The following is a 70986-nucleotide window of genomic DNA, read 5'->3' as shown; positions in this document are numbered from 1 at the left end:
GACGGGGTCTGTCCCTGCGATTCCCCCGCACGGTGATGGGACGGGGTCTGTCCCTGCGATTCCCCCGCACGGTGATGGGACGGGGTCAGTCCCTGCGATTCCCCCACACGGTAATGAGACGGGGTCAGTCCCTGCGATTCCCCCGCACAGTGATGGGACGGGGTCTGTGTCTGCGATTCCCCCACACGGTGATGGGACGGGGTCTGTCCCTGCGATTCCCCCGCACGGTGATGGGACGGGGTCTGTGTCTGCGATTCCCCCGCACAGTGATGGGACGGGGTCTGTGTCTGCGATTCCCCCACACGGTGACGGGACGGGGTCTGTGTCTGCGATTCCCCCGCACGGTGATGGGACGGGGTCTGTGTCTGCGATTCCCCCGCACGGTGATGGGACGGGGTCTGTGTCTGCGATTCCCCCGCACGGTGATGGGACGGGGTCTGTCCCTGCGATTCCCCCACACGGTGATGGGACGGGGTCTGTCCCTGCGATTCCCCCGCACGGTGATGGGACGGGGTCTGTCCCTGCGATTCCCCCGCACGGTGATGGGACGGGGTCTGTGTCTGCGATTCCCCCGCACGGTGATGGGACGGGGTCTGTGTCTGCGATTCCCCCGCACGGTGATGGGACGGGGTCTGTCCCTGTGATTCCCCCGCACGGTGATGGGATGGGGTCTGTGTCTGCGATTCCCCCGCACGGTGATGGGACGGGGTCTGTCCCTGCGATTCCCCCGCACGGTGATGGGACGGGGTCTGTGTCTGCGATTCCCCCGCACGGTGATGGGACGGGGTCTGTGTCTGTGATTCCCCCGCACGGTGATGGGACGGGGTCTGTGTCTGCGATTCCCCCGCACGGTGATGGGACGGGGTCTGTGTCTGCGATTCCCCCGCACGGTGATGGGACGGGGTCTGTGTCTGCGATTCCCCCGCACGGTGATGGGACGGGGTCTGTGTCTGCGATTCCCCCGCACGGTGATGGGACGGGGTCTGTCCCTGCGATTCCCCCACACGGTGATGGGACGGGGTCTGTGTCTGCGATTCCCCCGCACGGTGATGGGACGGGGTCTGTGTCTGCGATTCCCCCACACGGTGATGGGACGGGGTCTGTGTCTGCGATTCCCCCGCACGGTGATGGGACGGGGTCTGTCCCTGCGATTCCCCCACACGGTGATGGGACGGGGTCTGTGTCTGCGATTCCCCCGCACGGTGATGGGACGGGGTCTGTGTCTGCGATTCCCCCGCACGGTGATGGGACGGGGTCTGTGTCTGCGATTCCCCCGCACGGTGATGGGACGGGGTCTGTGTCTGCGATTCCCCCGCACGGTGATGGGACGGGGTCTGTCCCTGCGATTCCCCCGCACGGTGATGGGACGGGGTCTGTCCCTGCGATTCCCCCGCACGGTGACGGGACGGGGTCTGTGTCTGCGATTCCCCCACACGGTGACGGGACGGGGTCTGTCCCTGCGATTCCCCCGCACGGTGACGGGACGGGGTCTGTGTCTGCGATTCCCCCACACGGTGATGGGACGGGGTCTGTGTCTGCGATTCCCCCGCACGGTGATGGGACGGGGTCTGTCCCTGCGATTCCCCCGCACGGTGATGGGATGGGGTCTGTCCCTGCGATTCCCCCACACGGTGATGGGACGGGGTCTGTGTCTGCGATTCCCCCACACGGTGATGGGACGGGGTCTGTCCCTGCGATTCCCCCACACGGTGATGGGACGGGGTCTGTCCCTGCGATTCCCCCGCACGGTGATGGGACGGGGTCTGTCCCTGCGATTCCCCCTCACGGTGATGGGACGGGGTCTGTGTCTGCGATTCCCCCACACGGTGATGGGACGGGGTCTGTGTCTGCGATTCCCCCTCACGGTGATGGGACGGGGTCTGTGTCTGCGATTCCCCCACACGGTGATGGGACGGGGTCTGTGTCTGCGATTCCCCCACACGGTGATGGGACGGGGTCTGTCCCTGCGATTCCCCCGCACGGTGATGGGACGGGGTCTGTGTCTGCGATTCCCCCACACGGTGATGGGACGGGGTCTGTGTCTGCGATTCCCCCGCACGGTGATGGGACGGGGTCTGTGTCTGTGATTCCCCCACACGGTGATGGGACGGGGTCTGTGTCTGTGATTCCCCCACACGGTGATGGGACGGGGTCTGTGTCTGCGATTCCCCCACACGGTGATGGGACGGGGTCTGTCCCTGCGATTCCCCCGCACGGTGACGGGACGGGGTCTGTCCCTGTGATTCCCCCACACGGTGATGGGACGGGGTCTGTCCCTGTGATTCCCCCGCACGGTGATGGGACGGGGTCTGTGTCTGCGATTCCCCCGCACGGTGATGGGACGGGGTCTGTGTCTGCGATTCCCCCACACGGTGATGGGACGGGGTCTGTCCCTGTGATACCCCCGCACGGTGATGGGACGGGGTCTGTCCCTGCGATTCCCCCGCACGGTGATGGGACGGGGTCTGTGTCTGCGATTCCCCCGCACGGTGATGGGACGGGGTCTGTCCCCGCGATTCCCCCGCACGGTGATGGGACGGGGTCTGTCCCTGCGATTCCCCCGCACGGTGATGGGACGGGGTCTGTCCCTGCGATTCCCCCGCACGGTGATGGGACGGGGTCTGTGTCTGCGATTCCCCCACACGGTGATGGGACGGGGTCTGTCCCTGCGATTCCCCCACACGGTGATGGGACGGGGTCTGTGTCTGCGATTCCCCCGCACGGTGATGGGACGGGGTCTGTCCCTGCGATTCCCCCACACGGTGATGGGACGGGGTCTGTCCCTGCGATTCCCCCACACGGTGATGGGACGGGGTCTGTCCCTGCGATTCCCCCACACGGTAATGAGACGGGGTCAGTCCCTGCGATTCCCCCACACGGTGATGGGACGGGGTCTGTGTCTGCGATTCCCCCGCACGGTGATGGGACGGGGTCTGTCCCTGCGATTCCCCCGCACGGTGATGGGACGGGGTCTGTGTCTGCGATTCCCCCGCACAGTGATGGGACGGGGTCTGTGTCTGCGATTCCCCCGCACGGTGATGGGACGGGGTCTGTGTCTGCGATTCCCCCGCACGGTGATGGGACGGGGTCTGTCCCTGCGATTCCCCCACACGGTGATGGGACGGGGTCTGTCCCTGCGATTCCCCCACACGGTGATGGGACGGGGTCTGTCCCTGCGATTCCCCCACACGGTGACGGGACGGGGTCTGTCCCTGCGATTCCCCCGCACGGTGATGGGACGGGGTCTGTCCCTGCGATTCCCCCGCACGGTGATGGGACGGGGTCTGTGTCTGCGATTCCCCCGCACGGTGATGGGACGGGGTCTGTCCCTGCGATTCCCCCGCATGGTGATGGGACGGGGTCTGTCCCTGCGATTCCCCCGCACGGTGATGGGACGGGGTCAGTCCCTGCGATTCCCCCGCACGGTGATGGGACGGGGTCTGTCCCTGCGATTCCCCCGCACGGTGATGGGACGGGGTCTGTCCCTGCGATTCCCCCACACGGTGATGGGACGGGGTCTGTCCCTGCGATTCCCCCACACGGTGATGGGACGGGGTCTGTCCCTGCGATTCCCCCGCACGGTGATGGGACGGGGTCTGTGTCTGTGATTCCCCCACACGGTGATGGGACGGGGTCTGTCCGTGCGATTCCCCCGCACGGTGATGGGACGGGGTCTGTCCCTGCGATTCCCCCGCACGGTGATGGGACGGGGTCTGTGTCTGCGATTCCCCCGCACGGTGATGGGACGGGGTCTGTGTCTGCGATTCCCCCGCACGGTGATGGGACGGGGTCTGTCCCTGCGATTCCCCCGCACGGTGATGGGACGGGGTCTGTGTCTGCGATTCCCCCGCACGGTGATGGGACGGGGTCTGTGTCTGCGATTCCCCCGCACGGTGATGGGACGGGGTCTGTCCCTGCGATTCCCCCGCACGGTGATGGGACGGGGTCTGTCCCTGTGATTCCCCCACACGGTGATGGGACGGGGTCTGTGTCTGTGATTCCCCCACACGGTGATGGGACGGGGTCTGTCCCTGTGATTCCCCCACACGGTGATGGGACGGGGTCTGTGTCTGTGATTCCCCCGCACGGTGATGGGACGGGGTCTGTGTCTGCGATTCCCCCACACGGTGATGGGACGGGGTCTGTCCCTGCGATTCCCCCGCACGGTGATGGGACGGGGTCTGTCCCTGCGATTCCCCCACACGGTGATGGGACGGGGTCTGTCCCTGCGATTCCCCCGCACGGTGATGGGACGGGGTCTGTGTCTGCGATTCCCCCGCACGGTGATGGGACGGGGTCTGTGTCAGCGATTCCCCCACACGGTGATGGGACGGGGTCAGTCCCTGTGATTCCCCCGCACGGTGATGGGACGGGGTCTGTCCCTGCGATTCCCCCACACGGTGATGGGACGGGGACTGTCCCTGCGATTCCCCCACACGGTGATGGGACGGGGTCTGTGTCTGCGATTCCCCCGCACGGTGATGGGACGGGGTCTGTGTCTGCGATTCCCCCGCACGGTGATGGGACGGGGTCTGTGTCTGCGATTCCCCCGCACGGTGATGGGACGGGGTCTGTCCCTGCGATTCCCCCGCACAGTGACGGGACGGGGTCTGTGTCTGCGATTCCCCCACACGGTGATGGGACGGGGTCTGTCCCTGCGATTCCCCCGCACGGTGATGGGACGGGGTCTGTGTCTGTGATTCCCCCACACGGTGATGGGACGGGGTCTGTGTCTGCGATTCCCCCACACGGTGATGGGACGGGGTCTGTCCCTGCGATTCCCACACACGGTGATGGGACGGGGTCTGTCCCTGCGATTCCCACACACGGTGATGGGACGGGGTCTGTGTCTGCGATTCCCCCGCACGGTGATGGGACGGGGTCTGTGTCTGCGATACCCCCGCACTGTGATGGGACGGGGTCTGTGTCTGCGATTCCCCCGCACTGTGATGGGACGGGGTCTGTCCCTGCGATTCCCCCGCACGGTGATGGGACGGGGTCTGTGTCTGCGATTCCCCCGCACGGTGATGGGACGGGGTCTGTGTCTGCGATTCCCCCGCACGGTGATGGGACGGGGTCTGTGTCTGCGATTCCCCCGCACGGTGATGGGACGGGGTCTGTGTCTGCGATTCCCCCGCACGGTGATGGGACGGGGTCTGTCCCTGCGATTCCCCCGCACAGTGACGGGACGGGGTCTGTGTCTGTGATTCCCCCGCACGGTGATGGGACGGGGTCTGTCCCTGCGATTCCCCCACACGGTGATGGGACGGGGTCTGTCCCTGCGATTCCCCCTCACGGTGATGGGACGGGGTCTGTGTCTGCGATTCCCCCACACGTTGATGGGACGGGGTCTGTGTCTGCGATTCCCCCGCACGGTGATGGGACGGGGTCTGTCCCTGCGATTCCCCCGCACGGTGATGGGACGGGGTCTGTGTCTGCGATTCCCCCGCACGGTGATGGGACGGGGTCTGTGTCTGCGATTCCCCCGCACGGTGATGGGACGGGGTCTGTGTCTGCGATTCCCCCACACGTTGATGGGACGGGGTCTGTGTCTGCGATTCCCCCGCACGGTGATGGGACGGGGTCTGTCCCTGCGATTCCCCCGCACGGTGATGGGACGGGGTCTGTGTCTGCGATTCCCCCGCACGGTGATGGGACGGGGTCTGTCCCTGCGATTCCCCCGCACGGTGATGGGACGGGGTCTGTCCCTGCGATTCCCCCACACGGTGATGGGACGGGGTCTGTGTCTGCGATTCCCCCACACGGTGATGGGACGGGGTCTGTGTCTGCGATTCCCCCGCACGGTGATGGGACGGGGTCTGTCCCTGCGATTCCCCCACACGGTGATGGGACGGGGTCTGTCCCTGCGATTCCCCCGCACGGTGATGGGATGGGGTCTGTGTCTGCGATTCCCCCGCACGGTGATGGGATGGGGTCTGTCCCTGCGATTCCCCCGCACGGTGACGGGACGGGGTCTGTGTCTGCGATTCCCCCACACGGTGACGGGACGGGGTCTGTCCCTGCGATTCCCCCGCACAGTGACGGGACGGGGTCTGTGTCTGCGATTCCCCCACACGGTGATGGGACGGGGTCTGTGTCTGCGATTCCCCCACACGGTGATGGGACGGGGTCTGTCCCTGTGATTCCCCCGCACGGTGATGGGACGGGGTCTGTGTCTGCGATTCCCCCACACGGTGATGGGACGGGGTCTGTCCCTGCGATTCCCCCGCACGGTGATGGGACGGGGTCTGTGTCTGCGATTCCCCCACACGGTGATGGGACGGGGTCTGTCCCTGCGATTCCCCCACACGGTGATGGGACGGGGTCTGTCCCTGCGATTCCCCCGCACGGTGATGGGACGGGGTCTGTCCCTGCGATTCCCCCGCACGGTGATGGGACGGGGTCTGTCCCTGCGATTCCCCCTCACGGTGATGGGACGGGGTCTGTGTCTGCGATTCCCCCTCACGGTGATGGGACGGGGTCTGTGTCTGCGATTCCCCCGCACGGTGATGGGACGGGGTCTGTCCCTGCGATTCCCCCTCACGGTGATGGGACGGGGTCTGTGTCTGCGATTCCCCCACACGGTGATGGGACGGGGTCTGTGTCTGCGATTCCCCCTCACGGTGATGGGACGGGGTCTGTCCCTGCGATTCCCCCACACGGTGATGGGACGGGGTCTGTCCCTGCGATTCCCCCACACGGTGATGGGACGGGGTCTGTGTCTGCGATTCCCCCACACGGTGATGGGACGGGGTCTGTGTCTGCGATTCCCCCACACGGTGATGGGACGGGGTCTGTGTCTGTGATTCCCCCACACGGTGATGGGACGGGGTCTGTGTCTGTGATTCCCCCACACGGTGATGGGACGGGGTCTGTGTCTGCGATTCCCCCACACGGTGATGGGACGGGGTCTGTCCCTGTGATTCCCCCTCACGGTGATGGGACGGGGTCTGTGTCTGTGATTCCCCCGCACGGTGATGGGACGGGGTCTGTCCCTGCGATTCCCCCTCACGGTGATGGGACGGGGTCTGTCCCTGCGATTCCCCCGCACGGTGACGGGACGGGGTCTGTCCCTGTGATTCCCCCACACGGTGATGGGACGGGGTCTGTCCCTGTGATTCCCCCGCACGGTGATGGGACGGGGTCTGTCCCTGTGATTCCCCCGCACGGTGATGGGACGGGGTCTGTGTCTGCGATTCCCCCGCACGGTGATGGGACGGGGTCTGTCCCCGCGATTCCCCCGCACGGTGATGGGACGGGGTCTGTCCCTGCGATTCCCCCGCACGGTGATGGGACGGGGTCTGTCCGTGCGATTCCCCCGCACGGTGATGGGACGGGGTCTGTGTCTGCGATTCCCCCGCACGGTGATGGGACGGGGTCTGTGTCTGTGATTCCCCCACACGGTGATGGGACGGGGTCTGTGTCTGCGATTCCCCCACACGGTGATGGGACGGGGTCTGTCCCTGCGATTCCCCCGCACGGTGATGGGACGGGGTCTGTGTCTGCGATTCCCCCGCACGGTGATGGGACGGGGTCTGTGTCTGCGATTCCCCCGCACGGTGATGGGACGGGGTCTGTGTCTGCGATTCCCCCGCACGGTGATGGGACGGGGTCTGTGTCTGCGATTCCCCCGCACGGTGATGGGACGGGGTCTGTGTCTGCGATTCCCCCGCACGGTGATGGGACGGGGTCTGTCCCTGCGATTCCCCCGCACGGTGATGGGACGGGGTCTGTCCCTGTGATTCCCCCACACGGTGATGGGACGGGGTCTGTGTCTGCGATTCCCCCACACGGTGATGGGACGGGGTCTGTCCCTGCGATTCCCCCACACGGTGATGGGACGGGGTCTGTGTCTGCGATTCCCCCACACGGTGATGGGACGGGGTCTGTCCCTGCGATTCCCCCACACGGTGATGGGACGGGGTCTGTCCCTGCGATTCCCCCACACGGTGATGGGACGGGGTCTGTGTCTGCGATTCCCCCACACGGTGATGGGACGGGGTCTGTCCCTGCGATTCCCCCACACGGTGATGGGACGGGGTCTGTGTCTGCGATTCCCCCACACGGTGATGGGACGGGGTCTGTCCCTGCGATTCCCCCACACGGTGATGGGACGGGGTCTGTCCCTGCGATTCCCCCACACGGTGATGGGACGGGGTCTGTGTCTGCGATTCCCCCACACGGTGATGGGACGGGGTCTGTCCCTGCGATTCCCCCACACGGTGATGGGACGGGGTCTGTCCCTGCGATTCCCCCACACGGTGATGGGACGGGGTCTGTCCCTGCGATTCCCCCGCACGGTGATGGGACGGGGTCTGTCCCTGCGATTCCCCCGCACGGTGATGGGACGGGGTCAGTCCCTGCGATTCCCCCACACGGTAATGAGATGGGGTCAGTCCCTGCGATTCCCCCGCACAGTGATGGGACGGGGTCTGTGTCTGCGATTCCCCCACACGGTGATGGGACGGGGTCTGTCCCTGCGATTCCCCCGCACGGTGATGGGACGGGGTCTGTGTCTGCGATTCCCCCGCACAGTGATGGGACGGGGTCTGTGTCTGCGATTCCCCCACACGGTGACGGGACGGGGTCTGTGTCTGCGATTCCCCCGCACGGTGATGGGACGGGGTCTGTGTCTGCGATTCCCCCGCACGGTGATGGGACGGGGTCTGTGTCTGCGATTCCCCCGCACGGTGATGGGACGGGGTCTGTCCCTGCGATTCCCCCACACGGTGATGGGACGGGGTCTGTCCCTGCGATTCCCCCGCACGGTGATGGGACGGGGTCTGTCCCTGCGATTCCCCCGCACGGTGATGGGACGGGGTCTGTGTCTGCGATTCCCCCGCACGGTGATGGGACGGGGTCTGTGTCTGCGATTCCCCCGCACGGTGATGGGACGGGGTCTGTCCCTGTGATTCCCCCGCACGGTGATGGGACGGGGTCTGTGTCTGCGATTCCCCCGCACGGTGATGGGACGGGGTCTGTGTCTGCGATTCCCCCGCACGGTGATGGGACGGGGTCTGTCCCTGCGATTCCCCCGCACGGTGATGGGACGGGGTCTGTGTCTGCGATTCCCCCGCACGGTGATGGGACGGGGTCTGTGTCTGCGATTCCCCCGCACGGTGATGGGACGGGGTCTGTGTCTGCGATTCCCCCGCACGGTGATGGGACGGGGTCTGTGTCTGCGATTCCCCCGCACGGTGATGGGACGGGGTCTGTGTCTGCGATTCCCCCGCACGGTGATGGGACGGGGTCTGTGTCTGCGATTCCCCCGCACGGTGATGGGACGGGGTCTGTCCCTGCGATTCCCCCACACGGTGATGGGACGGGGTCTGTGTCTGCGATTCCCCCGCACGGTGATGGGACGGGGTCTGTGTCTGCGATTCCCCCACACGGTGATGGGACGGGGTCTGTGTCTGCGATTCCCCCGCACGGTGATGGGACGGGGTCTGTCCCTGCGATTCCCCCACACGGTGATGGGACGGGGTCTGTGTCTGCGATTCCCCCGCACGGTGATGGGACGGGGTCTGTGTCTGCGATTCCCCCGCACGGTGATGGGACGGGGTCTGTGTCTGCGATTCCCCCGCACGGTGATGGGACGGGGTCTGTGTCTGCGATTCCCCCGCACGGTGATGGGACGGGGTCTGTCCCTGCGATTCCCCCGCACGGTGATGGGACGGGGTCTGTCCCTGCGATTCCCCCGCACGGTGACGGGACGGGGTCTGTGTCTGCGATTCCCCCACACGGTGACGGGACGGGGTCTGTCCCTGCGATTCCCCCGCACGGTGACGGGACGGGGTCTGTGTCTGCGATTCCCCCACACGGTGATGGGACGGGGTCTGTGTCTGCGATTCCCCCGCACGGTGATGGGACGGGGTCTGTCCCTGCGATTCCCCCGCACGGTGATGGGATGGGGTCTGTCCCTGCGATTCCCCCACACGGTGATGGGACGGGGTCTGTGTCTGCGATTCCCCCACACGGTGATGGGACGGGGTCTGTCCCTGCGATTCCCCCACACGGTGATGGGACGGGGTCTGTCCCTGCGATTCCCCCGCACGGTGATGGGACGGGGTCTGTCCCTGCGATTCCCCCACACGGTGATGGGACGGGGTCTGTGTCTGCGATTCCCCCACACGGTGATGGGACGGGGTCTGTCCCTGCGATTCCCCCGCACGGTGATGGGACGGGGTCTGTGTCTGCGATTCCCCCACACGGTGATGGGACGGGGTCTGTGTCTGCGATTCCCCCGCACGGTGATGGGACGGGGTCTGTGTCTGTGATTCCCCCACACGGTGATGGGACGGGGTCTGTGTCTGTGATTCCCCCACACGGTGATGGGACGGGGTCTGTGTCTGCGATTCCCCCACACGGTGATGGGACGGGGTCTGTCCCTGCGATTCCCCCGCACGGTGACGGGACGGGGTCTGTCCCTGTGATTCCCCCACACGGTGATGGGACGGGGTCTGTCCCTGTGATTCCCCCGCACGGTGATGGGACGGGGTCTGTGTCTGCGATTCCCCCGCACGGTGATGGGACGGGGTCTGTGTCTGCGATTCCCCCACACGGTGATGGGACGGGGTCTGTCCCTGTGATACCCCCGCACGGTGATGGGACGGGGTCTGTCCCTGCGATTCCCCCGCACGGTGATGGGACGGGGTCTGTGTCTGCGATTCCCCCGCACGGTGATGGGACGGGGTCTGTCCCCGCGATTCCCCCGCACGGTGATGGGACGGGGTCTGTCCCTGCGATTCCCCCGCACGGTGATGGGACGGGGTCTGTCCCTGCGATTCCCCCGCACGGTGATGGGACGGGGTCTGTGTCTGCGATTCCCCCACACGGTGATGGGACGGGGTCTGTCCCTGCGATTCCCCCACACGGTGATGGGACGGGGTCTGTGTCTGCGATTCCCCCGCACGGTGATGGGACGGGGTCTGTCCCTGCGATTCCCCCACACGGTGATGGGACGGGGTCTGTCCCTGCGATTCCCCCACACGGTGATGGGACGGGGTCTGTCCCTGCGATTCCCCCACACGGTAATGAGACGGGGTCAGTCCCTGCGATTCCCCCACACGGTGATGGGACGGGGTCTGTGTCTGCGATTCCCCCGCACGGTGATGGGACGGGGTCTGTCCCTGCGATTCCCCCGCACGGTGATGGGACGGGGTCTGTGTCTGCGATTCCCCCGCACAGTGATGGGACGGGGTCTGTGTCTGCGATTCCCCCGCACGGTGATGGGACGGGGTCTGTGTCTGCGATTCCCCCGCACGGTGATGGGACGGGGTCTGTCCCTGCGATTCCCCCACACGGTGATGGGACGGGGTCTGTCCCTGTGATTCCCCCGCACGGTGATGGGACGGGGTCTGTCCCTGCGATTCCCCCGCACGGTGATGGGACGGGGTCTGTCCCTGCGATTCCCCCGCACGGTGATGGGACGGGGTCTGTGTCTGCGATTCCCCCGCACGGTGATGGGACGGGGTCTGTCCCTGCGATTCCCCCGCATGGTGATGGGACGGGGTCTGTCCCTGCGATTCCCCCGCACGGTGATGGGACGGGGTCAGTCCCTGCGATTCCCCCGCACGGTGATGGGACGGGGTCTGTCCCTGCGATTCCCCCGCACGGTGATGGGACGGGGTCTGTCCCTGCGATTCCCCCACACGGTGATGGGACGGGGTCTGTCCCTGCGATTCCCCCACACGGTGATGGGACGGGGTCTGTCCCTGCGATTCCCCCGCACGGTGATGGGACGGGGTCTGTGTCTGTGCTTCCCCCACACGGTGATGGGATGGGGTCTGTCCCTGCGATTCCCCCGCACGGTGATGGGACGGGGTCTGTCCCTGCGATTCCCCCGCACGGTGATGGGACGGGGTCTGTGTCTGCGATTCCCCCGCACGGTGATGGGACGGGGTCTGTGTCTGCGATTCCCCCGCACGGTGATGGGACGGGGTCTGTCCCTGCGATTCCCCCGCACGGTGATGGGACGGGGTCTGTGTCTGCGATTCCCCCGCACGGTGATGGGACGGGGTCTGTGTCTGCGATTCCCCCGCACGGTGATGGGACGGGGTCTGTCCCTGCGATTCCCCCGCACGGTGATGGGACGGGGTCTGTCCCTGTGATTCCCCCACACGGTGATGGGACGGGGTCTGTGTCTGTGATTCCCCCACACGGTGATGGGACGGGGTCTGTCCCTGTGATTCCCCCACACGGTGATGGGACGGGGTCTGTGTCTGTGATTCCCCCGCACGGTGATGGGACGGGGTCTGTGTCTGCGATTCCCCCACACGGTGATGGGACGGGGTCTGTCCCTGCGATTCCCCCGCACGGTGATGGGACGGGGTCTGTCCCTGCGATTCCCCCACACGGTGATGGGACGGGGTCTGTCCCTGCGATTCCCCCGCACGGTGATGGGACGGGGTCTGTGTCTGCGATTCCCCCGCACGGTGATGGGACGGGGTCTGTCCCTGCGATTCCCCCACACGGTGATGGGACGGGGTCTGTGTCTGTGATTCCCCCGCACGGTGATGGGACGGGGTCTGTGTCAGCGATTCCCCCACACGGTGATGGGACGGGGTCAGTCCCTGTGATTCCCCCGCACGGTGATGGGACGGGGTCTGTCCCTGCGATTCCCCCACACGGTGATGGGACGGGGACTGTCCCTGCGATTCCCCCACACGGTGATGGGACGGGGTCTGTGTCTGCGATTCCCCCGCACGGTGATGGGACGGGGTCTGTGTCTGCGATTCCCCCGCACGGTGATGGGACGGGGTCTGTGTCTGCGATTCCCCCGCACGGTGATGGGACGGGGTCTGTCCCTGCGATTCCCCCGCACAGTGACGGGACGGGGTCTGTGTCTGTGATTCCCCCGCACGGTGATGGGACGGGGTCTGTCCCTGCGATTCCCCCACACGGTGATGGGACGGGGTCTGTCCCTGCGATTCCCCCTCACGGTGATGGGACGGGGTCTGTCCCTGCGATTCCCCCTCACGGTGATGGGACGGGGTCTGTGTCTGCGATTCCCCCACACGGTGATGGGACGGGGTCTGTGTCTGCGATTCCCCCACACGGTGATGGGACGGGGTCTGTGTCTGCGATTCCCCCGCACGGTGATGGGATGGGGTCTGTGTCTGCGATTCCCCCACACGGTGATGGGACGGGGTCTGTCCCTGCGATTCCCCCGCACGGTGACGGGACGGGGTCTGTGTCTGCGATTCCCCCACACGGTGATGGGACGGGGTCTGTCCCTGCGATTCCCCCGCACGGTGATGGGACGGGGTCTGTGTCTGCGATTCCCCCGCACGGTGATGGGACGGGGTCTGTGTCTGCGATTCCCCCTCACGGTGATGGGACGGGGTCTGTCCCTGTGATTCCCCCGCACGGTGATGGGACGGGGTCTGTCCCTGCGATTCCCCCACACGGTGATGGGATGGGGTCTGTCCCTGCGATTCCCCCGCACGGTGATGGGACGGGGTCTGTCCCTGCGATTCCCCCGCACGGTGATGGGACGGGGTCTGTGTCTGCGATTCCCCCACACGGTGATGGGACGGGGTCTGTCCCTGCGATTCCCCCTCACGGTGATGGGACGGGGTCTGTGTCTGCGATTCCCCCACACGGTGATGGGACGGGGTCTGTGTCTGTGATTCCCCCACACGGTGATGGGACGGGGTCTGTCCCTGCGATTCCCCCTCACGGTGATGGGACGGGGTCTGTGTCTGCGATTCCCCCACACGGTGATGGGACGGGGTCTGTGTCTGTGATTCCCCCACACGGTGATGGGACGGGGTCTGTGTCTGCGATTCCCCCACACGGTGATGGGACGGGGTCTGTGTCTGCGATTCCCCCACACGGTGATGGGACGGGGTCTGTGTCTGCGATTCCCACACACGGTGATGGGACGGGGTCTGTCCCTGCGATTCCCCCGCACGGTGATGGGACGGGGTCTGTCCCTGCGATTCCCCCACACGGTGATGGGACGGGGTCTGTCCCTGTGATTCCCCCACACGGTGATGGGACGGGGTCTGTGTCTGCGATTCCCCCTCACGGTGATGGGACGGGGTCTGTCCCTGCGATTCCCCTGCACGGTGATGGGACGGGGTCTGTGTCTGCGATTCCCCCTCACGGTGATGGGACGGGGTCTGTCCCTGCGATTCCCCCTCACGGTGATGGGACGGGGTCTGTCCCTGCGATTCCCCCACACGGTGATGGGACGGGGTCTGTTCCTGCGATTCCCCCGCACGGTGATGGGACGGGGTCTGTGTCTGCGATTCCCCCTCACGGTGATGGGACGGGGTCTGTGTCTGCGATTCCCCCACACGGTGATGGGACGGGGTCTGTGTCTGTGATTCCCCCTCACGGTGATGGGACGGGGTCTGTTCCTGCGATTCCCCCACACGGTGATGGGACGGGGTCTGTGTCTGTGATTCCCCCTCACGGTGATGGGACGGGGTCTGTGTCTGCGATTCCCCCTCACGGTGATGGGACGGGGTCTGTGTCTGCGATTCCCCCGCACGGTGATGGGACGGGGTCTGTCCCTGCGATTCCCCCGCACGGTGATGGGACGGGGTCTGTGTCTGCAATTCCCCCGCACGGTGATGGGACGGGGTCTGTCCCTGCGATTCCCCCACACGGTGATGGGACGGGGTCTGTCCCTGCGATTCCCCCGCACGGTGATGGGACGGGGTCTGTCCCTGCGATTCCCCCACACGGTGATGGGACGGGGTCTGTGTCTGCGATTCCCCCGCACGGTGATGGGACGGGGTCTGTCCCTGCGATTCCCCCACACGGTGATGGGACGGGGTCTGTGTCTGCGATTCCCCCGCACGGTGATGGGACGGGGTCTGTGTCTGCGATTCCCCCGCACGGTGATGGGACGGGGTCTGTGTCTGCGATTCCCCCGCACGGTGATGGGACGGGGTCTGTGTCTGTGATTCCCCCACACGGTGATGGGACGGGGTCTGTCCCTGCGATTCCCCCGCACGGTGATGGGACGGGGTCTGTCCCTGTGATTCCCCCACACGGTGATGGGACGGGGTCTGTGTCTGTGATTCCCCCACACGGTGATGGGACGGGGTCTGTGTCTGCGATTCCCCCGCACGGTGATGGGACGGGGTCTGTCCCTGCGATTCCCCCACACGGTGATGGGACGGGGTCTGTGTCTGTGATTCCCCCGCACGGTGATGGGACGGGGTCTGTGTCTGCGATTCCCCCGCACGGTGATGGGACGGGGTCTGTGTCTGCGATTCCCCCGCACGGTGATGGGACGGGGTCTGTGTCTGCGATTCCCCCGCACGGTGATGGGACGGGGTCTGTCCCTGCGATTCCCACACACGGTGATGGGACGGGGTCTGTGTCTGCGATTCCCCCGCACGGTGATGGGACGGGGTCTGTCCCTGCGATTCCCCCGCACGGTGATGGGACGGGGTCTGTCCCTGCGATTCCCCCGCACGGTGACGGGACGGGGTCTGTCCGTGCGATTCCCCCACACGGTGATGGGACGGGGTCTGTCCCTGCGATTCCCCCGCACGGTGACGGGACGGGGTCTGTCCGTGCGATTCCCCCGCACGGTGATGGGACGGGGTCTGTGTCTGCGATTCCCCCGCACGGTGATGGGACGGGGTCTGTGTCTGCGATTCCCCCGCACGGTGATGGGACGGGGTCTGTGTCTGTGATTCCCCCGCACGGTGATGGGACGGGGTCTGTCCCTGCGATTCCCCCACACGGTGACGGGACGGGGTCTGTGTCTGCGATTCCCCCGCACGGTGATGGGACGGGGTCTGTCCCTGCGATTCCCCCGCACAGTGACGGGACGGGGTCTGTGTCTGCGATTCCCCCACACGGTGACGGGACGGGGTCTGTGTCTGCGATTCCCCCACACGGTGACGGGACGGGGTCTGTGTCTGCGATTCCCCCACACGGTGATGGGACGGGGTCTGTGTCTGCGATTCCCCCGCACGGTGATGGGACGGGGTCTGTGTCTGCGATTCCCCCACACGGTGATGGGACGGGGTCTGTGTCTGCGATTCCCCCGCACGGTGATGGGACGGGGTCTGTGTCTGCGATTCCCGCGCACGGTGATGGGACGGGGTCTGTGTCTGCGATTCCCCCTCACGGTGATGGGACGGGGTCTGTCCCTGCGATACCCCCGCACGGTGACGGGACGGGGTCTGTGTCTGCGATTCCCCCACACGGTGACGGGACGGGGTCTGTGTCTGCGATTCCCCCACACGGTGATGGGACGGGGTCTGTGTCTGCGATTCCCCCGCACGGTGATGGGACGGGGTCTGTGTCTGCGATTCCCGCGCACGGTGATGGGACGGGGTCTGTGTCTGCGATTCCCCCTCACGGTGATGGGACGGGGTCTGTGTCTGCGATTCCCCCTCACGGTGATGGGACGGGGTCTGTCCCTGCGATTCCCCCTCACGGTGATGGGACGGGGTCTGTGTCTGCGATTCCCCCGCACGGTGATGGGACGGGGTCTGTCCCTGCGATTCCCCCACACGGTGACGGGACGGGGTCTGTGTCTGCGATTCCCCCACACGGTGATGGGACGGGGTCTGTGTCTGCGATTCCCCCTCACGGTGATGGGACGGGGTCTGTCCCTGCGATTCCCCCACACGGTGATGGGACGGGGTCTGTGTCTGCGATTCCCCCGCACGGTGATGGGACGGGGTCTGTCCCTGCGATTCCCCCACACGGTGATGGGACGGGGTCTGTGTCTGCGATTCCCCCGCACGGTGATGGGACGGGGTCTGTCCCTGCGATTCCCCCGCACGGTGACGGGACGGGGTCTGTGTCTGCGATTCCCCCGCACGGTGACGGGACGGGGTCTGTCCCTGCGATTCCCCCACACGGTGACGGGACGGGGTCTGTCCCTGCGATTCCCCCGCACGGTGACGGGACGGGGTCTGTCCCTGCGATTCCCCCACACGGTGATGGGACGGGGTCTGTCCCTGCGATTCCCCCACACGGTGACGGGACGGGGTCTGTCCCTGCGATTCCCCCGCACGGTGACGGGACGGGGTCTGTCCCTGCGATTCCCCCACACGGTGATGGGACGGGGTCTGTCCCTGCGATTCCCCCGCACGGTGATGGGACGGGGTCTGTGTCTGCGATTCCCCCACACGGTGATGGGACGGGGTCTGTGTCTGCGATTCCCCCTCACGGTGATGGGACGGGGTCTGTCCCTGCGATTCCCCCACACGGTGATGGGACGGGGTCTGTGTCTGCGATTCCCCCGCACGGTGATGGGACGGGGTCTGTCCCTGCGATTCCCCCGCACGGTGATGGGACGGGGTCTGTCCCTGCGATTCCCCCACACGGTGATGGGACGGGGTCTGTGTCTGCGATTCCCCCGCACGGTGATGGGACGGGGTCTGTCCCTGCGATTCCCCCGCACGGTGACGGGACGGGGTCTGTGTCTGCGATTCCCCCACACGGTGATGGGACGGGGTCTGTCCCTGCGATTCCCCCGCACGGTGACGGGACGGGGTCTGTCCCTGCGATTCCCCCACACGGTGACGGGACGGGGTCTGTTCCTGCGATTCCCCCGCACGGTGACGGGACGGGGTCTGTCCCTGCGATTCCCCCACACGGTGATGGGACGGGGTCTGTCCCTGCGATTCCCCCGCACGGTGATGGGACGGGGTCTGTGTCTGCGATTCCCCCTCACGGTGATGGGACGGGGTCTGTGTCTGCGATTCCCCCACACGGTGATGGGACGGGGTCTGTGTCTGTGATTCCCCCACACGGTGATGGGACGGGGTCTGTGTCTGTGATTCCCCCACACGGTGATGGGACGGGGTCTGTCCCTGTGATTCCCCCACACGGTGATGGGACGGGGTCTGTCCCTGCGATTCCCCCACACGGTGATGGGACGGGGTCTGTGTCTGTGATTCCCCCACACGGTGATGGGACGGGGTCTGTGTCTGCGATTCCCCCACACGGTGATGGGACGGGGTCTGTCCCTGCGATTCCCCCGCACGGTGATGGGACGGGGTCTGTGTCTGCGATTCCCCCACACGGTGATGGGACGGGGTCTGTCCGTGCGATTCCCCCACACGGTGATGGGACGGGGTCTGTGTCTGCGATTCCCCCACACGGTGATGGGACGGGGTCTGTCCCTGTGATTCCCCCTCACGGTGATGGGACGGGGTCTGTGTCTGCGATTCCCCCATACGGTGATGGGACGGGGTCTGTCCCTGTGATTCCCCCTCACGGTGATGGGACGGGGTCTGTCCCTGTGATTCCCCCACACGGTGATGGGACGGGGTCTGTGTCTGCGATTCCCCCATACGGTGATGGGACGGGGTCTGTCCCTGCGATTCCCCCGCACGGTGATGGGACGGGGTCTGTCCCTGTGATTCCCCCACACGGTGATGGGACGGGGTCTGTGTCTGTGATTCCCCCGCACGGTGATGGGACGGGGTCTGTGTCTGCGATTCCCCCACACGGTGATGGGACGGGGTCTGTGTCTGTGATTCCCCCGCACGGTGACGGGACGGGGGTCTGTCCCTGCGATTCCCCCACACGGTGATGGGACGGGGTCTGTCCCTGCGATTCCCCCGCACGGTGATGGGACGGGGGTCTGTGTCTGCGATTCCCCCTCACGGTGATGGGACGGGGTCTGTCCCTGTGATTCCCCCTCACGGTGATGGGACGGGGTCTGTCCCTGCGATTCCCCCGCACGGTGATGGGACGGGGTCTGTCCCTGCGATTCCCCCACACGGTGATGGGACGGGGTCTGTCCCTGCGATTCCCCCACACGGTGATTGGACGGGGTCTGTGTCTGCGATTCCCCCGCACGGTGATGGGACGGGGTCTGTGTCTGCGATTCCCCCGCACGGTGATGGGACGGGGTCTGTGTCTGTGATTCCCCCGCACGGTGATGGGACGGGGTCTGTCCCTGCGATTCCCCCGCACGGTGATGGGACGGGGTCTGTCCCTGGGATTCCCCCGCACGGTGATGGGACGGGGTCTGTCCCTGCGATTCCCCCGCACGGTGATGGGACGGGGTCTGTGTCTGTGATTCCCCCGCACGGTGATGGGACGGGGTCTGTCCCTGCGATTCCCCCGCACGGTGATGGGACGGGGTCTGTGTCTGCGATTCCCCCACACGGTGATGGGACGGGGTCTGTCACTGCGATTCCCCCGCACCGTGATGGGACGGGGTCTGTCCCTGCGATTCCCCCTCACGGTGATGGGACGGGGTCTGTCCCTGCGATTCCCCCACACGGTGATGGGACGGGGTCTGTCCCTGTGATTCCCCCGCACGGTGATGGGACGGGGTCTGTCCCTGCGATTCCCCCGCACGGTGATGGGACGGGGTCTGTGTCTGTGATTCCCCCGCACGGTGATGGGACGGGGTCTGTGTCTGTGATTCCCCCGCACGGTGATGGGACGGGGTCTGTCCCTGCGATTCCCCCACACGGTGATGGGACGGGGTCTGTGTCTGCGATTCCCCCGCACGGTGATGGGACGGGGTCTGTCCCTGCGATTCCCCCACACGGTGATGGGACGGGGTCTGTCCCTGCGATTCCCCCGCACGGTGATGGGACGGGGTCTGTCCCTGCGATTCCCCCACACGGTGATGGGACGGGGTCTGTCCGTGCGATTCCCCCGCACGGTGATGGGACGGGGTCTGTGTCTGCGATTCCCCCACACGGTGATGGGACGGGGTCTGTCCCTGCGATTCCCCCACACGGTGATGGGACGGGGTCTGTGTCAGCGATTCCCCCGCACGGTGATGGGACGGGGTCTGTCCCTGCGATTCCCCCTCACGGTGATGGGACGGGGTCTGTCCCTGCGATTCCCCCACACGGTGACGGGACGGGGTCTGTGTCTGTGATTCCCCCGCACGGTGATGGGACGGGGTCTGTGTCTGCGATTCCCCCGCACGGTGATGGGACGGGGACTGTCCCTGCGATTCCCCCTCACGGTGATGGGACGGGGTCTGTCCCTGCGATTCCCCCACACGGTGATGGGACGGGGTCTGTGTCTGCGATTCCCCCGCACGGTGATGGGACGGGGTCTGTGTCTGCGATTCCCCCGCACGGTGATGGGACGGGGTCTGTCCCTGCGATTCCCCCGCACGGTGATGGGACGGGGTCTGTGTCTGCGATTCCCCCGCACGGTGATGGGACGGGGTCTGTGTCTGCGATTCCCCCGCACGGTGATGGGACGGGGTCTGTGTCTGCGATTCCCCCGCACGGTGATGGGACGGGGTCTGTGTCTGCGATTCCCCCACACGGTGATGGGACGGGGTCTGTGTCTGCGATTCCCCCACACGGTGATGGGACGGGGTCTGTGTCTGCGATTCCCCCACACGGTGATGGGACGGGGTCTGTCCCTGCGATTCCCCCACACGGTGATGGGACGGGGTCTGTGTCTGCGATTCCCCCTCACGGTGATGGGACGGGGTCTGTGTCTGCGATTCCCCCACACGGTGATGGGACGGGGTCTGTGTCTGCGATTCCCCCTCACGGTGATGGGACGGGGTCTGTGTCTGCGATTCCCCCGCACGGTGATGGGACGGGGTCTGTCCCTGCGATTCCCCCGCACGGTGATGGGACGGGGTCTGTGTCTGCGATTCCCCCACACGGTGATGGGACGGGGTCTGTGTCTGCGATTCCCCCACACGGTGATGGGACGGGGTCTGTGTCTGTGATTCCCCCGCACGGTGACGGGACGGGGTCTGTGTCTGCGATTCCCCCACACGGTGATGGGACGGGGTCTGTGTCTGCGATTCCCCCGCACGGTGATGGGGCGGGGTCTGTCCCTGCGATTCCCCCGCACGGTGATGGGACGGGGTCTGTGTCTGCGATTCCCCCGCACGGTGATGGGACGGGGTCTGTGTCTGCGATTCCCCCACACGGTGATGGGACGGGGTCTGTCCCTGCGATTCCCCCCACACGGTGATGGGACGGGGTCTGTCCCTGCGATTCCCCCACACGGTGATGGGACGGGGTCTGTCCCTGCGATTCCCCCACACGGTGATGGGACGGGGTCTGTGTCTGCGATTCCCCCGCACGGTGATGGGACGGGGTCTGTCCCTGCGATTCCCCCACACGGTGATGGGACGGGGTCTGTGTCTGCGATTCCCCCGCACGGTGATGGGACGGGGTCTGTGTCTGCAATTCCCCCACACGGTGATGGGACGGGGTCTGTCCCTGCGATTCCCCCACACGGTGATGGGACGGGGTCTGTCCCTGCGATTCCCCCGCACGGTGATGGGACGGGGTCTGTCCCCGCGATTCCCCCGCACGGTGATGGGACGGTGTCTGTGTCTGTACCTGGACTAATGTGACTTTTTTCTGTTAAATGCAGGACCCAGAATCTTTCCCTGAGATTCATGGCACCGACTGAGGACGGGATTTGTCACGGGAGGAAGCTCCCATCTGCTGGAGAACATCTGTGTGTTGAGAGGTCCCACAGTGGCTGGGTCATTGAGGCGACAGCGGGTCGAGCCGGAGAAGATCCCAACACCCTCTTTATTCCGCAGATCACGAGCTCTGCAATCCCAGCAACTTCAGTCTGCTCACAGTGGGCCTGACAGTTTCACTGGGTTTTCTTTATTGCGAGATTTGATTGACGACGCACGGAGTTGGGGGCGATTTTGTTGCTTTGAATTTTGGGGTCTGTCTGATGGAGCGAGGGGGGAGAACGGGCCACTGTCGTTCAGCGTGCCTCGTCACAAAGGCTTTTGTGATAAAATTGCTTTTTAAACTTTGTATATATCGATATTTTACGTGCCCTGTGGCGTTTATGCCGGGCACAGGCGGGTCAGGGTACTGTTCTGAGATTATTTACTGATCTTGTTGGGGAGAATGGCCTCTTTCTGTGCTGTGAACCCCATGGGTCCTTTTTAGGGGGGGGGTCGAGGGGGGAAATCTTTTCCTGCAGTCTCACATTCCACCAGCAGAGGGCAAAGTTTTTTAAATAAGATCAATTAAAGGGGCCGGCCCAATTAAAGGGAAGTGGACATTTGGAACACCCCCCCACCCATCCTACCCCCAAGGGGAGACCGGCCCCCTCCGTCATCAGGTAACCACTGACGGACAATCAATGAGATCGCGAAATAAACTGATTTATTGTTTAAAATCTGGGCGCTGACTTCGGGCGTCCGAGCTCGGCCGCCTCCAGGCGCTGAGATTTCCGGTTTGCTTTCTCGTCCCCCGGTGGCCGTGGGCCGGACCAGGACTCGGAAGGAAGGGGCCGAGCCCCCCACACCCCACGACGCGCTTGGCAAGACTCCCTGCTGATCGTGTTTGCCGGCCGGGAAGGGGGGCGGAGCCTCCGGGGAGCCGGGTGCGGATTTAATTTAATTTGGTCGTCGGGGGTTTTTTATTGTCTTTAAATAAAGAGTTGAACGTAGTGATTCCAGGAAATATCTCGAGCAGGAAATTCAAGTCACTCGATTTCTAAATATATTGTTGCATCTGCCCTCCGAGTGTAGAGGGAGCTTTACTCTGTATCTAACCCTGTACCTGCCCTGGGAGTGTTTGATGGGACAGTGTAGAGGGAGCTTTACTCTGTATCTAACCCTGTACCTGCCCTGGGAGTGTTTGATGGGACAGTGTAGAGGGAGCTTTACTCTGTATCTAACCCTGTACCTGCCCTGGGAGTGTTTGATGGGACAGTGTAGAGGGAGCTTTACTCTGTATCTAACCCTGTACCTGCCCTGGGAGTGTTTGATGGGACAGTGTAGAGGGAGCTTTACTCTGTATCTAACCCTGTACCTGCCCTGGGAGTGTTTGATGGGACAGTGTAGAGGGAGCTTTACTCTGTATCTAACCCTGTACCTGCCCTGGGAGTGTTTGATGGGACAGTGTAGAGGGAGCTTTACTCTGTATCTGACCCTGTACCTGACCCTGGGAGTGTTTGATGGGACAGTGTAGAGGGAGCTTTACTCTGTATCTAACCCTGTACCTGCCCCTGGGAGTGTTTGATGGGACAGTGCAGAGGGAGCTTTACTCTGTATCTAACCCTGTACCTGCCCTGGGAGTGTTTGATGGGACAATGTAGAGGGAGCTTTACTCTGTATCTAACCCTGTACCTGCCCTAGGAGTGTTTGATGGGACAGTGTAGAGGGAGCTTTACTCTGTATCTAACCCTGTACCTGCCCTGGGAGTGTTTGATGGGACAGTGTAGAGGGAGCTTTACTCTGTATCTAACCCTGTACCTGCCCTGGGAGTGTTTGATGGGACAGTGTAGAGGGAGCTTTACTCTGTATCTAACCCTGTATCTGCCCTGGGAGTGTTTGACGGGACAGTGTAGAGGGAGCTTTACTCTGTATCTAACCACTGCTGTACCTGCCCTGGGAGTGTTTGATGGGACAGAGTCGAGGGAGCTTTACTCTGTCTCTAACCCTGTACCTGCCCTGGGAGTGTTTGATGGGACAGTGTAGAGGGAGCTTTACTCTGTATCTAACCCTGTACCTGCCCTGGGAGTGTTTGATGGGACAGTGTAGAGGGAGCTTTACTCTGTATCTAACCCTGTACCTGCCCTGGGAGTGTTTGATGGGACAGTGTAGAGGGAGCTTTACTCTGTATCTAACCCTGTACCTGCCCTGGGAGTGTTTGATGGGACAGTGCAGAGGGAGCTTTACTCTGTATCTAACCCGTGCTGTACCTGATCTGAGCCCCTGAGTTAGAAATGTTTTATTCTCCAGCAGACATCCCTAATTTTCACAGAGGGACAGTCTGAATCTGGTGGACTTTGAACGACTTGCTTATTCTGTCTGTGAAGTTTGAATAATAAAACTTTATGCAGTGCCCAGATGCTGCATGGAACAGTGGGCCTGTTTGGGCTCCCGCTCTGGTCAAATTAGATCGCTCTTTCAAAGAGCCAGCAGCAGCATTGCGGGCCGAATGGCCTCTTTCTGTGCTGCACGATTCTATGATTGAACCCAATTGTTTGTGTTTATAATCAGTAGAACCATTAATGCAGCCAATCCCAGACAGAGTGCAGCCCTCTTCGTTGAGGAGGTGGTGAAGGTTTTAGTTGGGGGAAACTCTTTCAAGGGCAGAAGTACTGAATTAAATTGCTTGAATTTTCGTGTGTGTGTGTGTGGGGGAAAGAGGGGAAATCCAGACAAATCCCAGCAAAGAAAAACTTGATCTTGCTAATAATTTTCCGAGGTGACGTATTCTTATGCTGTCGATGTTTTTTAAGAGATTGCTATTTTGGTGTCGAATGTTGATCGGTGTTATCACCGTACGGTGGGATCGTTCTGATTGACGACCTTTTTCTGTTCCTCAGCACCCACTGTACCCTGGCCAGGAGTTTATATTTTACCTTTCACTGCCTGGGTCATTATATATATATATATATATTCTAAATAGAATGAAAATAAAGATATTTCTTGTTTTCTGTTGTCATTCGCTGTATTTATTAATATTTAACCTGAAAATAATTATTTCCCCTCCTCACCTATTACAGGTCAAATACCCTGAGGGAGATCAGTGTTACAGTGAGGGGTGTGGGGTATATCAGTGTTACAGTGAGGGGTGTGGGGTATATCAGTGTTACAGTGAGGGGTGTGGGGTATATCAGTGTTACAGTGAGGGGTGTGGGGTATATCAGTGTTACAGTGAGGGGTGTGGGATATATCAGTGTTACAGTGAGGGGTGTGGGGTATATCAGAGTGTTACAGTGAGGGGTGTGGGATATATCAGTGTTACAGTGAGGGGTGTGGGATATATCAGAGTGTTACAGTGAGGGGTGTGGGGTATATCAGAGTGTTACAGTGAGGGGTGTGGGATATATCAGAGTGTTACAGTGAGGGGTGTGGGATATATCAGAGTGTTACAGTGAGGGGTGTGGGGTATATCAGTGTTACAGTGAGGGGTGTGGGATATATCAGAGTGTTACAGTGAGGGGTGTGGGATATATCAGAGTGTTACAGTGAGGGGTGTGGGATATATCAGAGTGTTACAGTGAGGGGTGTGGGATATATCAGAGTGTTACAGTGAGGGGTGTGGGATATATCAGAGTGTTACAGTGAGGGGTGTGGGATATATCAGTGTTACAGTGAGGGGTGTGGGGTATATCAGAGTGTTACAGTGAGGGGTGTGGGGTATATCAGTGTTACAGTGAGGGGTGTGGGGTATATCAGAGTGTTACAGTGAGGGGTGTGGGATATATCAGTGTTACAGTGAGGGGTGTGGGGTATATCAGAGTGTTACAGTGAGGGGTGCGGGGTATATCAGAGTGTTACAGTGAGGGGTGTGGGGTATATCAGAGTGTTACAGTGAGGGGTGTGGGATATATCAGTGTTACAGTGAGGGGTGTGGGGTATATCAGTGTTACAGTGAGGGGTGTGGGGTATATCAGTGTTACAGTGAGGGGTGTGGGGTATATCAGTGTTACAGTGAGGGGTGTGGGGTATATCAGTGTTACAGTGAGGGGTGTGGGGTATATCAGAGTGTTACAGTGAGGGGTGTGGGGTATATCAGTGTTACAGTGAGGGGTGTGGGGTATATCAGAGTGTTACAGTGAGGGGTGTGGGATATATCAGAGTGTTACAGTGAGGGGTGTGGGGTATATCAGTGTGTTACAGTGAGGGGTGTGGGGTATATCAGTGTTACAGTGAGGGGTGTGGGGTATATCAGAGTGTTACAGTGAGGGGTGTGGGGTATATCAGTGTTACAGTGAGGGGTGTGGGGTATATCAGAGTGTTACAGTGAGGGGTGTGGGGTATATCAGAGTGTTACAGTGGGGGGTGCGGGGTATATCAGTGTTACAGTGAGGGGTGCGGGGTATATCAGTGTTACAGTGAGGGGTGCGGGGTATATCAGTGTTACAGTGAGGGGTGCGGGGTATATCAGAGTGTTACAGTGAGGGGTGTGGGGTATATCAGAGTGTTACAGTGGGGGGTGTGGGGTATATCAGTGTTACAGTGAGGGGTGTGGGGTATATCAGAGTGTTACAGTGAGGGGTGTGGGGTATATCAGAGTGTTACAGTGAGGGGTGTGGGGTATATCAGAGTGTTACAGTGGGGGGTGTGGGGTATATCAGTGTTACAGTGAGGGGTGCGGGGTATATCAGTGTTACAGTGAGGGGTGCGGGGTATATCAGTGTTACAGTGAGGGGTGCGGGGTATATCAGAGTGTTACAGTGGGGGGTGTGGGGTATATCAGTGTTACAGTGAGGGGTGCGGGGTATATCAGTGTTACAGTGAGGGGTGCGGGGTATATCAGTGTTACAGTGAGGGGTGCGGGGTATATCAGTGTTACAGTGAGGGGTGCGGGGTATATCAGTGTTACAGTGAGGGGTGCGGGGTATATCAGTGTTACAGTGAGGGGTGCGGGGTATATCAGTGTTACAGTGATGGGTGCGGGGTATATCAGTGTTACAGTGATGGGTGCGGGGTATATCAGTGTTACAGTGATGGGTGCGGGGTATATCAGTGTGTTACAGTGAGGGGTGCGGGGTATATCAGTGTTACAGTGAGGGGTGCGGGGTATATCAGTGTTACAGTGAGGGGTGCGGGGTATATCAGTGTTACAGTGAGGGGTGCGGGGTATATCAGTGTTACAGTGAGGGGTGCGGGGTATATCAGTGTTACAGTGAGGGGTGTGGGGTATATCTGTGTTACAGTGAGGGGTGTGGGGTATATCAGAGTATTACAGTGAGGGGTGCGGGGTATATCAGTGAGGGGTGTGGGGTATATCGGTGTTACAGTGAGGGGTGTGGGGTATATCAGTGTTACAGTGAGGGGTGTGGGGTATATCAGTGTGTTACAGTGGGGGGTGTGGGGTATATCAGTGTTACAGTGAGGGGTGTGGGGTATATCAGTGTTACAGTGAGGGGTGTGGGGTATATCAGTGTTACAGTGAGGGGTGTGGGGTATATCAGTGTTACAGTGAGGGGTATATCAGTGTTACAGTGAGGGGTGTGGGGTATATCAGTGTTACAGTGAGGGGTGTGGGGTATATCAGTGTTACAGTGAGGGGTGTGGGGTATATCAGAGTGTTACAGTGAGGGGTGTGGGGTATATCAGTGTTACAGTGAGGGGTGTGGGGTATATCAGTGTTACAGTGAGGGGTGTGGGGTATATCAGTGTTACAGTGAGGGGTGTGGGGTATATCAGTGTTACAGTGAGGGGTGCGGGGTATATCAGTGTTACAGTGAGGGGTGTGGGGTATATCAGTGTTACAGTGAGGGGTGCGGGGTATATCAGTGTTACAGTGAGGGGTGTGGGGTATATCTGTGTTACAGTGAGGGGTGTGGGGTATATCAGAGTATTACAGTGAGGGGTGCGGGGTATATCAGTGAGGGGTGTGGGGTATATCGGTGTTACAGTGAGGGGTGTGGGGTATATCAGTGTTACAGTGAGGGGTGTGGGGTATATCAGTGTGTTACAGTGGGGGGTGTGGGGTATATCAGTGTTACAGTGAGGGGTGTGGGGTATATCAGTGTTACAGTGAGGGGTGTGGGGTATATCAGTGTTACAGTGAGGGGTGTGGGGTATATCAGTGTTACAGTGAGGGGTATATCAGTGTTACAGTGAGGGGTGTGGGGTATATCAGTGTTACAGTGAGGGGTGTGGGGTATATCAGTGTTACAGTGAGGGGTGTGGGGTATATCAGAGTGTTACAGTGAGGGGTGTGGGGTATATCAGTGTTACAGTGAGGGGTGTGGGGTATATCAGTGTTACAGTGAGGGGTGTGGGGTATATCAGTGTTACAGTGAGGGCTGTGGGGTATATCAGTGTTACAGTGAGGGGTGTGGGGTATATCAGTGTTACAGTGAGGGGTGTGGGGTATATCAGTGTTACAGTGAGGGGTGTGGGGTATATCAGTGTTACAGTGAGGGGTGTGGGAGACTGAGAATTTGTATGAAGAAATGCTTCTCGATTTCACTCGCGAGGGCCTGGCTCTGATTTTGAGATCACATCCCCTTGGTGGGTGGTGTTGGAGGCGGCGGGGGGAGACACCGCATTGGGCAGAGGGCTGTGACACCTCCCTCCCATGGAGCAAAAGTGACTCGCAAAACCCAGGAAGAGAGATTTTGTTTTAAAATAATTTAATGGATGATTTGAGTGAAAGGAAATCTGGAACATTGAATGACTCGAATTAAAACTGTATCTGCCATGAGAAAAACCAGGCAACTGCTGTCAGTGAACGCAGAACGTGGGCCATTCGGTCAATGGGACATCAGGTAACCAGTGGAGCGCAGGTTCACATGCAAAGAGCACACAGCTTTCAGCGGCTGGCCTCTTAAACAAGAGCAACTTCAAATCAGGCCATCACACCTCTCGCAGGTCCTCGTCCCCTCCATCGCAGGTGCTGACCCTCGCTGGCGGGGGGAGGAGGGACCCCTCGCTGAACCCAAATTTAGCACCCCCTTTTCACCGTCCTAGCCCAGGTCAGCTAACTCAGCAAAGACAGGTAGCACCCTCAAGGGAAGGCAAAGGTGGGGAGGGGAGAGAAAGTTGAAACACTGTTGCTGAGCCGACTGAACCAACATTGAAGGAGTTGGGAATTTTTAAAACGCAGTATAAAACACCTTAAAAAAAAAAAATTGTATTTCTGCAGTGCCTTTCATCACCTCAGGACGTCTCAAAACGCTTCACGGCCAATGAAGTACTTTTTGAAGTGTGGGAAACACAGCACCCAATCTGCGCACAGCAAGATCCCACAAACAGCAATGTGATAATGAGCAGATCATCTGTTTTTTTAGTGATGTTGGTTGAGGGACAAATATTGGCCCCAGGACCCCGGGGAGAACTCCCCCTGCTCTTCTTCCAATAGTGGCCGTGGGATCTTTTACATCCACCTGAGAGGGGCAGACGGGGCCTCGGTTTAACGTCTCATCCGAAAGACGGCCCCTCCGACAGTGCGGCGCTCCCTCAGTACTGACCCTCCGACAGTGCGGCGCTCCCTCAGTACTGACCCTCCGACAGTGCGGCGCTCCCTCAGTACTGACCCTCCGACAGTGCGGCGCTCCCTCAGTACCGACCCTCCGACAGTGCGGCGCTCCCTCAGTACCGACCCTCCGACAGTGCGGCGCTCCCTCAGTACCGACCCTCCGACAGTGCGGCGCTCCCTCAGTACCGACCCTCCGACAGTGCGGCGCTCCCTCAGTACCGACCCTCCGACAGTGCAGCGCTCCCTCAGTACCGACCCTCCGACAGTGCAGCACTCCCTCAGTACTGACCCTCCGACAGTGCGGCGCTCCCTCAGTACCGACCCTCCGACAGTGCGGCGCTCCCTCAGTACTGACCCTCCGACAGTGCGGCGCTCCCTCAGTACTGACCCTCCGACAGCGCGGCGCTCCCTCAGTACCGACCCTCCGACAGCACGGCGCTCCCTCCGTACCGACCCTCCGACAGTGCGGCGCTCCCTCAGTACCGACCCTCCGACAGTGCGGCGCTCCCTCAGTACCGACCCTCCGACAGTGCGGCGCTCCCTCCGTACCGACCCTCCGACAGTGCGGCGCTCCCTCCGTACTGACCCTCCGACAGTGCGGCGCTCCCTCAGTACTGACCCTCCGACAGTGCGGCGCTCCCTCAGTACTGACCCTCCGACAGTGCGGCGCTCCCTCCGTACCGACCCTCCGACAGTGCGGCGCTCCCTCAGTACTGACCTTCCGACAGTGCGGCGCTCCCTCAGTACTGACCCTCAGACAGTGCGGCGCTCCCTCAGTACTGACCCTCCCACAGTGCGGCGCTCCCTCGGCACCGCCCCTCCGACAGTGCGGCGCTCCCTCAGTACTGACCTTCCGACAGTGCGGCGCTCCCTCAGTACTGACCCTCCGACAGTGCGACGCTCCCTCAGTACTGACCCTCCGACAGTGCGGCGCTCCCTCAGTACTGACCCTCCGACAGCGCGGCGCTCCCTCGGCACGCACTGGTGCGGGAGCCTCGGTGATGGGGCTCAAGGCTCTTGCGTGGGACTGGACCCCCGTGAACCTGCCGACTCGGAGGCCACAGTGCTACCCACTGGGGCGGGGCTGACACAAACGCGCATTTGCAAGAAAACAGCCGAGCCAGAATTCCACAGGGTCCAAAAACGGGGGACGTGGGAGGGAGCGGAGCAGGAAAGTCCCGGCCATTGGTCGGACCTGTGATGGGAGATTGAGGACTAGCAGTATCCACCCTCGGCCACTAGAGGGCGCGTCAGCGGTCACAGCCACCATCACCACCCGGTCAGTATAGCTCCGGTCCACACCATGCAGTGAATTGACCCCCTTACGACCATCTGCATATCAGTCTGGCCCCCTCAAACGGGAGGGTCCCCTCTAATGCCAGCAAGTCTCTTCGGGTGTTTCAATTTCTCTTGTTGAAATGTAAGAACTATATTAAAAAAAAACGTCAAAGATCATTTGCTCCAAGCACAGAGAGTCTGCATGAAGGGTTTATAAAAAAAAATAACACAAGGAAATGCACCAGGGCTTCACAAGAGAGCGAGAGGAAGATCCCGAATGTGTTTCAGGAATTCAAAAGGAACATAGGAACAGGATGAGGCCATTCAGCCCCTCGAGCATTGAATTAGTTCATGGCTGATCTGTATCTTAACTCCATTTACCCGCCTTGGTTACCCTTAATCCTCTTACCCAACAAAAATCGATCAATCTCAGTGCTGAAAGCTCCAATCGACCCCCAGACTCCACAGCCTTTTTTTGGGGGAGAGAGTTCCAGATTCCCACTCCCCTTTGTGTGAGGAAATGCTTCCCGACATCACCCCTGAACGGCCTGGCTCTAATTTTAAGGCTCTGCCCCCTTGTTCTGGACTCCCCCCACCAGAGGAAATAGTTTCTCTCCATCGACCCTATCAAATCCTTTAATCATCTTAAACCCCTCGATTAGATCACCCCTTAATCTTCCACACTCGAGGGAATACAAGCCCGGTCTGTGCAACCTGTCCTCGGAATTTAACCCCTTCAGCCCCGGTATCATTCTGATAATGACAGTGGCGCTTGGGTTCCCCTGGAAAGTGTTTCCTTGTTTACCCCCTATCACCCCCCCCCATCACATTTCTGGAAATGCCCCAAAGCTTGTCAAAAGTTTTTGATAATGTTGTTTGAGGGAGGAATGTTCACCCAGGACACAGGGCAAACAGGGCCTCGGTTTAAGGTCTCATCCGAAAGACGGCCCCTCAGACAGCGCAGCGCTGCCCCGGGGAGTGGCGGCCTGGATTATGGGGCTCGAACCCACGACCTTCTGACTCGAGAGAAAGACGGACAACCAAATTGGCGGGACGACAAAGAGGGACTGAGGGAAGACATAACTGAAGCATTCCGTTTCAAAATTTAATTTAAAATCCTTTTCCTCACACAATCATAGAACGAGGCCATTTGGCCCGTCGCGCCTGTGCCGGCTCTCTGGGAAAGCTCTCCACCTAATCCCATAGCTCTGCTCTTTGCCCCATGGCCTTTTAAAAGGCTTCTGTGTCAAATATTTGTCTGCTTCCCTTGGATTCTGCTATCCCTCTGCTCGGCCATTCCATGTCCGAACAACCCTCTGCTTAAAAATTCTCTCCCTCCCTCTCCCTTCGGTTTTCTCGTGATGCCCTTAGTTTGACACTCTCCAGTTACCAACTCACCAATGGAAAATGGTTTCGTCTCCCACCCCCCCCCATTTATCTGATCAAAACCCCATAGAATTTTGAATTCCAAAAAGGAACAGTGTGTGTTTATCCAGCACCTTTAACGGAGTTAAACTTCCCGAGGCACTTCACAGGAGAGTAAGTCAGACAAAGATTTGACTCCGAGCCGCACGATGAGATATTAGGGCAGGCGACCAAAAGCTCGGTCAAAGAGGTAGGTTTTAAGGAGGGTCTTAAAAAGGAGGAGAGAGAGGCGGAGAGGTTCAGGGAGGGAATTCCAGAGCTTAGGGCCGAGGCGGCTGAAGGCACGGCCGCCGATGGTGGAGCGATGGGAATCGGGGGATGTGCAAGAGGCCGGAATTGGAGGAGCGCAGAGATCTGGGAGGGTCGTAGGGGCTGGAGGAGGTTACAGAGAGAGGGAGGGGGGCGAGGGGAGGAGGCCAGGGAGGGATTTGAGCACCAGGAGGGAGAATTTTAAATTTTTCTCACACTGGGTTAATATTCTGTGGTTGACATGGTCCCTGATTTTTTTGAGAGACTTTTTTTTTTAAAAACTGCTGTAAACATTAGGGTTTGTCATCACTAAAAACAAAAATCCAGTTGCCCAGGGATAGAGAGAGACTGTCAGGAGCTGTCAGCCAGGCTGACTGACTTGACGGAGGTCAGTCTCACCTTAAACCTCGGGCAATCTTTTACAGATTTAGACTCGCCATTTCCACCCTCAGTTATAACATGACGGCGGCTTTAATTCAGCCCCCCCCCAACTCCTGAATTCACACGCTGGGGGTACGGGGGCTCCCACAGGCACTGGCTGCGCTCCAGTACGCGTACACGAGCCCAGTCAGTCAGCGGGATATTCAACTGTGTGGGTCATCACAAGTGAGCCCAAACACCCTCCCCCGCCCCCATTAGGACACCCCTGAATCCGGACCGATTTGTCCCCTCCCTAACCCAGGGGCACTGATGCAAGTTACGGACCCCACTGCCCCACTAGGGAATGGAGCCTGGGACCTGCCTGGTCTGTAACGGGTTGGGAATCTATCGCTGAGCCAGTGAGGGGAGGGGGCAAACTCAGGAGATCATGACAACATACGGGTGTTTGGGACAGATTCCGTGCCCTATCCCCCGAACCCTTCCCCTTGGTTACTCGCAGGCTGAGCGGGGCCTGGACAAGTCAATAGTGAGGGACGCGGTCTCTCTCTCGCTCTCTCCCCGAGCCGGGTGACTGCTCGAGGGGGATTCAGGGGCGGTAGCGGTCTGTCTCTCCCTCTCGCTCTGCGCGTGTCCCCTCCCTGTTTCCGTGGGGTTAGGAGGTGAGCCAGGCGTGTTTGAGACACTCGGCTGCCGTCGCTCGTTTCTCCGGGACGAACTCGAGCATTGGGAGCAGGAATTGGGTGAACTGTGCGGCCAGCTCCAGCGACCACTCATACTTCTGCAGCAGCACCTCGTACAGGGTCCAGGGCTTCAGCTTCTTAATGTGTCGCAGGTCCCCTTTAAAAAAAGGAGAGAGAGAGAGAGAGAGGGAGGGAGGGAGGGAGGGAGGGAGAGGGGGAAATCAAGAGACAGGGGCAGGGGAGGGAAAGAGTAAGAGCAGAGAGAAAAAAAAGAGAAAGAAAGAAAAAAGACAGAAAAACAAAAAGGAATCAATTTATATGCATTTAATAAATTCAGTGTTCAATTGGGTGAGGGAGGTCAGTACACCCGACATCTAGCAATCAGATTAGATACAGAGTAAAGCTCCCTCTACACTGTCCTGTCAAACACTCCCAGGACAGGTACAGGGTTAGATACAGAGTAAAGCTCCCTCTACACTGTCCCATCAAACACTCCCAGGGCAGGTACAGGGTTAGATACAGAGTAAAGCTCCCTCTACACTGTCCTGTCAAACACTCCCAGGACAGGTACAGGGTTAGATACAGAGTAAAGCTCCCTCTACACTGTCCCATCAAACACTCCCAGGGCAGGTACAGGGTTAGATACAGAGTAAAGCTCCCTCTACACTGTCCCATCAAACACTCCCAGGGCAGGTACAGGGTTAGATACAGAGTAAAGCTCCCTCTACACTGTCCCATCAAACACTCCCAGGGCAGGTACAGGGTTAGATACAGAGTAAAGCTCCCTCTACACTGTCCCATCAAACACTCCCAGGGCAGGTACAGGGTTAGATACAGAGTAAAGCTCCCTCGACACTGTCCCATCAAACACTCCCAGGGCAGGTACAGGGTTAGATACAGAGTAAAGCTCCCTCTACACTGTCCCATCAAACACTCCCAGGGCAGGTACAGGGTTAGATACAGAGTAAAGCTCCCTCTACACTGTCCCATCAAACACTCCCAGGGCAGGTACAGGGTTAGATACAGAGTAAAGCTCCCTCTACACTGTCCCATCAAACACTCCCAGGGCAGGTACAGGGTTAGATACAGAGTAAAGCTCCCTCTACACTGTCCCATCAAACACTCCCAGGGGCAGGTACAGGGTTAGATACAGAGTAAAGCTCCCTCTACACTGTCCCATCAAACACTCCCAGGGCAGGTACAGGGTTAGATACAGAGTAAAGCTCCCTCTACACTGTCCCATCAAACACTCCCAGGGCAGGTACAGGGTTAGATACAGAGTAAAGCTCCCTCTACACTGTCCCATCAAACACTCCCAGGGCAGGTACAGGGTTAGATACAGAGTAAAGCTCCCTCTACACTGTCCCATCAAACACTCCCAGGGCAGGTACAGGGTTAGATACAGAGTAAAGCTCCCTCTACACTGTCCCATCAAACACTCCCAGGGGCAGGTACAGGGTTAGATACAGAGTAAAGCTCCCTCTACACTGTCCCATCAAACACTCCCAGGGCAGGTACAGGGTTAGATACAGAGTAAAGCTCCCTCTACACTGTCCCGTCAAACACTCCCAGGGCAGGTACAGGGTTAGATACAGAGTAAAGCTCCCTCTACACTGTCCCATCAAACACTCCCAGGGGCAGGTACAGCACGGGTGAGATACAGAGTAAAGCTCCCTCTAAATACACAAATTAAAAGGAAGCAGCATCAATAGTTACCTCTGCGATTGAAGAATTCCCGGGAGTATCGTCCGGATAACGCAAAATGTGCTGGGATGTTGCCTAGCAACTCAATCATGTGAGCTATATGATCTGTGGGAGGGAAATGAGGTGTGAGACAGTCAGGAGCAGAGAAATGGAACAGACAGTGAGCAGACAGAAAGAAAGGCTTCAATGTCTCAGCACTTTTCACAACTTCAGGACGTCCAATACTATTCATTGACTGTAAAGTGGTTTTGAAGTGTGGTCACTGTTGTAATGTGGGAAACGCGGCAGCCAATTTGCGCACAGCAAGATCCCACAAACAGCAATGTGATAAATGACCAGGTAATCTGTTTTTAAAGTGATGTTGGTTGAGGGGTAAATATTGGCCCCAGGACCCCGGGGAGAACTCCCCCTGCTCTTCTTCCAATAGTGGCCGTGGGATCTTTTACATCCACCCGAGAGGGGCAGACGGGGCCTCGGTTTAACGTCTCATCCAAAGACGGCACCTCCGACAGTGCGGCGCTCCCTCAGTACCGACCCTCCGACAGTGCGGCGCTCCCTCAGTACTGACCCTCCGACAGTGCGGCGCTCCCTCAGTACCGACCCTCCGACAGTGCGGCGCTCCCTCAGTACTGCACCTCCGACAGTGCGGCGCTCCCTCAGTACTGCACCTCCGACAGCGCGGCACTCCCTCAGTACCGACCCTCCGACAGTGCGGCACTCCCTCAGTACCGACCCTCCGACAGCGCGGCACTCCCTCAGTACCGACCCTCCGACAGCGCGGCACTCCCTCAGTACTGACCCTCCGACAGTGCAGCCCTCCCTCAGTACTGACCCTCCAACAGTGCGGCGCTCCCTCAGTACTGACCCTCCGACAGTGCGGCGCTCCCTCAGTACCGACCCTCCGACAGCGCGGCGCTCCCTCAGTACCGACCCTCCGACAGTGCGGCGCTCCCTCAGTACTGACCCTCCGACAGGGCGGCGCTCCCTCAGTACTGACCCTCCGACAGCGCGGCGCTCCCTCAGTACTGACCCTCCGACAGTGCGGCGCTCCCTCAGTACTGACCCTCCGACAGCGCGGCGCTCCCTCAGTACCGACCCTCCGACAGCGCGGCGCTCCCTCAGTACCGACCCTCCGACAGTGCGGCGCTCCCTCAGTACTGACCCTCCGACAGCGCGGCGCTCCCTCAGTACCGACCCTCCGACAGTGCGGCGCTCCCTCAGTACTGACCCTCCGACAGTGCCGCGCTCCCTCAGTACCGACCCTCCGACAGCGCGGCGCTCCCTCAGTACTCCACCGGGAGTGTCGGGCTAGACTATGGGCTCGAGTTGCTGGAGTGGGGCTCGAGCCCACAACCTTCTGAACCGTGGCGAGAGTCAGAACCACCGAGATAGAGAGGGACGCATGTGCACAGAGAAAGAGATATAGAAATCGGACTCATACCTTCATCGCGAGTGTAATCTTCGCCAGAGTGCGGCTCAAACAAGTAATCGCCTGTCACCAGCTCGAAGGCCTGAAAGGAGAGACGTGGACAGTCAGGGCTGATCCTGCAGAAAGCAGCAACCTCCAGCCACAATCCCCACTGGCTCCCGTTCAAAAATAAACCCTCTCGTCCCTTCACACTGGACGGCGCCGAGGGAGCGCCGCACCGCCGGAGGGGACGTTAAACCGAGGCCCCGTCTGTCCCCTCAGGTGCTGCTTATCCTCTGAAGAAGTCAACCTCGGACAGGTTTTTTGGGGTCGGGGGGGGGGAAGGCTCGAATGATCATCTTCCAGTGAAACCCGAACAGGTCGTCAAAGAAAAACCAGATTCTCCCCCTCCGCCAGCTCAGAGGGTGAATGCCCTGCCAGGAGTGCTGCTAACACTACACACACCAAGAAGGTGCCAGGTTCCATGCGAGATCACCAGGGCGAGTGGCCGGACACGGACACAGCCCCTGCCCCAGAATGAGAGTCGGGAGGGGGGGTGGGTTATTCAAGGGTAGAAAGTGAAAGAGCCAGAGACAGAGAGCCTCTAACTCTTCAATGGATGGCAGAGAATGTGTATCAAACCCCCCCGCTGGAGAATTGTACACTGTGACGCCCCGTTCACCGAGTGTCGTGCCCTCTCTAAAACCACCCACAGCCTGGCCAGGTTGCCCCCTTACCATACACGCGGTGCTCCAGATATCAGCAGGCGGCCCATAACCAGCTCCAATCAGCACCTCCAACGAGCGGTACTGCCGAGTCTGGATATCTTCAGTGAAGTGTTTGTACTGTGTTTGGGGAGTGGGGTAGAGAAGAGGGAACAGATAACAAGTCAGATTGTTCACTTTCATTCCACTGCCCAATCCCCCCGCCCCGGTTAGTAAAACAAGTCTCGGACAGGTGGCTTTCCACATCATACAGTGTGACGCAGCAAGTTTCTCGATGCAGAATAAGGGAACTCACCACCCAGCAGGCATTCCCCAGGTCAGCAATTTTCACACGGAGTTTATCGGCGTTTTGAGGTTCAAGGGGACTTACTACAAAGTCCGTGGCACAGAAAGAATCTGCAAACAAGATGAGGAGATGGTTTAACCCCTGAAAAGCACCTCTACGTTATCCCTCGCTCCTACATCTGGGAAACTCATCTCGCACTCTTGGAGCAGGTACAAGGGAAACCCACTCAGCCGTGGCTGATTCAGTCTAGGGTCTATCGCCGTGTCATCTCATTTTGTGTCGGCTGTGGCTCAGCGGGTCTCTCTCTCTCGCCACTGAGTCAGAAGGTTGTGGGTTCGAGTCCCCACTCCAGGGACCCGAGCACGTAATCCGCGCCGCGCCGGCCGAGGGGGCAGCGCCGAGGGAGGGGCCGCGCCGGCCGAGGGGGCAGCGCCGAGGGAGGGGCCGCGCCGGCCGAGGGGGCAGCGCCGAGGGAGGGGCCGCGCCGGCCGAGGGGGCAGCGCCGAGGGAGGGGCCGCGCCGGCCGAGGGGGCAGCGCCGAGGGAGGGGCCGCGCCGGCCGAGGGGGCAGCGCCGAGGGAGGGGCCGCGCCGGCCGAGGGGGCAGCGCCGAGGGAGGGGCCGCGCCGGCCGAGGGGGCAGCGCCGAGGGAGGGGCCGCGCCGGCCGAGGGGGCAGCGCCGAGGGAGGGGCCGCGCCGGCCGAGGGGGCAGCGCCGAGGGAGGGGCCGCGCCGGCCGAGGGGGCAGCGCCGAGGGAGGGGCCGCGCCGGCCGAGGGGGCAGCGCCGAGGGAGGGGCCGCGCCGGCCGAGGGGGCAGCGCCGAGGGAGGGGCCGCGCCGGCCGAGGGGGCAGCGCCGAGGGAGGGGCCGCGCCGGCCGAGGGGGCAGCGCCGAGGGAGGGGCCGCGCCGGCCGAGGGGGCAGCGCCGAGGGAGGGGCCGCGCCGGCCGAGGGGGCAGCGCCGAGGGAGGGGCCGCGCCGGCCGAGGGGGCAGCGCCGAGGGAGGGGCCGCGCCGGCCGAGGGGGCAGCGCCGAGGGAGGGGCCGCGCCGGCCGAGGGGGCAGCGCCGAAGGAGGGGCCGCGCCGGCCGAGGGGGCAGCGCCGAAGGAGGGGCCGCACCGGCCGAGGGGGCAGCGCCGAAGGAGGGGCCGCACCGGCCGAGGGGGCAGCGCCAAGGGAGGGGCCGCACCGGCCGAGGGGGCAGCGCCAAGGGAGGGGCCGCACCGGCCGAGGGGGCAGCGCCGAGGGAGCGCCGCACCGGCCGAGGGGCAGCGCCGAGGGAGCGCCGCACCGGCCGAGGGGGCAGCGCCGAGGGAGCGCCGCACCGGCCGAGGGGGCAGCGCCGAGGGAGCGCCGCACCGGCCGAGGGGCAGCGCCGAGGGAGGGGCCGCACCGGCCGAGGGGGCAGCGCCGAGGGAGCGCCGCACCGGCCGAGGGGGCAGCGCCGAGGGAGCGCCGCACCGGCCGAGGGGGCAGCGCCGAGGGAGCGCCGCACCGGCCGAGGGGGCAGCGCCGAGGGAGCGCCGCACCGGCCGAGGGGGCAGCGCCGAGGGAGCGCCGCACCGGCCGAGGGGCAGCGCCGAGGGAGCGCCGCACCGGCCGAGGGGGCAGCGCCGAGGGAGCGCCGCACCGGCCGAGGGGGCAGCGCCGAGGGAGCGCCGCACCGGCCGAGGGGCAGCGCCGAGGGAGGGGCCGCACCGGCCGAGGGGGCAGCGCCGCACCGGCCGAGGGGGCAGCGCCGAGGGAGCGCCGCACCGGCCGAGGGGGCAGCGCCGAGGGAGCGCCGCACCAGCCGAGGGGCAGCGCCGAGGGAGCGCCGCACCAGCCGAGGGGCAGCGCCGAGGGAGCGCCGCACCAGCCGAGGGGCAGCGCCGAGGGAGCGCCGCACCAGCCGAGGGGCAGCGCCGAGGGAGCGCCGCACCAGCCGAGGGGCAGCGCCGAGGGAGGGGCAGCACCGGCCGAAGGGCAGCGCCGAGGGAGCGCCGCACCGGCCGAGGGGCAGTCTTTTGGATGAGATGTTAAACCGAGACCCCGTCTGCCCTCTCTGGTGGATGCTGGGTATTCTGTGGCGAGTGACTCACCTCCTGACTCCCCATCTACAAGGCACAAGTCAGGAGTGTGATGGAATACTCTCCACTTGCCTGGATGAGTGCAGCTCCAACAACACTCAAAAAGCTCGACACCATCCAGGACAAAGCAGCCCGCTTGATTGGCACCCCATCCACCACCCTAAACATTCACTCCCTTCACCACCGGCGCACCGTGGCTGCAGTGTGTACCATCCACAGGATGCACTGCAGCAACTCGCCAAGGCTTCTTCAACAGCACCTCCCAAACCCGCGACCTCTACCACCTCGAAGGACAAGAGCAGCAGGCACATGGGAACAACACCACCTGCACGTTCCCCTCCAAGTCACACGCCATCCCGACTTGGAAATATATCGGCCGTTCCTTCATCGTCGCTGGGTCAAAATCCTGGAACTCCCTCCCTAACAGCACTGTGGGAGAACCTTCACCACACGGACTGCAGCGGTTCAAGAAGGCGGCTCACCACCACCTTCTCAAGGGACGGGCAATAAATGCCGGCCTCGCCAGCGACGCCCACATCCCATGAACGAATAAAAAAAATGTAAAAGATCCCATGGCCACTATTGGGAGAAGAGCAGGGGGAGTTTTTCCCCGGGGTCCTGAGGCCAATATTTATCCCTCAACCAACAGACGATCTGGTCATTTATCATATTGATGTTTGTGGGATCTTGCTGTGTGCAATTTGGCTGCCGCGATTCCTACTTTACAACAGTGACTACACTTTTTAAAAAGTCCTTCATTGGCTGTGAAGCATTTGGGGACGTCCTGAGGTGGTGAAAGGGGCTGGAGAAACGTAAAGAAAGGACCTGCAACACTTGGGAGTTGAACTGTCCGAGGTAAGACGCATCTCACTCACCGTGCGATTGGTCCTCCAGCGGTGATATCATGGCGCCACGCTCTCTCCCGCTGGAAGACTCTGACAGAGTCGACCCCGACTTGGTGGAGACGAGGGACCCGGAGAAGCCAGAGATCTGGGAGTCGGGGCTGAGGAAGCGGCTGTACGCAGAGTAACCGTTGCACATCTGGTGCGAGTTGTAGAGCTCGAAGCTGAGCGAGGAGGTGGGGCTAAGGGGGCTACAGATACCATCGGGGTGCTTGCAGTGATTGCCGGCCTCGCAGCCGTTGGCCCTGGGCTCCAATCCTTCGGGCTGCTCTTGCGACTTGCCGCCATACTGGATTCCATTGGCGCCTAAGGCGACAGGAGGTTTAAAGGTCACAGCTGCAATACAAAAATCAACCAAAGCTCCTCTCCCTCCAGTGGCTGGTTGGGGGAAACACGACCACCACCCCCCCACTGTGGGACTGAGCCCCACAAACAGAGCAGGAAAGGCCCAGGGCCCATCCCAGGCCTGTGCTCAGAAAGCTGATCTCAGCCTGGGGTCGGGCTACCAATGGCATTAGTGACCCTGGGTTAGAGAGAGGGGAAATCAGCCAGGGTCCCTGCTCCTGATCACTGTCCAGTGACCCCTGGGTTAGAGAGAGGGGGAAATCAGCCATGGTTCCTGCTCCCGATCACTGTCCAGTGACCCCTGGGTTAGAGAGAGAGGGGAAATCAGCCAGGGTTCCTGCTCCTGATCACTGTCCAGTGACCCCTGGGTTAGAGAGAGAGGGGGAAATCAGTCAGGGTTCCTGCTCCTGATCACTGTCCAGTGACCCCTGGGTTAGAGAGAGAGGGGAAATCAGCCAGGGTTCCTGCTCCTGATCACTGTCCAGTGACCCCTGGGTTAGAGAGAGAGGGGGAAATCAGCCAGGGTTCCTGCTCCTGATCACTGTCCAGTGACCCCTGGGTTAGAGAGAGAGGAAATCAGCCAGGGTTCCTGCTCCTGATCACTGTCCAGTGACCCCCCCGGGTTAGAGAGAGGGGAAATCAGTCAGGGTTCCTGCTCCCGATCACTGTCCAGTGACCCCTGGGTTAGAGAGAGGAGATGGATTTAAGAGGAAGCCGGATAAACACATGAGGGAGAAAGGAATAGAAGGATAGGGTGATAGGGTGAGATGGAGTAATGGGAAGCCTCGTGTGGAGCACAGTCCAGTTGGGCCGAATGGGCTGTTTCTATGCTGTAAATTCTATGTATGAGGAGCGGGGAGATGGACACTGCTTGGAAACTCACCACTTGGCCATGAGGCGGGCACAGCCTGATGCTTTTACTAAGCTGGCACTGAGCCAGGCGACGACAAAGCTCATGCCCGATGGTATTTGCCTGGTTTGGGGGCGGTGGGATTCGCGACAGGCCTTTTGGGACTTACACTCTCCTGGTCTCCCTCCCGGGGCGCGCTCCTCGTCGAACAGGCTCTCCCTGCCCCTCACGTCTGCCGGCCCGTGCCCATGGTCATCTCGGGGCCCCCGCAGATCGCGAGGGGGCCCCTGCAGCCTGGAGTTGGGGAGCCCCGGGAAGAGGCCCTGAAGCCGCAGGTCAGTCAGCCCCTGGGCCCCAGGCGTGGAGGGGCCCAGCGAGGCGGCCTCCTGCAGCCTGTGCTCCTCCAACTCCTCCATGTGCTGGATGTCCATCAGTCTCTCCTCCAACATCTTGACCTGCCTCTTCTGCTTCTTCCTCAACTTCTTCTTCCTGTTCTTCGAAACTTTCCCTCCCTGAAAGCGGGAAAAAGGAGGAAGAATGAAGATGAACCGAGTGCAGCGACTCCGAGAACGATGCAGCACAGGAGAAGGCCATTCGGCCCGTCGGGCCTGTGCCATCTCTTCGAAAGAGCTCTCCAATTAGTCCCTCTCCCCTGCTCTTTGCCCATAACCCTGCAAATTTTTCCCCTTCAAGTATTTATCCAATTCCCTTTTGAAAGTTATTACTGAATCTGCTTCCACCGCCCTTTCAGGCAGTGAATTCCAGATCAGAACAACTCGCTGCGTAAAAAAACATTCTCCTCATCTCCCCTCTGGTTCTTTTACCAATTACCTTAAATCTGTGTCCTCTGGTTCCCGACCCTCCTGCCACTGGAAACACTTTCTCCTTATTTACTCCATCAAAACCCCTCCTGATTTTGAACACCTCGATTAAATCTCCCCTTAACCTTCTCTGCTCCAAGGAGAACAACCCCAGCTTCTCCAGTCTCTCCACATCACTGAAGTCCCTCATCCCTGGGACCATTCGAGTAAATCTTCTCCGCACCCTTCACCAAGGCCTTGACTGGAGGTACGAGGGAGACTGCCGACCCCCTCTACCCAACCATTGCCATGTCTCGGGATGGGAAAGGGCTCAGAGGGTAAATGCACTGCTCAGTCCGGTAACGAGCCACTGGGATAGTACTGGGTGCCAGCCACGAGTTAGCTCGTCTCAGTCAGGGCATGGGTGGGGTCAGTGTCTCTGGTGAGGGGTCTGGATTCCTGCTTCTGATCAGTGTCCAGTGACTCTTGATGGAAAGCGCAGGGTTCGGTCTTGGCTGTGAGGCTCCTCTTGGTTGACTATCCTATCCAGGCTCACTGTCTAAGCTCACAATGCCCTGGGAGTGTTTGATGGGACAGTGTAGAGGGAGCTTTACTCTGTATCTAACCCTGTACCTGCCCTGGGAGTGTTTGATGGGACAGTGTAGAGGGAGCTTTACTCTGTATCTAACCGTGTACCTGCCCTGGGAGTGTTTGATGGGACAGTGTAGAGGGAGCTTTACTCTGTATCTAACCCTGTACCTGCCCTGGGAGTGTTTGATGGGACAGTGTAGAGGGAGCTTTACTCTGTATCTAACCCTGTACCTGCCCTGGGAGTGTTTGATGGGACAGTGTAGAGGGAGCTTTACTCTGTATCTAACCCGGTACCTGCCCTGGGAGTGTTTGACGGGACAGTGTAGAGGGAGCTTTACTCTGTATCTAACCCTGTACCTGCCCTGGGAGTGTTTGACGGGACAGTGTAGAGGGAGCTTTACTCTGTATCTAACCCTGTACCTGCCCTGGGAGTGTTTGACGGGACAGTGTAGAGGGAGCTTTACTCTGTATCTAACCCTGTACCTGCCCCTGGGAGTGTTTGATGGGACAGTGTAGAGGGAGCTTTACTCTGTATCTAACCCTGTACCTGCCCTGGGAGTGTTTGATGGGACAGTGTAGAGGGAGCTTTACTCCGTATCTAACCCTGTACCTGCCCTGGGAGTGTTTGATGGGACAGTGTAGAGGGAGCTTTACTCTGTATCTAACCCTGTACCTGCCCTGGGAGTGTTTGACGGGACAGTGTAGAGGGAGCTTTACTCTGTATCTAACCCTGTACCTGCCCTGGGAGTGTTTGACGGGACAGTGTAGAGGGAGCTTTACTCTGTATCTAACCCTGTACCTGCCCCTGGGAGTGTTTGATGGGACAGTGTAGAGGGAGCTTTACTCTGTATCTAACCCTGTACCTGCCCTGGGAGTGTTTGATGGGACAGTGTAGAGGGAGCTTTACTCCGTATCTAACCCTGTACCTGCCCTGGGAGTGTTTGATGGGACAGTGTAGAGGGAGCTTTACTCTGTATCTAACCCTGTACCTGCCCTGGGAGTGTTTGACGGGACAGTGTAGAGGGAGCTTTACTCTGTATCTAACCCTGTACCTGCCCTGGGAGTGTTTGACGGGACAGTGTAGAGGGAGCTTTACTCTGTATCTAACCCTGTACCTGCCCTGGGAGTGTTTGATGGGACAGTGTAGAGGGAGCTTTACTCTGTATCTAACCCTGTACCTGCCCTGGGAGTGTTTGATGGGACAGTGTAGAGGGAGCTTCACTCTGTATCTAACCCGTGCTGTACCTGCCCTGGGAGTGTTTGATGGGACAGTGTAGAGGGAGCTTTACTCTGTATCTAACCCTGTACCTGCCCTGGGAGTGTTTGATGGGACAGTGTAGAGGGAGCTTTACTCTGTATCTAACCCTGTACCTGACCCTGGGAGTGTTTGATGGGACAGTGTAGAGGGAGCTTTACTCTGTATCTAACCCTGTACCTGACCCTGGGAGTGTTTGATGGGACAGTGTAGAGGGAGCTTTACTCTGTATCTAACCCTGTACCTGCCCTGGGAGTGTTTGACGGGACAGTGTAGAGGGAGCTTTACTCTGTATCTAACCCTGTACCTGCCCCTGGGAGTGTTTGATGGGACAGTGTAGAGGGAGCTTTACTCTGTATCTAACCCTGTACCTGCCCCTGGGAGTGTTTGATGGGACAGTGTGGAGGGAGCTTTACTCTGTATCTAACCCTGTACCTGACCCTGGGAGTGTTTGATGGGACAGTGTAGAGGGAGCTTTACTCTGTATCTAACCCTGTACCTGACCCTGGGAGTGTTTGATGGGACAGTGTAGAGGGAGCTTTACTCTGTATCTAACCCTGTACCTGCCCTGGGAGTGTTTGACGGGACAGTGTAGAGGGAGCTTTACTCTGTATCTCACCCTGTACCTGCCCTGGGAGTGATTGATGGGTTTTACTGTGTATCTAGCACACCAGCAGTGGGAGGATACTCACCTGCACGTCCTGTGGGGCTGTGCTCACTGTAAGGAAAGAGCAGAAAGAAAGTTATCTCGAGGTGATCTCAAACATTGACACAAACTGGACAATAATCGCTGCTTATAGTGTTCTCTCCCACTTTGCTTTCAACAATGCTGGCTACAATTATGTCATTTTCTCACAACACACGGCAAGATGGAGAAGGAATGTCGTTTTCTACTGATAGTGCGGGGGGGGGAACAAAATGAGGGGCCAAAATAAATGGAAAGTTCCTGTTGGTAATCGCGTCATTGATTCCCCACGTTTAGTGCAGAACAATAGAACGATCTTGCATTTCTATAACTCCTTCCATCACCTCAGGACGTCCCAAAGCGCTTTACAGCCAATGAAGTACTTTTGAAGTGTGGTCACTGTTGTAATACAGGAAACGAGGCAGCCGAGTGGTGCACAGGAAGATCCCACAAACAGCAGTGTGATAATGACGACAGCGCGGCGCTCCCTCAGCGCCGACCCTCCGACAGCGCGGCGCTCCCTCAGCGCCGACCCTCCGACAGCGCGGCGCTCCCTCAGCGCCGACCCTCCGACAGCGCGGCGCTCCCTCAGCGCCGACCCTCCGACAGCGCGGCGCTCCCTCAGCGCCGACCCTCCGACAGCGCGGCGCTCCCTCAGCGCCGACCCTCCGACAGCGCGGCGCTCCCCTCAGCGCCGACCCTGCGACAGCGCGGCGCTCCCTCAGCGCCGACCCTCCGACAGCGCGGCGCTCAATCAGCGCCGACCCTCCGACAGCGCGGCGCTCCCTCAGCGCCGACCCTCCGACAGCGCGGCGCTCCCTCAGCGCCGACCCTGCGACAGCGCGGCGCTCCCTCAGCGCCGACCCTCCGACAGCGCGGCGCTCCCTCAGCGCCGACCCTGCGACAGCGCGGCGCTCCCTCAGCGCCGACCCTGCGACAGCGCGGCGCTCCCCTCAGCGCCGACCCTCCGACAGCGCGGCGCTCCCTCAGCGCCGACCCTCCGACAGCGCGGCGCTCCCTCAGCGCCGACCCTCCGACAGCGCGGCGCTCCCTCAGCGCCGACCCTCCGACAGCGCGGCGCTCCCTCAGCGCCGACCCTCCGACAGCGCGGCGCTCCCTCAGCGCCGACCCTCCGACAGCGCGGCGCTCCCTCAGCGCCGACCCTCCGACAGCGCGGCGCTCCCTCAGCGCCGACCCTCCGACAGCGCGGCGCTCCCTCAGCGCCGACCCTCCGACAGCGCGGCGCTCCCTCAGCGCCGACCCTCCGACAGCGCGGCGCTCCCTCAGCGCCGACCCTCCGACAGCGCGGCGCTCCCTCAGCGCCGACCCTCCGACAGCGCGGCGCTCCCTCAGCGCCGACCCTCCGACAGCGCGGCGCTCCCTCAGCGCCGACCCTCCGACAGCGCGGCGCTCCCTCAGCGCCGACCCTCCGACAGCGCGGCGCTCCCTCAGCGCCGACCCTCCGACAGCGCGGCGCTCCCTCAGCGCCGACCCTCCGACAGCGCGGCGCTCCCTCAGCGCCGACCCTCCGACAGCGCGGCGCTCCCTCAGCGCCGACCCTCCGACAGCGCGGCGCTCCCTCAGCGCCGACCCTCCGACAGCGCGGCGCTCCCTCAGCGCCGACCCTCCGACAGCGCGGCGCTCCCTCAGCGCCGACCCTCCGACAGCGCGGCGCTCCCTCAGCGCCGACCCTCCGACAGCGCGGCGCTCCCTCAGCGCCGACCCTCCGACAGCGCGGCGCTCCCTCAGCGCCGACCCTCCGACAGCGCGGCGCTCCCTCAGCGCCGACCCTCCGACAGCGCGGCGCTCCCTCAGCGCCGACCCTGCGACAGCGCGGCGCTCCCTCAGCGCCGACCCTGCGACAGCGCGGCGCTCCCTCAGCGCGGCGCTCCCTCAGTACCGACCCTGCGACAGCGCGGCGCTCCCTCAGTACCGACCCTCCGACAGTGCGGCGCTCCCTCAGTACTGACCCTCCGACAGTGCGGCGCTCCCTCAGTACCGACCCTCCGACAGTGCGGCGCTCCCTCAGTACCGACCCTCCGACAGTGCGGCGCTCCCTCAGTACCGACCCTCCGACAGTGCGGCGCTCCCTCAGTACTGACCCTCCGACAGTGCGGCTCTCCCTCAGCACTGACCCTCCGACAGTGCGGCGCTCCCTCAGCACTGACCCTCCGACAGTGCGGCGCTCCCTCAGTACTGACCCTCCGACAGTGCGGCGCTCCCTCAGTACTGACCCTGCGACAGTGCGGCGCTCCCTCAGTACTGACCCTCCGACAGTGCGGCTCTCCCTCAGCACTGACCCTCCGACAGTGCGGCGCTCCCTCAGTACTGCCCCTCCGACAGTGCGGCGCTCCCTCAGTACTGACCCTGCGACAGTGCGGCGCTCCCTCAGTACTGCCCCTCCGACAGTGCGGCGCTCCCTCAGCACTGACCCTCCGACAGTGCGGCGCTCCCTCAGTACTGACCCTCCGACAGTGCGGCGCTCCCTCAGTACTGACCCTCCGACAGTGCAGCGCTCCCTCAGTACAGACCCTCCGACAGTGCTCTCCCTCAGTACTGACCCTCCGACAGTGCGGCGCTCCCTCAGTACTGACCCTCCGACAGTGCGGCGCTCCCTCAGTACTGACCCTCCGACAGTGCGGCGCTCCCTCAGCACTGACCCTCCGACAGTGCGGCGCTCCCTCAGTACTGACCCTCCGACAGTGCGGCGCTCCCTCAGTACCGACCCTCCGACAGTGCGGCGCTCCCTCAGTACTGACCCTCCGACAGTGCGGCGCTCCCTCAGTACTGACCCTCCGACAGTGCGGCGCTCCCTCAGTACTGACCCTGCGACAGTGCGGCGCTCCCTCAGTACTGACCCTGCGACAGTGCGGCGCTCCCTCAGTACTGACCCTGCGACAGTGCGGCGCTCCCTCAGTACTGACCCTGCGACAGTGCGGCGCTCCCTCAGTACTGACCCTGCGACAGCGCGGCGCTCCCTCAGCACCGACCCTCCGACAGCGCGGCGCTCCCTCAGTACCGACCCTGGGGAGATAGGGCAGAGGCTACATTAAATAGTACAAACCTTGGCAGGCCGAGAAGGACAATTAATTTTTTTTTAAAAACACAGCGAGTTGTTCTGATCTGGAATTCACTGCCTGAAAGGGCGGTGGAAGCAGATTCAATAATAACTCTCAAAAGGGGAATTGGATAAATACTTGAGGGGGGGGGGTGGGGGAACTTTCAGGGCTATGGGGAAAGAGCAGGGGTATGGGACGAATTGGACAACTCTTTCAAATGAGCCGGCACAGGCACGATAGGCTGAATGGCCTCCGTCTGTGCTGTAGCATTCTACGTATCTATTTATAAAGCCCAGGATCCCGTATGCTTTATAAACAGCCTGATGGATTTGTCCTGCCACCCTCGGAGGTGTGAGTGTGAGTGAGCAAGTGTGCGTGTCCTACCCGAGGAGCCAGAGGGAGGAGGGGCTCCAGACTGTTGCCATATGGTCGCCTCGGCAGCCAGCCGCCTCACGTACACATCGTCCACTGTCAGCAGGATGTTCTCGGGCTTGATGTCCGTGTGGATTATCTTGCACTTGGTGTGCAGGTAATGGAGACCCTGGAGAACCTGGGACAGGGAGAACAAAGGGAACGGGCATCAAATCCGGAGCAGAGACAACACATGGACCCTAGCATTCCCAGATCTACAGGGACTTCTGTCCAGGAACAGAAGGAGGCCATTCAGCCCCCTCGAGCCTGTTATACAGGAACAGAAGGAGGCCATTCAGCCCCCTCGAGCCTGTTATACAGGAACAGAAGGAGGCCATTCAGCCCCCTCGAGCCTGTTATACAGGAACAGAAGGAGGCCATTCAGCCCCCTCGAGCCTGTTATACAGGAACAGAAGGAGGCCATTCAGCCCCCTCGAGCCTGTTCTGCCATTTAATGGCTGATTTATATCTTAACTCCATTTACCCACCTTGGTTATGTAACCCTTAATACCCTTACCTAACAAAAATTTTAATCAATCTCAGCTTTGTAATTGTCATTGGACCCCCAGTCTCATCAGCCTTGAAGGGGAGAGAGTTCCAGATTTCCACTCCCCTTTGTCTGAAGAAGTGCTTCCTGACATCTCCAAGCAGATTAGAGTGAAGATTTAGGAAGGTGGGATTGGAGGTTAGGGAGCACAAGATGGAAAGTGACTGCAGACCGATAACCATAGAGCGTGAGAACCCCTGGATGGGAAAGATCGGTGTCCTACACTCTCCCTACTGTGTTGGGACTCAATCAGCCTGTCTTCTACTCTAACTCGTTCTTTCCCATGACCTCCCTCAGCCTTCACTCCCTATCAATCATAGAAAGGTTATAGCACAGAAGGAGGCCGTTCAGCCCATCCAGTCCGTGCTGGCTCAAAGCAAGAGCAATCCAGCTAGTCCCACTCTCCCGCTCTATCCCTGTAGCTCTGCAAATTTTTTCCTTTCAAGTACTTATCCAGTTCCCTTTTGAAGGCCATGATTGAATCTGCCTCCACCACCCCCTCGGACAGTGCATTCCAGATCATAACCACTCGCTGCGTAAAAAAGTTTTTCATCATCTCACCTTTGGTTCTTTTGCCAATCACCTTAAATCTATGTCCTCTGGTTCTTGACCCTTCCGCCAATGGGAAAAGTTTCTCTCTCTCTACTCTGTCTAGACCCTTCATGATTTTAAATACCTCGATCAAATCTCCTCGCAACCGTCTCTGTTCCGAGGAGAACAACACCAGCTTCTCCAGTCTATCCACGTAACTAAAGTCCCTCATCCCTGGAATCATTCTAGTAAATCTCTTCTGCACCCTCTCTATGGTCTTCACATCTTTCCTAAAGTGCGGTGCCCAGAACTGGACACAATGCTCCAGTTGTGGCCGAACCAGTGTTTTATAAAGGTTCATCATGACTTCCTTACTTTTGTACTCTATGCCTCTATTTATAAAGCCCAGGATCCTGTATGCTTTTTTAACCACTTTCTCAACCTGCCCTGCCACCTTCAACGATTTGTGTACATATACCCCCAGATCTCTCTGTTCCTGTACAACTTTCAGAATTGTGCCCTCTAATTTATATTGCCTTTTCTCATTCTAATTACAGAAATGTATTCCGTTGCATTTTTCTGTGTTAAATTTTATCTGCCATGTGTCCGCCCATTTCACCAGCCTGTCTTTATCCAGACTCTATGTACCTTCTCTCTACCTACTCACCAACCCCGTGCTGTACCTGCCCTGGGGAGTGTTTGATGGGACAGTGTAGAGGGAGCTTTACTCTGTATCTAACCCTGTACCTGCCCTGGGAGTGTTTGATGGGACAGTGTAGAAGGAGCTTTACTCTGTATCTAACCCTGTACCTGCCCTGGGAGTGTTTGATGGGACAGTGTAGAGGGAGCTTTACTCTGTATCTAACCCTGTACCTGCCCTGGGAGTGTTTGATGGGACAGTGTAGAGGGAGCTTTACTCTGTATCTAACCCTGTACCTGCCCCTGGGAGTGTTTGATGGGACAGTGTAGAGGGAGCTTTACTCTGTATCTAACCCTGTACCTGCCCCTGGGAGTGTTTGATGGGACAGTGTAGAGGGAGCTTTACTCTGTATCTAACCCTGTACCTGCCCTGGGAGTGTTTGATGGGACAGTGTAGAGGGAGCTTTACTATGTATCTAACCCATGCTGTACCTGCCCTGGGAGTGTTTGATGGGACAGTGTAGAAAGTGTTTTATGATACTTGCTGCTACCGTGGTGTAGACAGGCTGGGAACCTGTGAAACTCTCCAGACCATTACCCTCGCCGCTCCTTACCTGACGAAGGATGCTCTTGACACAGGGGATGGGCAGGCCCTGGTAATTGGACTTGATGATCCACTTCAGTAGCTGATGTCCCAGCACCTCAAACACCATGCACACATCTGAGAGAGTGAAGGAGAGCTGCCAGAGCGACATTAACTGATCCTCTGCACTGCGCTCTCACCCCGGCACTGACCCAGGAACTCACAGCCTGCTCCCTACGGTAAATGGAGGACCTTCACTACCACAGAGTATGCTGGGATAGCTGCCTCTCGATTTCTGTCCATCAATACTGAGAAAAGGAGGCAACTCCCAATACTGAGAGAGCGAGCGAGCGAGCGACAGAGACAGGACAAAAAAAAAGAAAAAAAGTGTCCGAGAGGTTTAGGGAGGGAATTCCAGAGCTTAGGGTCTGGGCAGCTGAAGGCACGGCCACCAATGGTGGAGCGATGGAAATCGGGGGGATGGACAAGGGGCCAGAATTGGAGGAGCGCAGAGATCTCGGAGGGTTGTAGGGCTGGAGGAGGTTACAGAGATAGGGAGGGGGCGAGAGCCAGGAAGGGATTTGAAAAACCGAGGATGGAGAGTTTTTAAAAAAAAAAACCGAGACATTGCCGGACTGGGAGCCAATGCTGGACAGCGAGCACAAGGGGTGATGGGCGAACAGGACTTGGATACGGGCAATGGAAATCAGGGACGCGTTTTAAACTGGGGTACGGCACAAAGAAAGGATACGTAGGCCATTCACGCCCGAGATTTTGAAATCGTCAATCAGCTGCACAATCATCTCCCTCTTGGGGTCACTGGGGTCGCTGTCCCGCACCTGGGAGAGTCGTGAGGAAACCAATTTCAAAAATCACCATTGCATGTCATCAGTCTCTTGCTGCATCCCAGCAAACAACGTCACAGGATCTGCCGGATTGCTACAAACTAAACGATGCATCTAAGTCGAGGGCCGCGCCGCCCTGCCGGAGGGGCTGTCTTTCGGATGAGACGTTAAACCGAGGGCCCTCTCGGGTGGATGTTAAAGATCCCACGGCCACTATTGGAAGAAGAGCAGGGGGGAGTTGGAGCCAACATATCCCTCAACCACCAAAACAAAATCCAGGTTACATTGTCGTTTATCATACCGCTGGTCGTGGGATCTTTCTGTGTCCAAAATGGCTGCCACTTCTCTTGTGCGTAACGGGCCAGTTGAGGCAGGGGTGATTGATGTCTGGAACGGTTTCCGGGTGGGGGGGAATTTGAGGGGGAAACGCTTAGTCAATCAAGAGGCAGATAGGCACCGTGCATACGGACATATGAGAAATGACGAATTGGAAAAGACCTACTGGCCCATCCAGCTGGTCCAGTGATGGGGGGAGAGATGGGTGAGCTACATGTCCTGTACGGCCTCTCTCATCTCGACTGATCCTTGTCCGGACTGACAAAGACTGGTCTATGTTTATAGAGCACCTTAAGATGGGTTTGTAGGGTCGGGATTGTGTCACTGGACCAATAATCCAGAGAGCGCGAGTTCAAAAGGCCAACTGGCTCCCTTCAGGGAGGGAAACCTGCTGCCCTGACCTGGTCTGGGCCTACACGTGACTCCAGTGCCACACACCCAACGCGTGGTGACTCTTAAACTGCTCCGAGTCATATCAAGCTGCAGCGGTTCAAGAAGGCGGCCCACCGCCACCATCTCCTCAAAAAGGGACAACTAGGCACTGGGCAATAAATGCCGGGCTCGAGGATGTGGGCAGCCAGGGGAGTCCCCACTGGGGGGGGGGGGGGAAAAGGAGGGGGGCATCGGCCGGAAGGCTCGGTGAGAAGCAGTGGGTCGGGACGGGGGGGTAACTCCGAGTCGGGCAGCTCCCCGCGGCAGCGGGACGGTAAAAGGAACAGTCGGAACTCACACACTTGAGAAGTTTGATCTCATCCAAAGCGGTCTCGGTGTAATGGGACGCGCTCTTCACCACCTTCAGCGCCAGGAAACGCTTCCGGCTGGGGACACAACGGGGACAAGGCCGTCAGGGTTTCAAACTCAAGTGCCCACCCCTCTCCCTTTCTGTCCCGAGACCCCTGCTCCTTGGCACCGCCCCCCCACCACCTCCAATTACAATCTAGCCACAGGTCGGGGTCTCACCGTACAGGGACCTCAGATTCACTGCACCCCAGCACCGTCAGTCATTGAGTGACAACCGCAAGAAGGGAAGGAAAAGCTTACCTACCTATCCCCCCCCCACCCACCCCTCAGTGAAGCCTCCTCCTCCTCCTCCTCCTCCTCCTCCTCCTCCTCCTCCTCCTCCTCCTTGTGAAGGCACCTGGGCTGTGGGACAACCTGCCCCTCCCCCAACACCTCAACCCGAACGACTGCTCTTTACGTGCGAGCACAGACGATGAGCGTTGCTCTTTGACCATGGTGGGCATCGCATCCGAGCCCGATCGGGATTGCATTGATCGGGAGCAGGAACCTCGGCTGATTCAAACCCCCCACCCCAAGGGGTGCTGAGGCCAGTTAGCTCAGCACAGACAAGTGGCTGAACCTTGGGACCTCTGACTTAGGGACAGAGGTGGCTCTCAGCCGATCTATTGGTGGGGGCCCCCCGCCCCACCCCGGGCTCCCGCCACACACCCTCGCTCCTCCCCCGTAACCCCAACACCGACACTCCTGCCCCCCCCGTACTCACTGGATGTCCCAGCACAGCCAGACTGTGGAGAAGTGACCCCAGCCCAGCTTCCTCACCACGTGATAGCGCCCATTAAACAGATCTCCGATCTTCACTGGGTAGTAACCACCTGCAAAGGGAACACAGCACAGAGCAAGTAGAACAGCGATTCACACAGAGCAAGACACCACCAGGATTTAATCATAGAACCGTACAGCACAGAAGGCGGCCATTCGGCCCATCGCGCCTGTGCTGGCTCTTCGAAAGAGCTGTCCAATTGGTATTATTAGTCCTATCCTTCCCCGCAGCCCAATTCCCTTTCGAAAGTTACTACTGAATCGACTTCCACCGCCCTTTCCAGATTCGCTGCGTAAAAAAAAATTCTCCTCATCTCCCCCCCCCCAACACCTTAATGCTCAGGTCCCCGTCACAAGCAGCTGGAATTGAACCCACCCCCATTATCAAATCAACGGCACACAACCGCGACACGATCAGACGCAGGTCCGAGAGATTTGTAATCATTCTCGGACTGTGGGCATCGCTGGTATTTATTGCCCGTCCCTAGATGCCCCTGGAGAAGGTGGTGGGGAGCCTCTGGAACCGCTGCAGAGGCTATTCTTTGATGCACAACTGAGTGTCTCGCTAGGCCACTTCAGGGGGGACAGTTAAGAGTCAACCACGTTGGTGTGGGACTGGATCACATTTCGGCCCAGATCGGATAAGAACGGCAGGTTTCCTTCCCTCAAGGGAGCCTAAATCAGGCAAAATTTGACACCGAGCCACATAAAGAAATATTAGGATGTGATTAAAAGCTTGGTCAGAGGTAGGTTTCAAGGAGCGTCTTAAAAGGAGAGAGAGAGACACACAAAGATGTTTAGGGAGGGAATTCAACAGCTTAGGGTCTAGGCAGCTGAAGGCACGGCCGCCAATGGTGGAGAGATGGAAATCGGGGGATGCGCAAGAGGCCAGAATGGGAGGAGTGCAGAGATCTGGGAGGGTTGTAGGGGCTGGAGGAGGTTACAGAGATTGCGGGGGGCCAGGGAGGGATTTCAACACGAGAATGGAGAATTTTAAAATCAAGACATTGCCGGACCGGGAGCCGTTGCAGGTCAGCGAACTCAGGGGATGACGGGCGAGCGGGACTTTGGATACAGGCAGCAGAGTTTTTGGATGAGCTGAGGTTTTCAGAGGGTGGAAGGCCAGCAAGGAGAGCATTGGAACAGTCAAGTCAGGAGGTAATAAAAGGCACGGATGAGGGTTTTAGCAGATGAGGTGAGGCAGTTGCGCAGACAGGCATGCAAGGGCAGCTGATGTCAGCCCCTAAAGGTGTCCAGGATTTATAGGTCTCACTGGACTTTCGCGAGAATAATGCAAAGAAACAGAACGCAGCCGGTGAGAGAATGGACTCATTCGCCACTGGCTGGCCTGCGCCAGCCAGTTCTCACCTTTACAGTAGTCTGAAGGGTCCTCCTGCTCCTCGTCATCTGAACCCAGCAGTTCGGAAGGCTGAGGCGTGAGGGACCGCTGGACAGGAGGCTCCTCGTACGGTGCACTCTGAAGCCTGAATTAAAACAGAGAATAGGCAAGCGTCACATGGGAACAGGAGGAGGCCGTTCAGCCCCTCGAGCTCTAATTTTAAGGCTCTGCCCCCCTTGTTTTGCACTCTCCCCTCCAGAGGAAATAGTTTCTCTCCATCGACCCTATCGAATCCTTTAATCATCTTAAACCCCTCGATTAGATCACCCCTTAATCTTCCACACTCGAGGGAATACAAGCCCGGTCTGTGCAACCTGTCCTCGGAATTTAACCCTTTTAGCCCCGGTATCATTCTGGTGAGTCGGCGATGCACCCCCTCCGAGGTCAATCGATCCTTCCTGAGGTGCGGTGCCCAGAACTGAACGCAGTCTCTCCAGGTGGGGTCTGACCAGGGCTCTGTGCCACTATAGCATCACTTCCACTGCTTTGTATTCCAGTCCCCTCAAGATAAAGGCCAATATTGGTGTACTTTTTGTACCTGTCTACGAGCTTTTAGTGACTTGTGTGCATAATCTAATACACAACCCGTAATGCGGGCAGGGGCTGCTAATCAGTCAGGACCTTTCTACACGGTAACACGAGTCTTGGAATGGGAGGGAGTCTGAAGCTGATCTGCAGACCGGCGCATGGTGGAGGGGGTGTGGGAAGAGGAGGGGCAGTGAGCATTACTGGGATTGTGACGCACTCCACAGCGATGGGTCACATAACGCCCGAGAAAAATAAACACCAAGGAAAGAAAGAATGTGCGTTTCTCCAGCGACTTTCATGAGCTCCGGACGCCCCAAAGCTTTACAGCCAATGAAGTACTTTGGAATTAGATGACTGTTCCTCGGTCTTAAACGTACTATTGTATCAGCTCTTAAGAAAAACAATTTGTCCATCTGCGGTGTGTGCTGAGTTAGCAAGTCCGTGTCGGGGGAATAAAATCAGCCAGGGTTCCAACTCCTGCTCACTGTCCAGTGATGCCTGGTGTCAGGTGTGCACATGTGGAGACGGGATTTCCCCCCCGCCCCCCCCCATGGTTAAATGCCCTGCCAACACATCTAGGTTTGTGCACGTAGACTGGCCACTGAGTGAGGTGCTGGAGGGCGCTCGTGGAGCCCCTTACCCCAGTGAGAGTCAGCGCCTTCAGGGGAAGGAGAACAGAACCACAATAATCCACACAGCCGAGCTCATCGTGACTGGAGGCAAAATACCAATAGGGTGGAGCGAGCGAGGAATGGGAGAAAAATGTTTCTAACCTCAGCACCTTCGTATTTAACAGTCTGTGTGCCGACAAGACACAAGGGGATTCGCAAACACGCTGCTGCCCTGACGACACCTCCAGAAAGCTCCATCACCCCCGCCTCCTCGCCCCGGACCATTCTGCACCCCCCCACTCCCACCCCGACTCCTCCTTTCTCCCCACCCCGGACCTTCCCCACTGAAGATGGCGACTCTCGCTGGGGGTGCGGCCCCACGTCCCCATTCTTCAGGCGAGCCCAGGCAGCGACGGTCGGAGATGCCACCCAGCCCAGACCTGTCCACAGACACAGAGAACCACACAGAGTGCACAGACGCACACTCACAGACACCAAACAGGGGTCAGTGGATCGGGACCTCTGGCCGATTTTCCCCCAACCCAGAGATTCAGAGAATCAGCACAGACTGGAAATGGAACCTGGGAGCTTGGTGCTCTGTATGGCTCAGCGCCCCCGCCGAGACAGGGCGGCAAGGCCCCACATTGCAAGAGCTGAAATTAATTTCTTGATCCCTCTGTGCTGCTCCCTCCCGGGCACCGAGAGGCCAGTCCCCAGAACTCACTCTTTAATAGTCTCTTTCCCCCTCCACCCGTTACTCCGCTCCCACCGAGCCCCAGCCCATCCCCTACCTGCTGCCCCAGGGTCCGTCTTTGAAGCTGTACGAGAGATCCCGGAAGCGGTACATTCCCGGGAGCTGCTGTGGGGAGGCTCGATTCCCCCCCCCGCTGCCGACTGCAGATCTCGGCAGCAGACCCGGGAAAGGGCTGGGTCTAGGACCATGGTGAGGAACTTCGCAGCTGGGCGAGGGAGGGCGGCGGCAGCACACCGACTCAAAAAGTGCCACTTCTGGGTAAAACCTCGGCCGTAAACAACAGGAGCGAGCTGGGAAAGATACAGCCTACTCCTTTCAGGCTCGAGGGACTGCAGAATTCCTTGCCCAGTGCCATCACCATTCAAGGACAGCACCAGGTGCAAGTAAGTATGAGCAATAATCATAGAATCGTACAGCACAGGAGGAGGCCATTTGGCCCATCGTGCCCGTGCTGGCTCTTGGAAAGAGCTATCCAATTAGTCCCACTCCCCCTGCTCTTTCCCCGTAGCCCTGCGAATTTTTCCCTTTCAAGTATTTCCCCTTTTGAGAGTTATTATTGAATCTGCTTCCACCGCCCTTTCAGGGAGCGCGTTCCAGATCGTCACAACTCGCTGCGTAAAAAAACATTCTCCTCATCTCCCCCTCTGGTTCTTAAATCTGTGTCCTCTGGTTCCCGACCCTCCTGCCACTGGAAACAGTTTCTCCTTATTTACTCTATCAAAACCCCTCATGATTTTGAGCCCCTCGATTAAATCTCCCCTTAACCTTCTCTGCTCCAAGGGGAGCAACCCCAGATTCTCCAGTCGCTCCACATCACTGAAGTCCCTCATCCCTGGGACCATCCTAGTAAATCTTTTCTGCGCTCTCTCCAAGGCCTTGACATCCTTCCTAAAAAATGTGGTGCCCAGAATTCAACACAATACTCCAGCTGGGGCCTAACTGGCAATTTATAAAGGTTGAGCATAACTTCCTTGCTTTTGTACTCTATGCCTCTATTTATAAAGCCCAGGATCCCGTGTACTGGCCTTGCCAGCGTCATCCACAGCCAGGGCACATAAAACAGGCCAGGAATATCGAATTAACTGTAGTGTTAGGGGCAGGTTCAACACAATGCTCACCCCTCCCCACCCCTGCTCAGTGGGTAACGAGTGTGGTAGCGAGCCACAGAGAGCAGGAAGATCCCACGTCAATCCCTCGGCATGTGCCGAGCGCTGATCTCTGCCAGGGCCGAGGAAGGGGCTAGAAAGTGGGCACACATGCATGTGGATCATCGGATGAGAACGAGACCAGGCCCGACTGCAACACTCCCCGTAGCCGAATAGCCCACAGCCGTTCACCATCCTGGCTGACACATAGAAGAACAGCCCTTAGCCCTGGTGAGAGTCAGTGTACTTCGGTGGAGGCATTACGGACGAGCAATGTTTGTCCACGTGTTAACATTTGCTCTCGGCAGTGTGCCTTGGGCTGGGCGGAAAGGATCCCTTTCTATAATTAAAATACAGCAGCTGCAGGGAGGGGAGAAGAGACAGTCAGGCTTCTCACTGACTGATCTTAAATTAAGAGGGCAGGTCGCATAGACTAGACTCGTACTCCCTCGAGTACAGAAGATTAAGGGGTGATTTAATGGAGGGGTTTAAGATGATTAAAAGATTTGAGAGGGTAGATGGAGAGAAACTATTTCCTCTGGTGGGGGGAGTCCAGAACAAGGGGGCAGAACCTTAAAATTAGAGCCAGGCCGTTCAGGGGTGATGTCAGGAAGCATTTCCTCACACAAAGGGGAGTGGGAATCTGGAACTCTCTCCCCCAAAAAGCTGTGGAGGCCGGGGGTCAATTGGAAATTTGAAAATACCCTTGCCTAACAAGGATCAGTTTAAGGGTTATGGAACCAAGGCAGGTAGATGGAGTTATGGTACAGATCAGATGTGATCTGATTGAATGGCGGAGCAGGCTCGAGGGGCTGAATGACCCCCCTCCTCTTCCTATTATGTAGCTCTGGGACAGACAGGCACCCTCTCTCCCCCCAACTCCCGCCCCTGGCCTAGCACCGTGTGCAAACAGTTGCTGTGACTCCTCCTTCAATGCCAGTCTCTCTCTTAAAAAGAAATACAATCAGTATTGGGATCAGCTCATGGAGTACCAGGAGGCCCTCGATTAATCAGCCAATGGCCCAACATGCCTCCTCTCCCCTCCCCTCCCCTCCCCTCCCCTCCCCTCCTCTCCTCTCCTCTCCTCTCCTCTCCTCTCCTCTCCCCTCCCCTCCTCTCCCCTCCTCTCCCCTCCTCTCCCCTCCTCTCCTCTCCTCTCCCCTCCTCTCCCCTCCTCTCCTCTCCTCTCCCCTCCCCTCCTCTCCCCTCCTCTCCCCTCCCCTCCTCTCCCCTCCCCTCCTCGGGATACGACGGGTCAGCACAGACCGGGTGGGGAGGGGAGGGTAGCTGGGAACTTCCTGCTCGGTGTGGGTCAGTACCCCTCCAGGGAGAGCTATATCGAGGGGGTGCTTTAAACAAATCTTCCTCACTCAATATAACCATCAGTGGGCCTCCTCTTAATAAAACCACCAGGTGTGTGTTTAAACATTGACCCATCAGCCAGAGTGCAGCAGCAATCACATAATCAGACCACAGAAATGAATCTGTACCAGATCTGGCATCTGGCAAGCTACAGTACGGTATATGTACAGTACACAGCGGGTAAAAGGGAACGATTCACTCCCATCTGGTACTGTGCGGCACGTGTGTGTCTCAGTGTCAGCTCCTGTACGTGTACTTCCAGTGCGAGTGAGCTGTACAACGGTTACAGGAGGTTAACCTGGGCAAACACTTCCTTTAGAAGCTTTGGTCTGGGTAAAAAGTTTGATGTCCAGAAAATAAAAACCTTTGGCACACTGCAAGGCCAACTGTTTGGAAATAATCTAGGAGATGGCTGATTGCTCACTCACTCACTCTCATTTTGGCAGATGAGTTAGTCACTGAGTAGGTCAAACATTGTGACCACAACAGTGAGAATTAGATGCTCAATTATCTTCAACAGCCTTTGCGACTTGTCCTGCCACCTTCAAAGACTGGTGTACGTACACCCCCAGGTCTCTCTGTTCCTGTACCCCCTTTAAAATTGTACCATTTGCTTTATATTGCCTCTCCTCATTTTGGTAGGAAGAATGAATCACTTCACTGCATTAAATTTAATCTGCCATGTGTCCTCCTGAAGTCTGTTACTATCCTCCTCATTGTTTACTACATTTCCAAGTGTCGTGTCATCTGCAAACTTTGAAATTATACCCAAGTCCAGGTCATTAATATATATCAAAAAGAGCAGTGGGCCAACACCGACCCCTGTCAACTTCCCTCCAGTCTGAAAAACAACCGTTCACCACTACCCTCTGCTTTCTGTCTCAGCCAATTTCATATCCATACAGCCGCTGCCCCTTTAATCCCATGGGCTTCAATTTTGCTAACAAGTCTATTATGCGGTACTTTATCAAACGCCTTTTGAAAGTCTCATCGCCCCATCTCCTAACTTGTTTCTTTCCCAGGGTATCCCAAACTGTGGAACTCCCTCGCTCTGCCCTCCATCCTACAGTCGACAGGCTCTGAATACCGAAGCTTGGTGTCACCCGAACACAGTGTCCTGATCTACTTCATCGGTACCTCTTCACAGCCATGTCAGTTATGGAGGCCTCAGCCATCCCAGCATTCAGCGAGAGCCCCCTATTAAATCTACAGGTCCTAAAATAGATCGCTGGGAACACCAGCTAGTTTTTTTTGGGGGGGGGGGAAGGATATACTGGCCTTGGAGGGGGTGCAGGGCAGATTCACCAGAATGATACCGGGGCTAAAAGGGGTTAAATTCCGAGGACAGGTTGCACAGACTCGGCTTGTATTCCCTCGAGTGTAGAAGATTAAGGGGTGATCTAATCGAGGGGTTTAAAGATGATTAAAGGATTCGATAGGGTCGATAGAGAGAAACTATTTCCTCTGGTGGGGGGAGTCCAGAACAAGGGGGGCAGAACCTTAAAATTAGAGCCAGGCCGTTCAGGGGTGATGTCGGGAAGCACTTCCTCACACAAAGGGGAGTGGGAATCTGGAACTCTCTCCCCAAAAAGGCTGTGGAGTCTGGGGGTCAATTGAAAATTTCAAAACTGAGATTGATCGATTTTTGTTGGGTAAGGGGGATTAAGAGTTACGGAACCAAGGCGGCTAGATGGAGTTAAGATACAGATCAGCCATGATCTAATTGAATGGCGGAACATCGAGGGGCTGAATGGCCTGTTCCTAATGTAACAGGCTCGAGGGGCTGAATGGCCTCCTGCTGTTCCTAAGTTGCCTGTCTGCACCTCCTTAGCTGAGACCAGCTGACTCAGCATAGACCAGCGAGGGAAGCTGGGGCCTTAACCAGCTGGGCCATCAGGGGAGGGGAGGTAGGTCTGCTGGTCGGCCAGTCACTCAGAGAGGTGCCCGACAACTGCAGCCTCTCCATGAGGAGTGCGTCAGGGTCGGGGTTTGTACGGCAGCCACCTGTCAGGCAGGGCTCACACTCGTATGAGCAGTGAGTGTAAAAATAGAACGTGGCCTCCCCCTCCCCCACCAACAGCATGGAAATTCCACTCACTGACAGCAGAGAAATACCAGCCTGCTACCCGTCTCTCACCTGGCACATCATCGCCCCACTCCTTCCATCTCCCCTCAGCACAGATTCTCCTTCCACCCCCACCCCCGCCGCCCCCCACCCAAACTCCTGAAATACCCGGAGAGTCGGGTATAGGTTCCATAGGCGCCGACCACCTGCCTGCCTCCCCCAAATGCCCACTTCACGTGAACCCAGACAGGGTGCCCGATCGTGGAGTGGCATCTAGCCAACCCTCACCCAGTGCACGTGCGCGCGCACGCGCGCACACACCACATAGCAGGAGTCACTAGACAGTGATCAGGTGCAGGAACTGTGGCTGATTCACCCCCCTCCCCCAACACAGGGGGCATTGAGGCACAACGTAGCCCCCCTAATCCCCATCGCGGCAGAGATCAACCACTGAATCTGGGACTCTCCTGCTCCGTATATCTGCAGTCCACAGAGAGACTCACCCTACACCGCTCACTATCCTTGCTCCCGAGGCACTTCTGTCCCACAGGGCAGAGATCAGGGAGACACTCTGGCCTTGGGGAAGTGGGGTGCGTCCCTACAGGGAGAGAGGGTGCACTCCGTATCGGGGCTCGCGGAGACGCTCCTTGTGTGGGTTTAGGCAAGTGGAGTGTGTCTCTACAGGGAGAGAGTGTTTCTCAGTCTCTTCGTTTGAGGGACTTGGAAACATGGAGCTGGGATCCTGGATGCGTCAGACACCAGAAGGGGACCTGCTGTCAGAGTGTCGGACAGTTGGACTGTGAGCTGAACTCTGGTTGCCCAAAACAACAAGCCGCCCCCTCCTCGACAAAAAGGGGGTTGGTGCCAGACAGTTATGTGAAAGAACAGAGAGATCCACGGTGCCCTGAGACAGCAGCTATTAACAAATGGGCATCAAGTGCTCTCTTTAGAGCAGAGAAGGTGAAGGGGAGATTTAAGAGACAAGTGCCAGGCAATGACCATCTCCAACAAGAGAGAGTCTAACCACCTCCCCTTGACATTCAACGGCATTACCATCGCCGAATCCCCCACCATCAACATCCTGGGGGTCACCATTGACCAGAAACTTAACTGGACCAGCCATATAAATACTGTGGCTACAACAGCAGGTCAGAGGCTGGGTATTCTGCGGCGAGTGACTCACCTCCTGACTCCCCAAAGCCTTTCCACCATCTACAAGGCACAAGTCAGGAGTGTGATGGAATACTCTCCACTTGCCTGGATGAGTGCAGCTCCAACAACACTGGAGAAGCTTGACACCATCCAGGACAAAGCAGCCCGCTTGATTGGCACCCCATCCACCACCCTAAACATTCACTCCCTTCACCACCGGCGCACCGTGGCTGCAGTGTGGACCATCCACAGGATGCACTGCAGCAACTCGCCAAGGCTTCTTCGGCAGCACCTCCCAAACCCGCGACCTCTACCACCTAGAAGGACAAGGGCAGCAGGCACATGGGAACAACACCACCTGCACGTTCCCCTCCGAGTCACACACCATCCCGACTTGGAAATATATCGGCCGTTCCTTCATCGTCGCTGGGTCAAAATCCTGGAACTCCCTCCCTAACAGCACTGTGGGAGAACCTTCACCACACGGACTGCAGCGGTTCAAGAAGGCGGCTCACCACCACCTTCTCAAGGGGCAATTAGGGATGGGCAATAAATGCCGGCCTCACCAGCGACGCCCACATCCCATGAACGAATAAAAAAATGTTCACAATCTTGCGGGGTTTTGATGGAGTAAATAAGGAGAAACTGTTTCCAGTGGCAGGAGGGTCGGGAACCAGAGGACACGGATTTAAGGTAACTGGCAAAAGAACCAGGGGAGGAGATGAGGGGAATTTTTTTTTTTTAGAAACACAGTGAGTTGTTATGATCTGGAATGCACTTGAAAAAGGGCGGTGGAAGCAGATTCAATAACTTTCAAAAGGGAATTGGATAAATACTGAAGGGGAAAAATTTGCAGGGCTACGGGGAAAGAGGGATTAATCGGATAGCTCTTTCAAAGAGCCGGCACAGGCACAATGGGCCGAATGACCTCCTCCTGTGCTGTTATCACTCTAGTGATGATGTGGAGATGCCGGTGATGGACTGGGGTTGACAATTGTAAACAATTTTACAACACCAAGTTATAGTCCAGCAATTTTATTTTAAATTCACAAGCTTTCGGAGATTTTCTCCTTCCTCAGGTAAATGTTTCAAGATCTCCTTGAAGCCTACGCATTTATACATATTGAATAATACATGGTGTTTACAGACTGCCCCTGCAACTGCCCGTTGCCAAGGCAATCACCGTGTTCAGACAGAGAGGTGTCATCTGCAGAACCCCCGAATACACATTCAACAAAAAAACAAACAGGGAAAAAAAACAGAGAAAAAAAAACACAGAGAGGCAGAAACATCCGGAAGGCAGAGAGAGCCAGCAAATGACCCATTATATTAAAAACAGATAACATTTGTTCGCTGGTGGGGTAACGTGTAGCGTGACATGAACCCAAGATCCCGGTTGAGGCCGTCCTCATGGGTGCGGAACTTGGCTATCAATTTCTGCTCGACGATTTTGCGTTGTCGTGTGTCTCGAAGGCCGCCTTGGAGTACGCTTACCCGAAGGTCGGTGGATGAATGTCCATGACTGCTGAAGTGTTCCCCGACTGGGAGGGAACCCTCCTGTTTGGCGATTGTTGCGCGGTGTCCGTTCATCCGTTGTCGCAGCGTCTGCATGGTCTCGCCAATGTACCATGCTCTGGGGCATCCTTTCCTGCAACGTATGAGGTAGACAACGTTGGCCGAGTCACAGGAGTATGAACCATGCACCTGGTGGGTGGTGTCATCTCGTGTGATGGTGGTATCTGTGTCGATGATCTGGCATGTCTTGCAGAGGTTACCGTGGCAGGGTTGTGTGGCATCGTGGACGCTGTTCTCTTGAAAGCTGGGTAGTTTGCTGCGAACGATGGTCTGTTTGAGGTTGGGTGGCTGTTTAAAGGCGAGTAGTGGAGGTGTGGGGATGGCCATAGCGAGGTGTTTGTCCTCATTGATGACATGTTGAAGGCTGCGGAGAACATGGCGTAGTTTCTCCGCTCCGGGGAAGTACTGGACGACAAAGGGTACTCTGTTGGTTGCGTCCCGTGGACGGGACCAACTAACACGGGACGCAACCAACAGAGTACCCTTTGTCGTCCAGTACTTCCCCGGAGCGGAGAAACTACGCCATGTTCTCCGCAGCCTTCAACATGTCATCAATGAGGACAAACACCTCGCTATGGCCATCCCCACACCTCCACTACTCGCCTTTAAACAGCCACCCAACCTCAAACAGACCATCGTTCGCAGCAAACTACCCAGCTTTCAAGAGAACAGCGTCCACGATGCCACACAACCCTGCCACGGTAACCTCTGCAAGACATGCCAGATCATCGACACAGATACCACCATCACACGAGATGACACCACCCACCAGGTGCATGGTTCATACTCCTGTGACTCGGCCAACGTTGTCTACCTCATACGTTGCAGGAAAGGATGCCCCAGAGCATGGTACATTGGCGAGACCATGCAGACGCTGCGACAACGGATGAACGGACACCGCGCAACAATCGCCAAACAGGAGGGTTCCCTCCCAGTCGGGGAACACTTCAGCAGTCATGGACATTCATCCACCGACCTTCGGGTAAGCGTACTCCAAGGCGGCCTTCGAGACACACGACAACGCAAAATCGTCGAGCAGAAATTGATAGCCAAGTTCCGCACCCATGAGGACGGCCTCAACCGGGATCTTGGGTTCATGTCACGCTACACGTTACCCCACCAGCGAACAAATGTTATCTGTTTTTAATATAATGGGTCATTTGCTGGCTCTCTCTGCCTTCCGGATGTTTCTGCCTCTCTGTGTTTTTTTTTCTCTGTTTTTTTTCCCTGTTTGTTTTTTTGTTGAATGTGTATTCGGGGGTTCTGCAGATGACACCTCTCTGTCTGAACACGGTGATTGCCTTGGCAACGGGCAGTTGCAGGGGCAGTCTGTAAACACCATGTATTATTCAATATGTATAAATGCGTAGGCTTCAAGGAGATCTTGAAACATTTACCTGAGGAAGGAGAAAATCTCCGAAAGCTTGTGAATTTAAAATAAAATTGCTGGACTATAACTTGGTGTTGTAAAATTGTTTACAATCACTCTAGTGGTTTTACATTCACAAACCAATAACTGCAACTGGCAACAGGCAGTATAGGTTGGGAATCAGCAGCTGGCTCTGCCTGACCTGGACAGGAGTTATACTCTTTATCAAGGTGCAAAGTCCTGCACCCAATGTTGCAATCCAGACTCAATCGCCCTGTCGCCAACTCTTATCCCATTCTCTCCCAGGGACCTGAAAATGCAGTGGGACCCTTCTCCTCTCTCAGTCAAGCAAACTAAAGAAAGAACTCCCATTTCTCCAGCACCTCTCACCACCTCAGGACGTCCCAAAGCTTCACAGCCAATGAAGCACTTTCGAAGTGTGGTCACTGTTGTAATGTGGGAAACGCAGCATCAATTTGCGCACAGCAAGATCCCACAAACAGCAGTGTGATAACATAGAAAATAGGAGCAGGAGTAGGCCATTCGACCCTGCTCCGCCATTCAATATGATCACGGCTGATCCTCCATCTCAATACCAGATTCCCTCTCTCTCCCCATACCCCTTGATGCCTTGTGTCTAGAATAATGACCAGATAATATGATTTAGTGATGTTGGTTGAGGGCTAAATATTGACCAAGACAACAGGAAGAACTCCCCCCTGCTCTTCTTCCAATAGTGGCTGTGGGATCTTTTACATCCACCCGAGGGGACAGACGGGCCTCGGTTTAAGGTCTCATACAAAAGACGGCCCCTCCGACAGCGTGGCATGCTCCCTCAGTACTGCCCCTCCGACAGCACGGCGCTCCCTCAGTACTGACCCTCCGACAGTGCGGCGCTCCCTCAGTACTGCCCCTCCGACAGCACGGCGTGCTCCCTCAGTACTGCCCCTCCGACAGCACGGCGCTCCCTCAGTACTGCCCCTCCGACAGCACGGCGTGCTCCCTCAGTACTGCCCCTCCGACAGCACGGCACTCCCTCAGTACTGCCCCTCCGACAGCACGGCGTGCTCCCTCAGTACTGCCCCTCTGACAGCACGGCGCTCCCTCAGTACTGCCCCTCCGACAGCGTGGCGCGCTCCCTCAGTACTGCCCCTCCGACAGCACGGCGCTCCCTCAGTACTGCCCCTCCGACAGCGTGGCGCGCTCCCTCAGTACTGCCCCTCCGACAGTGCGGCGCTCCCTCAGTACTGCCCCTCCGACAGCACGGCGCGCTCCCTCAGTACTGCCCCTCCGACAGCACGGCGCTCCCTCAGTACTGCCCCTCCGACAGCACGGCGTGCTCCCTCAGTACTGCCCCTCCGACAGCACGGCGCTCCCTCAGTACTGCCCCTCCGACAGCACGGCGCTCCCTCAGTACTGCCCCTCCGACAGTGCGGCGCGCTCCCTCAGTACTGCCCCTCCGACAGCGTGGCGTGCTCCCTCAGTACTGCCCCTCCGACAGCACGGCGTGCTCCCTCAGTACTGCCCCTCCGACAGCACGGCGTGCTCCCTCAGTACTGCCCCTCCGACAGCACGGCGTGCTCCCTCAGTACTACCCCTCCGACAGCACGGCGCGCTCCCTCAGTACTGCCCCTCCGACAGCACGGCGCTCCCTCAGTACTGCCCCTCCGACAGCACGGCGCGCTCCCTCAGTACTGCCCCTCCGACAGCACGGCGCTCCCTCAGTACTGCCCCTCCGACAGTGCGGCGCTCCCTCAGTACTGCCCCTCCGACAGCACGGCGTGCTCCCTCAGTACTACCCCTCCGACAGCACGGCGCGCTCCCTCAGTACTGCCCCTCCGACAGCACGGCGCTCCCTCAGTACTGCCCCTCCGACAGCACGGCGTGCTCCCTCAGTACTGCCCCTCCGACAGCACGGCGTGCTCCCTCAGTACTGCCCCTCCGACAGCACGGCGTGCTCCCTCAGTACTACCCCTCCGACAGCACGGCGCTCCCTCAGTACTGCCCCGGGAGTGTCGGCCTGGATTACGGAGCTCGGGTCTCTGGCGTGGGGCTTGAAACCACAACCTTCTGACTCGGAGGAGAGAGTGCTGCCCACTGAGCCCAGGCTGACACAATAATCGGTGCCTTGTCAGCATTCATTCATCGCCTGAGAACAATTTTGTTTTTAAATGCACATTCAATCATCATAACCTCTCCCGCCTCTACCATAAGTCAGTGCTTCTGAATTTTTTCTCTCTCGTTTCTCCTAAGTTCCATATCTCCTACCCTACACCCTCTGCATCATCACTGTGTTGAAATCAAAACTTGTCACCCTGTCTCCTACTCTAACTCATTCTTATGCCAGGAACACAACTTGCACGCCTTTAAGGTAGTAAAGAAACGTCCCAAGGCACTTCACAGGAGCGTAAATCAGACCCCGAGCCACATGATGAGATATTAGGACAGGTGTCCAAAAGCTTGGTCAAAGAGGTAGGTTTTCAAGGAGGGTTTTAATGGAGGAGAGAGAGGTGGAGAGGTTTAGGGAGGGAATTCCAGAGCTTAGGGCCCAGGCAGCTGAAGGCACGGCCGCCAATGGTGGAGCGATGGAAATCGGGGATGCGCAAGAGACCAGAATTGGAGGAGCGCAGAGATCTCGGAGGGTTGTAGGGGCTGGAGGAGGTTAGAGAGAGGGAGGGGGGGCGAGGGCCAGGGAGGGATTTGAACACGAGGATCAGAATTTTAAAATCGAGGCGTTGCCGAACAGGAGCCGATGTAGGTCAGCAAGCACAGGGGGTGATGGGTGAACGGGACTTGGTGTGAGATCTGTGACCCCCTCACCTCCCTTGCTCTCCCCTCCCCTGACAATCCACAGGCTCAGTGCCGCAAATCCACTTCCCAATTTGCCCCGTCTTTTCAATATTTCTGGTGTTCTGCACCTCAAACACTCACTGGCGTCTTTCAGAATTAAGCGCCGACCATCTTGCTTTTGCCTCTCTTCAATGCACGAACACGCTCTGCCTCACTCTGCAGGGGGTGGATTGCGAGTGATTAAAATATCCCAGGACTGATCATGGAGATAAAATTAACTTCCAGCACATGGAATTGACCGCAGGACCCTGGGATAGAGAGAGAGGGGAAATCAGCCAGGGTTCCTGCTCCTGATCACTGTCCAGTGACCCCTGGGTTAGAGAGAGGGGGAAATCAGCCAGGGTTCCTGCTCCTGATCACTGTCCAGTGACCCCTGGGTTAGAGAGAGGGGGAAATCAGCCAGGGTTCCTGCTCCTGATCACTGCCCAGTGACCCCTGGGTTAGAGAGAGGGGAAATCAGCCGGGGTTCCTGCTCCTGATCACTGTCCAGTGACCCCCTGGGTTAGAGAGAGGGGGAAATCAGCCAGGGTTCCTGCTCCTGATCACTGTCCAGTGACCCCCTGGGTTAGAGAGAGAGGGGAAATCAGCCAGGGTTCCTGCTCCTGATCACTGTCCAGTGACCCCCTGGGTTAGAGAGAGAGGGGGAAATCAGCCAGGGTTCCTGCTCCTGATCACTGTCCAGTGACCCCTGGGTTGGAGAGAGGTGGAAATCAGCCAGGGTTCCTGCTCCTGATCACTGTCCAGTGACCCCTGGGTTACAGAGAGGGGGGAAATCAGCCAGGGTTCCTGCTCCTGAATCACTGTCCAGTGACCCCTGGGTTACAGAGAGGGGGAAATCAGCCAGGGTTCCTGCTCCTGATCACTGTCCAGTGACCCCTGGGTTGGAGAGAGGGGAAATCAGCCAGGGTTCCTGCTCCTGATCACTGTCCAGTGACCCCTGGGTTAGAGAGAGAGGGGAAATCAGCCAGGGTTCCTGCTCCTGATCACTGTCCAGTGACCCCTGGGTTAGAGGGAGGGGGAAATCAGCCAGGGTTCCTGCTCCTGATCACTGTCCAGTGACCCCTGGGTTAGAGAGAGGGGGAAATCAGCCAGGGTTCTTCGAACCTCTCTCTATCTATCTATCTATCTCTCTCCCCCCTCCTCCTCTCCTCCTCCTCCTCTCCCTGTCACTCCCCCTCCCTATCTCTCTCCCCCACAATCCACCTCTTCTCTCTCCCCCTCTCTCTTCTCCCCCACTCCCTCCCCTTCCACCCTTTACTACCCCCCCTCTAGCCTCCTACCCCCCATCCTTCCCTTCACCCCTCCCCCTCTCCTTCTAGCCTCCTCCCTCCCTCCCTCCCCTCTCTCTCTCTCTCTCTCCCTCCCTCCCTCTCTCTCTCTCTCTCTCTCCCTCCCTCCCTCTCTCCCTCCCTCCTCCTCCTTCCTCCCTCCCTCCTCCTTTCTACCCCCCACCTCCTTCTACCCTCCCCCCACCCTCCCTCCTCCTCTCCCTCCCCCCACCCTCCCTCCTCCTCTCCCTCCTCCTCCTCTCCCTCCCCCCCTCCCTCCTCCTCTCCCTCCCCCCCTCCCTCCTCCTCTCTCCCTCCCCCCACCCTCCTCCTCCTCCTCCCTCCCCCCACCCTCCCTCCTCCCTCCCTCCCTCCCCCTCCCCTCCCCTCCCTCCTCCCTCCCTCCCTCCCCTCCCCTCCCCTCCCCTCCCTCCTCCCTCCCTCCCTCCCCCTCCCCTCCCTCCCCTCCCTCCTCCTCCCCCCACCCTCCCTCCTCCTCCTCTCCCTCCTCTCCCTCCTACCCACTTGCTGCCGCCGCCGGTGCCGCTCTCTGTGCCATTGCCCTTCTTCTTGTGCCTCTTCCTGTGCCTCTTGCCCCTGGGGGCCGGCTTGATGCTGGGAGCAGGCGGGGGTTGCTCATCCGGCGCCTGCCCTCCGCCGATCCCACTCATCCAGCCTTCGCTCGATTTTCTTCCGCCGACAGCAGGGGTTTTTTTTGTGTCCCTTTAAATGCTGAATCTTTGCGCAGCTGGGCGCTGGGGACCGCAATGCGCATGCGTCCAACCTGTCTCCATCTCTTAAAGCCAGACCGTCCCTTTCCGCTGGCGCAGCCGGAATTCCCCCCATTTATGGGTGCACACCTAAAAATCATTTCTTAAAGGGAGTACTCTCATTTCCAAATTCCCCATTTATGGGTGCACACCTAAAAATCATTTCTTAAAGGGAGTACTCTCATTTCCAAATTCCCTATTTATGGGTGCGGGAGGAATGGGGCCAACTGGATAGCTCTTACAAAGAGCCAACACGGGCTCGATGGACCGAATGGCCTCCTTCTGTGCTGTAACCATTCTATGATTCTACTTCCAAATTCCCCATTTATGGTCGGACACCTAAAAATCATTTCTTAAAGGCAGTACTCTCATTTCAAATTCCCTATTTATGGGTGCGGGAGGAATGGGGCCAACTGGATAGCTCTTACAAAGAGCCAACACGGGCTCGATGGACCGAATGGCCTCCTTCTGTGCTGTAACCATTCTATGATTCTACTTCCAAATTCCCCATTTATGGTCGGACACCTAAAAATCATTTCTTAAAGGGAGTACTCTCATTTCCAAATTCCCCATTTATGGTCGGACACCTAAAAATCATTTCTTAAAGGCAGTACTCTCATTTCCAAATTCCCTATTTATGGGTGCAGGAAGAATGGGGCCAACTGGCTAGCTCTTACAAAGAGCCAACACGGGCTCGATGGACCGAATGGCCTCCTTCTGTGCTGTAACCATTCTATGATTCTACTTCCAAATTCCCCATTTATGGTCGGACACCTAAAAATCATTTCTTAAAGGCAGTACTCTCATTTCCAAATTCCCCATTTATGGGTGCACACCTAAAAATAATCTCTCCAAGGAGGACGCCAATTTATCACTGCACCCCCTAAACGATATAATCTCTTAAAGCCAGGATTCACCGTTCCAATTTGTCCATTTATAATGGCAATTGGAAAAATAAAATCATCTTTTTTTAAAACTGGCACATCAATTTAAAATATTTATACGATTTGTTCAAATTGTATCGAGCTGTCTTCTCACTCAGTGCTCTAAACGTGGACCTCTGGTAGTCGACCATCTCTCCCCATGATCAAGGAGCTGGGCCATTCCGAGAATCTGCTATGATGTAGCTATGTATGGGG

At 58.7% G+C, this 70986-nt stretch overlaps 1 protein-coding gene across 2 annotated transcripts; it reads right to left on the bottom strand.

Moving 5' to 3' along the window:
• Window positions 1-30314: 30314 nt before the first annotated feature.
• On the bottom strand, window positions 30315-69834 carry LOC137306766 (SRSF protein kinase 3-like). 2 transcript variants are annotated; one of them, XM_067976129.1, is made up of 15 exons: window positions 69603-69834; window positions 54368-54483; window positions 52944-53052; window positions 52170-52257; window positions 51010-51097; window positions 50290-50396; window positions 47932-48097; window positions 44496-44521; window positions 41327-41669; window positions 39936-40268; window positions 37005-37105; window positions 36722-36829; window positions 36018-36087; window positions 34589-34681; window positions 30315-33029 (listed from the first exon to the last, which is right to left on the bottom strand). In XM_067976129.1, the coding sequence occupies exons 1-15, from the start codon at window positions 69746-69748 to the stop codon at window positions 32845-32847; spliced, it is 2079 nt and encodes a 692-aa protein (XP_067832230.1). In that variant the 5' UTR covers window positions 69749-69834; the 3' UTR covers window positions 30315-32844. The 2 variants fall into 2 exon arrangements, with proteins under 2 accessions (XP_067832230.1, XP_067832231.1); XM_067976130.1 differs by having other exon boundaries at window positions 69599-69817.
• Between the last annotated feature and the right edge of the window lie 1152 nt (window positions 69835-70986).

Source organism: Heptranchias perlo, chromosome 45, assembly GCF_035084215.1.
Source record: "Heptranchias perlo isolate sHepPer1 chromosome 45, sHepPer1.hap1, whole genome shotgun sequence".
In the NCBI taxonomy this organism is placed as follows: Eukaryota; Metazoa; Chordata; class Chondrichthyes; order Hexanchiformes; family Hexanchidae; genus Heptranchias; species Heptranchias perlo.
The sequence above is the reverse complement of the archived record's forward strand: the minus strand, read 5'-3'. Positions and strand labels throughout refer to the sequence as shown.

Bases quoted from the DNA above. Each gene is read 5' to 3' on its own strand.
- LOC137306766 (XM_067976129.1), bottom strand. From the start codon at position 69,748: ATGAGTGGGATCGGCGGAGGGCAGGCGCCGGATGAGCAACCCCCGCCT. The intron at 44,522-47,931 runs GTAGGACACGCA...CTTTCCTTACAG, and splicing joins TCCTCCCTCTGGCTCCTCGG to TGAGCACAGCCCCACAGGAC. The intron at 36,830-37,004 runs GTGAGTTCCCTT...CCCCAAACACAG, and splicing joins TGGGGAATGCCTGCTGGGTG to TACAAACACTTCACTGAAGA.